Source organism: Jaculus jaculus, chromosome 4 (assembly GCF_020740685.1).
Source record: "Jaculus jaculus isolate mJacJac1 chromosome 4, mJacJac1.mat.Y.cur, whole genome shotgun sequence".
In the NCBI taxonomy this organism is placed as follows: Eukaryota; Metazoa; Chordata; class Mammalia; order Rodentia; family Dipodidae; genus Jaculus; species Jaculus jaculus.
The window spans coordinates 121,478,152-121,549,542 of NC_059105.1; the positions used below are offsets into that span (position 1 = coordinate 121,478,152).

The window sequence follows — 71,391 nt, forward strand, 5'->3', positions numbered from 1 at the left end:
CGTGGTGAACGATATGATGTTTTCACCACACGTAAACATTGTGAAATGGCTTGATCAAATTATTTGGTTCAATTTTGTTGTCAACTTGATCAGATTAGGAATCAAGAAACATGTGTCTTGGGAGGGTTTGTGAGGGTGGTTTCCAGGAAGCTATAAGATGATATAAATCAACAATTATGCACTGTATTATTGGATGTATAGCTATAAAACTGAAAGGGAGCAGAAAGAAAATGGGACCATATTTTACTAGAATTAAGATGAAGTCAAATTGTTTTGTCAGTTAAAATCAACATTGTAATCCCAAAAGCAACCATTATGGAAATAACTTTTGAAAGTACTAAAAGTGGGCTGGAGAGATGCTTTAGTGGTTAAGGTGCTTGCCTGCAGAGCCTGACAACCCAGTTTTGACTCCCCAGTACCCACATGAAGCTAAATGCATGGGTGGCACATGCATCTGGAGTTTGTTTGCAGCACCTGGAGGCCCTGGCGTGTCTATTCTCTCCATCTGTCTCTCTCTGTCTCTCTACTTGCAAATAAATAAATTTTAAAAATATTTAAAGTAGTTGGGATATGGCTTAGTGGTTATAGGCATTTGCTTAACATATTAAAAGTAATTAACACAGAATTAAAATTGAATACTAGAAATTATTTATTTAGGGGCTGGAGAGATGGATCAGTGAGTGCTTAAGGCACTTGCCTGCAAAGTCTAACCACCTGGGTTCAATTTCCCAGTACCCATGTAGGGTGAGATGCACAAAGTGGTGCATGCATCAAGTTCATTTGCAGCAGCTGGAGGCCCTGGCAAGCCTGTTCTGTCGGTCTCTCCTCTATCTCTCTCTGCTTGTAAACAAATAAAAATTTTTATAAAAAAGAAACTATGGGCTGGAGAGATGGCTTAGCGGTTAAGGGCTTGCCTGTGAAGCCTAAGGACCCCAGTTCGAGGCTTGATTCCCCAGGACCCACATTAGCCAGATGCACAAGGGGGCACACGTGTCTGGAGTTCGTTTGCAGTGGCTGGAGGCCCTGGTGTGCTCATTCTCTCTCTCTCTGTCCCTCTCAAATAAATAAATTTAAAAAAACAGAAAAAAAATTAAAAAAAAAAGAAACTATTTATTTAACACAAAAGTAGGCAGTCAAATCTCTATCACAGCTTCCAAGGCTCAGGGTCCACTGTGGAAGAGGTGGCAGAAAGAATGTAAGAGTTTAAGGAAAGGCAGGACTACTTACAATGCAATTTTCCACACACAAAATGGCCTCAATATCCATGACCTCACAGTGCCTGGCACTACCTACACAAGACCTTCATAATAGGAGGAAAAGATGATGATGTCAAAATGAAAGGGGACTAATTGAGAAGGGTAGGGGATATGATGGATATATGAGTGGGAGAGTAGGGGAGGGGAGGGAAATATCATTGTTTATTGTCTATAATTATGGAAGCTATCAACAAAAATAATTTTTTTAAGTAGGCAGTCAAGAAGAAGAAAATAAAGAACAACCTAATGAAAATGCAGAGATTACCACATTGTATTCAAAGAGAAAAATAAGATCTAATCTTTTTGTTTTATTCATTTTATTTTACTTTTTTTTTTTTTTCTGTTTGAGACAGGATCTCATGTAACCAAGGATGACCTTGAACTTCTGATCTACCAGACTCTGCCTTACAAAAGTGCTGGAATTACAAATATGTGTCATCTTACCCAGCCTCTAATCTTGTCTGTAACAGACTCAGCTTTGATCCAAAATATAACAGGTAGGAAATAAAATGATGGGAAAAGACATTCCTTACAAGCAGTAACCAAAGAACAGGGGGAGTGTTATAATGAGTTAAGTAATGTCTCCCCCAAATTCATGTCTTCCAGAAACCTATACATGTGAGCTTTAAGCCTATATTTTGAAAATAATCTCAAAATGTTATCAGGGTTAGATGAGGTTATACTGAATTATACTGACCCAGAGCCACACGGGGAGAATGGTTGCTAACAGAGGTAGAGATCAGTGGGATATGTCCACATGAGAAGAAATTCCAAGCACTGCTGGTCTCCACCAGGCAAGAGGAAGTGGCAGATAAGGGTTCTCTAGGGGCTTGGGAGTACGCCTGGCCCTGCTGACAGCATGTTCTTTTGGGCTTCCAGGCAGGACTATGAGACAATCAATTTCTGTTGTTTGGAATCACTCACTTTATGGTAATTTATTATTTATTATGGTACACCTAAAAAATCTAACACAACCAGATTGGAGAGATGGCTTAGCAGTTAAGGTGTTGCCTGGGAAGCCTAAGTATTCAGGTTTGATTCCTCAGTACCCATGAAAGCCAGATGCATAAAGTGGCGCATGTGTCTGGAGTTTGTGACCATTTTTTTTCCTCTCTCTCAAATAAATAAACAAAAATATTTTTTATAAATATATTTTATTTATTTATTTCAGAGAGAGAAAGAGAGAGAGAATGGGCACGCCAGGGCCTCCAGCCACTGCAAACGAACTCCAGACGCATGTGTCCCCTTGTGCATCTGGCTAACACGAGTACTAGAGAGTCAAATCAGTGTCCTTTGGCTTTGCAGGCAAATGCCTTGTGGTGGTTTGATTCAGGTGTACCCCAAAAACTTAGGTGTTCTAAATGCTAGTTTCCCAGCTGATGGGTATTTGGGAATTAATGCCTCCTGGAGGAAGTATATTGTTGGGGGTGGGCTTATGGATATTATAGCCAGTTTCCCCTTGCCAGTGTTTGGCACACCCTCCTGTTGCTATGGTCCACCTTATGTTGGCCAGGGGGTGATGTCCACCCTCTGCTCATACCATAGTTTTCCCTGCCATTGTGGAGCTTCCCCTTGAGTCTGTAAGCCAAAATAAATCTCTTTTTCCCAGAAGCTGCTTTTGGTTGGGAGATTTCTATCAGCAATGTGAACCAGACTGCAACATGCCTTAACCACTAAACCATCTCTCCAGGCCAAATAAAAAGATATTTTTAAAAATCTAACACAACCTGGCTGGAGAGATGGCTTAGTGGTTAAGTGCTTGCCTGTGAAGCCTAAGGACCCCAGTTCGAGGCTCGATTCCCCAGGACCCACATTAGCCAGATGCACACGTCTGGAGTTCAGTTCCAGTGGCTGGAGGCCCTGGCATGCCCATTCTCTCTCTCTACCTCTTTCTCTCTCTGTCTGTTGCTCTCAAATAAATAAATAAATAAAAATAAACAAAAAATTTCAAAACATCTAACACAACCATCTATATTATAACAAAAATAGACCTTATATAAAAAATATTGTTAGAAAAAATATTGGTACAGCCAAAATAGATGTTAAGAATAATGTATCAGAAAGATGTAACAATTAAAATAAAAATATAGGGCTGGAGGGATGGCTTAGCAGTTAAGGCATTTGCCTGCAAAGCCAAAGGACCCAGGTTCGATTCCCCAGAACCCATGTCAGTCAGCTGCACAAGGGGCCACACACTTCTGGAATTCATTTGCAGTGGCTGGAGGCCCTGGTGCACCCATTCTCTCCCTTTCTCTGCCTCCCTCTCTCCTCCCTTCCTCTTTCTCTGTCAAATAAGTAAATAAATAAAAATAAAAATATGCCTTATGATCTAGCTCTTACAGAAGTAAAAGCTGGCAGAATTAAAGTAAGAGTTATATAATTCAACACTTTTAGTTATAATCTTCAAGGCCATACTTAAAATAATTACAATTAGAGCTGAAGAGATGGCTTAATGGTTAAAGTACTTACCTGTGAGGACTTAGGATCCAGGTTTGATTGCCCAGTACCCAGGTAAGCCAGATGCATATGGTAGTGTATGCATCTGGAGTTTGTTTGTAGCAGCCAGAAGCGCTGATGTGCTCATTCACTTTTTCTCTAATAAATAAACACATAAATAAATTAAAACAATGAGAATTATTAGTTATAAAACTAAACGAATCTTGCCAGATATGATTACAAATGTCTTTAATCCCAGCACTCTGAGGCTGATGTATGAGGATTGCCATGAGTTCAAGGCCAGCATGGGGCTACAGAGTAACTTCCAGGCTAGAGTGAGACCCTGCCTCAGAAAAAACAACAAACCCCTAACAAAACTTGAGCAGTTCTACCAACAAATGTACTCTAATTAGCATATATAGAAGATTACACCCAACAAAAAGAGAATACACATTCTTGTCAAGCATACATGAAATGTTGCCACAGACTACATGCCATGCCACACATCAAGTCTTAGTAAACACAAAAGGATTGAAAACATACTGTGGTGTTTTGAATGTAAAATGTACTTCTGTAGCAGACGGATTCAAGTTCGCTGAGATGAACTTCCAGACCAGACATGGTTAAGGAGGAAAGGATTTATTGAAGCTTACTGATCCAGGGGAAGTTCTATAATGGCAGAAGAAGCTGGCCTGCTTTCAATGGACCAAACACAGAGAGAGAAGCACAAGCCTAAAGCCACATAGCATAGCATGCTTCAGGAACTCCAGCTAGGCACACTTAGCATATCTTTAGATTGAAATCTGAAACCCACCACCACACCTTAAGTCGCCCAGTGACATGCCTCCAGCCAGGTGGCTGCAGATACAAACTACAAACTAATAAAAAACTGAATATATTGGGGGCCAACTATTCAAACCACCACACCTTCATAACCTTGTGTTTGTGATTAAGCCTCCTACTTAGCCCCCAGTTGGTGGCATCTTTAGAAAGTGGAGCTTTGCTAGAGTTGGTGGAAGGCCTTTGGATAAAGCTAGCTCACTCATGCTACTTACTCCCAGCTCATGTGATAAGATGTGACACCTGGATGTCTGTCCTGCCCTGCTTTCCCTTCCATTATAAAACTTTCCTGGAAACTGTAAACCTAAAAAAACTCTTTCCTGAGCCGGGCGTGGTGGCACATGCCTTTAATCCCAGCACTCGGGAGGCAGAGGATCACTGTGAGTTCGAGGCCACCCTGAGACTACATAGTGAATTCCAGGTCAGCCTGGGCTAGAGTGAGACCCTACCTGGAAAAACCACAAAAAAAAAGAAAAAACAAAACTCTTTCCTTCCAAGAACTGCTTCTGGTCAGGTGATTTGTCCCAGAAATAAGAAGGTAAATAACACACACGAAGTATTCCCTATGACCACAATCAATTTGATTTAATTTATTTATTTGAGAGAGAGAAAGAGGCATATAGATAGATAGAAAGAAAGAGAGGGAGACAGAGAATGGGTGTGCCCAGACCTCTAGCCACTGCATACAAACTCTAGACATGTGCCACTTTGTGCATTTGGCTTGTGTGGGGCCAGGGAATCAAACCTGAGCTTCACCTTAACCACTAAGCCATCTTTCCAGCTCATGACCACAATCAATTTAAATAACATATCAATAGCAGAAAGAAAAATTAAAAATCCTTAAACATCTGAAACTTAATACATGAGTACATGAGCACAATAACTTGTGGTCAGAGAAGAGCACACATTTTCTTATGTGTGATTGTGTGGGTCCATGTTAGAAGGCTTGCAAAGTTTGGGGCTGGTGAAATGGCTTAGCAGCTAAGGTGTTTGCCTGCAAAGCTTAAGTACCCTGGTTCGATCCCCCAGGGCCCATGTAAGCCAGATGCACAAGGGGCGCATGTGTCTGGAGTTTGTTTGCTGTGGCTGGATGCCCTGGCACACCCACTCTCTCTTCCTCTCTATCTGACTCTCTCTCTCAAATAAATAAATAAACGGATAAAAAAAGATAGTTTGCAAAGTTCGACTGCGTGCTTGTGGACAGCACCTCTTGAACAGTAAGTGAAAAGATTCATGCTCATGAAAGAATAGCCCTGCTCTACAGAGTCTGGTTTCCTTCTAACAAAAGTTATTATTTTTAGGGCTGGACAGATGGCTTAGCAGTTAAGTGCTTGCCTGTGAAGCCTAAGAACCCCGGTTCGAGGCTCGATTCCCCAGACCCAGGTGCACAAGGGGGCACACGCATCTAGAGTTCGTTTGCAGTGGCTGGAAGCCCTTGCGCGCCCATTCTCTCTGTATCTGCCTCTTTCTCTGTCTGTCGCTCTCAAATAAATAAATAAAATAAACAAAAAAATTAAAAAGTATTATTTTTAGTCTATGATGTAAGTACACCATCTAAACTTGATAACTTCCTACTTATGGAAAGTTTATTATATACCAGGTATGTGCTAGGCAAATACATGCGTTTCATTCTCAAGATTGTTACACTATCAAGCCATCCTGTTGCCTTGAGACACAAAGGGAATCATTTTCACATCTGAGTCATTAGTGCAGGCCTGGCTGACCTGAATTATTTGTCTTTCTGTCATGCTACTTGTGCAGGGTTACAAGTCCAGAAACTACCACCTACAGAAGAAAATGGCTCTAGACTCTGTCATCCTTACCGGGCTTCTCCACATACCTTTGGGCTGGAATGAAGATCTGCCCCCAAACATACCTCAGGGCTTGACTCCAAGATCTGTCCATAGTGACAGGTCCCCTTGTAGCAGGGATCTGCCGCTAGGGGCTCACGTTGCAAACTCAATTTTAAATTTTTTTAATGAAAGTTTTTTATTTTTTAATTTTAAATCTTTTTACTTTATTTTTATTTATTTATTTGAGAGAGAGAGAGAAAGAGGCAGGGAGAGAGAGAGAGAGAGAGAGAGAGAGAGAGAGAGAGAGAGAGAGAGAATGGGCGTGCCAGGGCCTCCAGCCACTGCAAATGAACTCCAGACACATGTGCCACCTTGTGCATCTGGTTTACATGGGTCCTGGGGAATTGAACCAGGGTCCTTTGGCTTTGCAGGCAAAAGCCTTAGCCACTAAGCCATCTCTCCAGCCCTCAATTTTAATTTTAATTGGGCCATTACATTCAAACTACCACAGAACTGTAGCTCTTAGAAGTGGGTATTTCTTCTTTTCTGTTTTTGTTTGAGGTAGGGTCTCGCTCTCTAGCCCAGGCTGACCTGGAAATTCACCACGTAGTTTTAGGGTGGCCTGGAACTCACAGTGATCCACCTATCTCTGCCTCCTGAGTGCTGGGATTAAAAGCGTGTGCCACCATGCCCGGTTTAGAAGTGGGTACTTCTAAGGGCAAGAAGAATAAAGAATGAGACAAGACCTTGAGCTGTGGATTCTGTCTGTCGTTGGGCCTTCTGGAGGGGGGCGTTATGGAGGGACGGGGTAGGTTCCTCGTTCTTCCTCCTGGATGTGTGTATTTCTGTGTTCTCACACTACACACAGTGTCAAGTGCCTTGCTGCGTCTCTTCTCTGACAATTGGAAGAACCCTATTCCTAAACTGCTTGCTGAGTATAGATCCACCCTCCCCTCCAGGAATTTTCTGGATGAACAAGTTCAAGCTGTCGTTATGAAGGGACAAGAACACCCTGTGACCAGGTTTAGGAGGTGCAAACTGGACAGGAAAAAATCCATACAGATACAGTGTACTAATTTTGAATTCCTTATGTGGCATGTGCATGCCCTTGAATTTCTGGTCCTCCTGCTTCTAGCTCCTAAGAGATGGGATTAGGCCTAGTATATTCTGTGCTGCAGATGGAACCCTGGCCTAGGACCGGCTAGACGAGCACTCTACCCATTGCGGGGCATCTCCTGTGGTTTGCACGCGTCTGGGCCGGGAGGAAGACCCGGGGAAACTGCAGACAGGGATCTTCCTCAAGCACCGTGTCTGGCTCTGCCGGGGCCTGGACTCCCTCTGGGCGTCCGCACTCGCCGCGCTGCCCATCGCCCACCGCCAGCCGGGCGGGTCCAGGGCGGGTGTCGGGACGCGGGGAATCACGGGGCGGAGGCGGGGCCCCGGCGGCGGCGGGCGCGGCATCTGGGCGGCCTGGGGGCGGCGCCGCGGGGAAGGGACGGCCGCGGCGACGCGAGGCCGGCGGGACACGCGGAGCCACCGCGTCGCGGGCTTCCTGCGGCGGCTGAGCCCTGGCCGGGCGCGCGCCCATCGCCATGTACTCCTTCGTGGTGCGCGACGAGAACAGCAGCGTCTACGCCGAGGTGTCCCGGCTGCTGCTCGCCACGGGCCACTGGAAGAGGCTGAAGCGAGACAACCCCAGGTTCAACTTGATGCTGGGCGAGCGAAACCGGCTGCCCTTCGGGAGACTGGGTGAGCCTCCGCGGGCCCGCGCCCTCGCCCTGCGGCCCGGGAGCGAGCGGGCGGGCGCTTTTGTTTTTAAGGTCGTAAATCCTCCCTCCGCGAGGCGGATCGGGAACGGATCCGGTGAGACGCAGCCCTATGGCTTTCCAAGCCTCCGTTCTCCCGAGCTGGGTGAGGGACAATGACCTGCCCCTGCAGCTCGGGGAGGTGGGCTGCGGTCCGGCTGCCACACTGCAGCGTTTCGCCCCCGGCACTCTCTCCCGCGCGGTGAAGGGGGAGTTGTCGGTATTGAAACCCTTGAGCATTCTGCTTCTCGGGGGAGGACGTTTGGGAAAGACCTGCATGCAAAAAGGTCGGGCTTCCAGGGAAGGCTGGAGTGCAGGGGTGCCTGGATTTAGCTTTTCCTTAGCTTCACCAAAATCGTGCTTTCACAATTGTGCATGAGTGGAGGTTTCACGGTAACCTTGGTTCCTCTCTGTCGCTGCCCTCCTCTCTGGGAGCAGTGCCACTCACAATATATGAAGCTGGCTTGGCACCACCCTATTCACGCACTTGCCCGCGAAGAGGCAGGGACTCCTTTTTAAATGACGTAATCTAGAAGTCATCTAGATGTGTTCAGCTCATTTTCTACCTGTGCCAAGTCTATTCCTCGCCACACAATCATTTAGAAAGGACTGCCCTTCCCTGGGTCCCCTTGCCAAGACTCCCCTGGGGTGGGGCAGTTGTATTCCAAGAACAGAAGGGGAGAAACGATGCCGATGCCGAAGTGTCATCTTCATCTGCTTCCTTGAAAGGCTCACCGAGAGCAGGGTTCTATGTCCCAAGAGAGAAGGGTTTTCAGAAATAGGTGTTGAATGAGACTACGCTAAAAGTAGGTACAGTGACATTGACCATTGGTCAGCTCACTTAAAAAAACTGGGTGAAAAAAAAAACAAAACTGGGTGAGATTGCAACTATGTCAAATAAAGTATAATAGTTTGAGAAATGAAAGCATGTTGAGGCATAACATAACTACATTTTCCCCTTTGATATAGCCTAGAGACAACTTTTCATCATTATATGAAGTTTATATTATACAGTGGTGAACCCACGGAGAGACTAGCAGGAATACCCATAAATTTCAGGACACCAAGAATGTGTCTGGACGTTGATTTCTTTTGCTAAACTATTTCCTGAAGAAGCTCTCAGCAAAGAAAAAATAAAAACTTTCCTGAAGAAGATAAAACAGCTGCTTGTAATTGAATAGTTATTTCTTTCGTACTTTGGCCTCTTCCCTGACTTGTATGATGTCCTCTTGGGTCTTGGCAGTGTCTAGCTATCGGAGCTTAGATGGAATGAACCCACCAAAGGCTCTGCCCAGGCCAAAGCAGAGGAAGCTGGCACTGTTGTGTTGCTCAAGCCTACAGAATGGAAACAGAACCTGCAGGGGCCTAACCCTAAGTAGGTGCCACAAATTCAGTGGATGATCAACAAGCATTTGGCTTTTTACTGGAAAGAAAACTATCCCCAGCAGAGTGGTTATACACACTCACTGTTAGTGGTATTTCTTTATCTTTTCCTTAAAGCAGGCTGCATAAAATCCAAAGGAAAAACTTACAGGTCAGCCAAAGGTTCAGGAACACCAGTGCCTGAGGAACAGAAGATAGCTGCAGGTTAGGTGTGTGTCAAGTCTGCTTACTCCAGGGAGAGAAGCCAGGGCAGGCCTGGAACTTTTGCTTTGCTTATATGCAGATGAATTATTGTTACCTCTGATATCTACTCAATTCTTTTGGTTTAATTTTACATCTATTTATTTATTTATTTGTTCTTCAAGGTAGGGTCTCACTAAGGCCCAGGCTGACCTGTAATGCACTATGTAATCTTGGGCTGAATTTATAGCAATCATAATACCTCTGCCTCCTGAGTGCTGGGATTGAAAGTGTGTACCACTAGGTTTGGCTCAATCTTAGTTTTGTCCCTAATTTTTTTTATGATTTTTAAGCAATTTGAAAAAATATATATTTTTGTATTCTTTCAGCCCTAGTTGTACTTTTTAATTTAATTGAATAAATTTATTTTTTGTCTTGCTGGGGAGTGAACCCAGGGCCTCAAATATGCTGAGCATATACTCTGCCAGCACTGATCTACATATACCCTAGCCTGCCCACCCTCCCCGCTCTGATTTTGTAGAGAAAAAGTTTGTAATAAGAGCTGATGAAATGGGTCTCCCTGTGGAATAATAACAATAAAGCTAAGGGGTTTCTGACATTTTATTTTATTTTTTCTCAATTTTTATTAACATTTTCCATGATTATAAAAAGTATCCCATGGTAATACCTTCCCAACCCCCACCCCCCCACTTTCCCCTTTGAAATTCCATTCTCCATCATATCCCCTCCCCATCTCAATCAGTCTCTCTTTTATTTTGATGTCATGGTCTTTTCCTCCGGTTTCTGACATTTTAGCCACGGCCTTCCCACTACCTTTCTTTACTTTCTAGTGACCCTGCTGGAAGCTCACAGTGGTTGGCATGCTGAGACCAATAGTGAAGTCTGCCTGTCTATCTATCTGTCTTTCTTTCTTTTTTGTTTTTGGGTTTTTGAAGCAGGGTCTCACTCTAGCCTAGGCTGACCTGGTACTCACTCTGGGCTTAAACTCATGGCATTCCTCCTACCTCAGCCTCCTGAGTGCTATGATTATAGGTAATTTTGCCTTTTTTTGTTTTAATTTTAAAAAATATTTAGTTTATTTGAGAGAGAGAGGCAGGTAGGGAGAGAGATTGGACATGCCAGGGCCTTTAACCACTGCTAACAAACTCTAGATGCATGTGCCACCCTGTGCATCTGGCTTTATGTGGGTGCTGGGGAATTGAATCTGGGTCCTTTGGCTTTGCAGCATGCGCCTTAACTGCTAAGCAATCTCTCCAGCCTTTTTTGATCTTTGTAGAAGGCTAGGGCAGAGATGTAGAGAGTGTATAGACAGATGACAGATTAGAAGTCTGTGTGGTAAGCCAGTGGAGAGTGTAGTAAGGGGTCAAGGAAATGTGAAATGGAGAGTAATGCTAATACTCTTCACCCTAACAAGAAAAAACAAAGGCAGCCATGGTCATGGCAGACCCTATAGTGTTGGTATTATGGCATCCACCATGGGGAGGGTGGGAGTTGCTAGTGAGATATTGAGAGGGCAAAGAACCTTGTGGGATTCAGAAACAAAATTAATCTGTTTTTAATAATCAGCGTGAAATGGAGAAAGAAAAGCTGGGCATGACACATCTGTTCTCCTGCACACTGGTGTTGACATTGCTGCTTCTACCTGTCCTGTTTCCCTTCTCAGCCTTTTCTTTCCTTATAGGTCATGAGCCTGGGCTGTTACAGCTGGTGAATTACTACAGGGGGGCGGACAAACTGTGCCGCAAGGCTTCTTTAGTGAAGTAAGTGTTCTTTAAGACCTCAGTTTCCAATGTTTTACATAAATCGTTTTAGCTTGTATCCTGAAGCACTTAGGCCAAAATGTGGGATTATTTAAAGGGAAAAGTACTGTTTTCTAAACCACAGTTTCCTCTAGGTTGCTTTGCTTGCCATTCGTGGCAATGCTGGGTGGTGTTTGGTAAAGCCCATCTGTCTCCTAGGTGATGTTCCTGAGAAGCAAAGCCTAACTCCAGGGTTCTTGTGCAAGTGATTTCTTGAGGGCAGGGGGAAGGTTCTCAAGGCAAGCCTATTTGGAAGACAAGTAAGCAGGATAAGTGCAGGGTGAGGTAAGAGCCAAGCAAAGAGGTGGTTTTACCCCTAAAGCTAGAGTAGATGGTATTTCCAAGTGGTCACATTTTGAAGCAAGATCACTAAGCTTCCATGCTCCAGTATTGGTTAGCCAGTGGCTATGAGGAAAGGTAGAGGCATAAACTTATAGTCATTTCTGGGCAGGAGTTGGTCCCTGTAGAAAGCCATATATAAACAGTCCTCAGTTCTCACAACAACCAAGAGTCCTTCAGAGAAGATAGTTGGACAGGGTATAACAAGATATGCTCCAATATCCATGACCTGGCAGATGGGGTATGACTAGATACTTCAAGGACAGTATTATAAAGTACAATTAGAATGAGAAAGTATTACACAGTGATTACAATCAAAGATTAACACCTTGGGTTTTAGCTTTAGCTCTTCAAAGGATCCCATTAGTGGGCAGATCCCTTTATCTCTCTAAGCCTTTGAACCTCCCTCATAAATCAGTTATGAGGATTAAACAAGGAGACTGGTAAGAAGTGTACATAGAACAGTGGCCTGGTACCTTGTGAGTGTTTGTGCTTTAACTTTCTTCTCTGTCAATTGGATATAATGGTAGTAACTATGTCAGGGATATTGTGGGGATTAATTTGAATTCCTTATGTGAAGGCTTTGAAGAATGCCTGTCTCATATAGTTTGCAATGCATAAGTGAAACATTTTTATTAATACTATTTTTGCTGTCATTTCAATGTGGAAACACTAAGTGTGGACCCTAAAATTTAGGGTTGTCATTGGTCTCCAGGATTATTTCTATGTAACTAGTAAGCATATGTATAGCCAAACTGATCCTTCCAGTAAGGAGACCTTGGGAGACATGACTTGATGGTTGGGTGCTCATAAGAACATTTCTACTTTTTGTGCACTTTGCTGGCCCTGTTAACTTTCCCATTCTGTCTTGTCCATGGTGGGTTTTCAGGCCAGAAGTTGATGTTAGATATCTTCCTGGATTGTTTTCCACCTTTTTTTTTTTTTTTTTTTTTTTTTGAGGTGGGGTCTCACTCTGGCCAGGCTGACCTGGAATTCACTATATAGTCTCAGGGTGGCCTTGAACTCATGGCAATCCTCCTACCTCTGCCTCACGAGTGCTGGGATTAAAGGTATGTGCCACCATGCCCAGCTACACTCAATTTTTTGAGGTAGTCTCTTATTTGAATGTGGAGCTTGCTGATTTTAGTTAGCTAGCTTGTCCTAGAGATTCCTTGTCTCTGCCTCCCGAGTACTATTACAGGTGGGCACCATGCCTATCCAGCATTTATGTGGGTGCCAGGGTGTTGCAGTCAGGTTCGCATTGCTGGCAGAAATCACTGACCAACAGCAGCTTGTAGGAAAAAAGGTTTATTTTAACTTACAGACTCGAGGAGAAGAAGCTCCATGATGGCAGGTGAAAACGATGGCATGAGCAGAAGGTGGACATCACTCCCTGGCTAACACAAAGTGGACAATAGCCACATGACAGTGTGCCAAACACTGGCATGGGGAAACTGGCGATAATACCCATAAGCCTGCCCCCAACAATACAGCACCTCCAGGAGGTATTAATTTCCCAAATCTCCATCAGCTGGGAACCTAGCGTTCAGAACACCTAAGTTTATGGGGTGGATACCTGAATCAAACCACCACATACTGTCCCTGACCCCCATAAGCTGATATCCATATATGATATAAAATACAATGAAAAAAAATACAATGAATTCAGCCCAACTTTAAAAGTTCCCATAGTTTTTTCAATCCTGATATGTTCAAACATCCTCATAATCCAAGGTCTTTCAACTGAGCCATAATACCAAAAAAAACTCCCCAAATCCCATAATAACACAGAGTAAACATTCATACTGCAAAAGATGGCAAAGAAATATTCAACCAATACAAAATCTCAACAGGGCAAACATCAAACTCTGTAGTTCCAAGTCCAACAACTCTAGTCAGTGACAAGTCTCCAAGTCTGATAATTCTAACCAGCAACAAATCTCTGGTATTCTAATTCCACCCCTCCAGCTAGGCTACTCACAATCCTGGAAAACTTCATCCAGGGCCAGCAGCTTTCCTTGGCAGCTATCTCGTGGTCCCAGCATCTCCACTGGGTCTCCACTGCAACCCATGGTTCATCCTCACAGCTCTATTGGGTCTACATGCAGGCATCCAGCAAATCTGCTTCACACTGCCCATGGCCATTTCCAAAACACAAGATGGTGTTGCAAAGTCAATGACCCTCTCTTTCCTGTATTTCTTATATTCCATATTACCAGGTAGGGTGCCAATTTGTTAATCCAGGGGGGAATAAACAGACTTTGAAGAATAGGACTCTCTGAGCATTCAGGCTCCTTCCAAGAAGTGTACATTCTTCCTGTTTCCCCAATATCAAAGGTTGTAATCGCTCATACAATTGCAGCTGAACAGGCAGTAGCTTCAGCTCAGAGATTTCATTTTTCTGTGCCACATCCCTGCGCACACATCAATCTGTTTCTATGCACTGTAACCCTGCACACGTTTTCAGGACATGGGCCTAACAGCAAACCTCTCACACAAACTGCTTCTAGCCTAGTTCAAACAAAGCTCATACACACACACACACACACACACACACACACACACGTATGTATGTATGTATGTGTATATATATATATTTATACATGCATATATATATATATATATATATATATATAATTTACTTGAGAGAGAAAAAGAGGGGGGCCTCCAGCCATTGCAAACAAACTGCAGATGCATGTGCCCCCTTGTGCATCTGGCTTATGTGGGTCCAAGAGAGTCAAACTGGGATCCTTTGGCTTTACAGGCAAACATCTTAACTGCTAAACCATCTCTCTATCCCAAGGAAAGCTGTCTTTCACCCTCATTAGCCAAACCTCACAGTCCATAGTTCTTGATGCATTCAGGTCTTGCAACTCTGACCAGAATAGTCCATCAAGCTGTACTTACAGCACTGCAAGATGTCTCTCAGGCCAAGGTTTTAAATCAATCCACATTCTTTTTCAAAAGGCCAAAGCCACATAGTCAGGTGTTTAGCAGCAGTCCCACTCCTTGGTACCGCTTTACTGTTGCAGTCAGGTTTGCATTGCTGGTAGAAATCACCAACCAAGAGGAGCTTGTGGGGAAAAAAAAAAGGTTTATTTTAGCTTACAGACTTGAGGGGGTTGCTCCATGATGGAAGGGGAAAATGATGGCATAAGCAGAGGGTGGACATCACTCCCTGGCCAGCATAATGTGGACAATAGCCACAGGAGAGTGTACTAAACACTGGCAAGGGGAAACTGGCTATAACACCCATAAGCCTGCTCCCAACAATATGCTGCCTCCAGGAGGTGTTAATTCTCAAATTTCCATCAGCTTGGAACCTGGCATTCAGAACATATAAGTTTATAGGGGACACCTGAATCAAACCACCACACTGGGATATGAACTTAGGTCACCATGCTTGTGTGGCAAGCATTTTACTAACTGAGCTGTCTCCTCAGTCCATTGTGATGGGTTTTCATGACTCAGCAGCAACTGCTAAGGGAAAGTGAGGTTTCATGAAATCTTATGTGTTTAGAATGTAAAAAACTTTTTACTGGAATCAAGAGAAGAGAGGCGTGATTACTTATTCAGGTTACTGATTGAAAATTTTGTAAAATATTCAATCTCTTATGGATTTTTCTCTAAAGACAAAGGTGTGATTTTTCTTCTGCAATTAGCAAGCAGAGTATGCTGTGAAATGATATTCTACACATTTGTATATTCAGCAACTATACTGGGTCAGAGAGAGCCCAGGGCTGGCATCATGACCAGGTCTAACAAGATATCCATGACCCTTAAGATTGCCACTGTGGCTGGGCGTGGTGGTGCATGCCTTTAATCCCAGCACTGGAGAGACAGAGGTTGGAGGATTGCTGAGAGTTTGAGGCCACCCTGAGCCTATATAGTGAGTTCAGGTCACTGGACTAGCGTGAGACCCTATCTCGAACCCCCCCCCCAAAAAAGTGCCACACTGAACCCAGTGTTCCATCTGTAAAATGTGGCTAGATGGTGGTGACTATACCTATTCTTTGACCCACAGTGACATGTCATGTGATCTGTGATGGCATTTGTAAACGATGATATATGATCTGTGCAGGCAGAGTGTGGTCACTGTCCTTACCAGCTGCTTTCACTCTCTTGTGTCCCTCAAAAGGCTGTAGTAATCTTAGGATATGGTGGTTCTCTTTTGTCAGTCTCTCTCTATTTATGTTGCATGAAAGAACCCTAGAGAGTAATGTCCCTTATTTTATACAACAGATTGGTAGCTTTGAGAAGTCACCTTTGTTGTCTGAGGTCATAGCAGTTCATGTTGAGTCAGAATGTTTCAAATCTGTCCAGATAATACAGTGTGACTAGGCATGCCTGACAGGGCTTCTGGAGTCTTGATGAGGTTCTACATGGGATCTCAGACAGTCCACTCATCCTTCCTGTTACTTCAGGAGTTTCAGAAACTCATCACAAATCCAAGGCCACAGTCTAAGAACCCTGGTGGGCTTCCTTCTCCTGGCAGTATTGGAGATGTTCTTTTTATTATTATTTTGTTGATATTTTTATAAAAAGTTTGTACTTTTGGACCCCCTTGCCCCATCTCCAATTCTGCTGAGGGTCTTCTTCAGTAGCGTTAATGAAAGAGACGTTCTTATTCTTTTGTGAGCTTTATTTCTTGCTAGATGTGGCTAAAACTCCTTTTATGATAGCTTCTCAAATAGGCAGCTGAAGAAAGAGAACAAATGCCAGGGACTTCCTGCAGAGCCTGGTGTTCATTCTATATAGGAAGTGAGGACTCCCAAATGAAGGTCATTTTACAGACCAGAGCTGTCCAACAGAAATAGAACAGTAGCCACACATGGAAACAGGTACAAGTTCAATTAAATTGAGCTGTTTTATTTACATTAATGTGAAAAATTGGGGTAATGATGTAGATCAATGGCAAAATACTTGCTTAGCAACGAAAAGCCTTGGATTTGATCCCCAGCATCAAGAAGAAGGAAAAATAAGAAAGCTCTAAAGTATTGTTCTTTCTTTCTTCTTCTTTCTTTTTTTTTTTTTTTTTTGGTTTTACAAGATAGATAGGGTCTTGCTGTAGCCCAGACTGATGTGGAATTTACAATGTAGTCTCAGGGTGGCCTTGAACTCATGTTAATCCTCTGACCTCTGCCTCCCAAGTCTTGGGATTAAAGGTGTACACCACCATGCCTGGCTAGTATTATCCTTTTGATATGTTTTTTTTTTAAAGATTTTATATTTACTTATTTATTTGAGGCAGAGAGAGAGAGAGAGAGAGAGGGAGAGAGAGAAAGAGAATGGGCACCCCAGGACTTCTAGTTACTGCAAACAAACTCCAGATGCACATGCCACCATGTGCATCTGGCTTATGTGGGACCTGAAGAATCAAACCTAGGTCCTTTGGCTTCGCAGGCATGTGCCTTAACCTCTAAGCCATCTCTTCAGCCCTTGATATGCTTTTAATGTATAAAAACAAAATAGTCTTCCATTTTTCATTCTGAGTCCTCAAAATATGATGTGTGTTTTAAAATTGTACCATGCCTTAGTTCAGAAACTAAATTTTTATTGGAGACTCTGAATTTTAATTTCGTAAAAATTTATGGTTGGAAAAGTAAATTTATATAACTAAGTCATTCCTATATGTAAAAGTTTTTCAGTAGTTGAATTGCACCAAAAGTCATTCCCCTTTTATGTCTGTATATACACATTGAAAAAATTCTTTTCTTTGTTTTTATTTTATTTTATTTTTTGGTTTTTCAAGGCAGGGTCTTACTCTAGCTCAGGCTGGCTTGGAATTCACTGTGTATTCTCAGGATGGCCTCAAACTCACAGTGATTCTCCTACCTCTGCCTCCCGAGTGCTGGGATATAAAGTGTGCACCACCATGCCTGGCTCTGTTTTTATTTTTTGAGGCAGTATCTCACTCTATCCCAGGCTGACTGGAATTCACTGTGTAGCCCAGACTGGGCTCAAACTCATAATGAGCATCCTACCTCAGTCTTTGAGTACTGGACTAAAAGTGTGTGCCCCCAAGCCCAGCTAAAACTGATTTAGTTTTAAAGAATTTGGCTTTGAAGCAAAAGCATATCATTTGCAAAATTGTGTCCAAGTAAAGTAAATTCCAACTCTGTGTCAGCTCAGTATTATTGATATTGGATTCAAAAGGGTATTAAACATATTTTAAGTAACTCTAAGTTACTTTTCTAAATGTTTTAGTTTATTTCAGCCAGTTTTCATAATGCATCTTTTGTATCTCATTGTGTGATGAATTTGTAAAATCATCATTATTAATTTATATTATGAAATTGGAACACAAACTATCATACCTGTTTGAATTCATTACAATAAGGTTTTCTTAGTCAAGTATAGTGGCACATTCCTTTAATCCCAGCTCTCAGGAGGCAGAGGTAGAAGGATTGCTGTGAGTTTGAGGCCAGCCTGGTTTTAGCCTGGGCTAGAATGAGCTGAAAACCACTAACACCCACTCCCCCACACAAAAAAGAAGAAAATGAAAAGAAAACCAATAAGGCCTTCTTTTCCCTTCCATGGAGCTATAAATTTGTGCATATGCGATGTGGGTATATGTGAGATAATATAAATGGCACTATTATTTTTTAAATCTTTGATTATTGAATGAAAATAATGATTTGGCAAGTATTCCTTTTATTTTGGGAACATATCAATTGGAGTTTACAGTAAATCTTTGTAGAACTCTTTCATCTCTCTATCAGTGAGAATTGGCAAAGAGCAGTGTTATTAAATTCATTGTCTTCTGTTGTGTTTTTTTCTTTCTTTCAGTAGTTTCACGAACTGGTAAATCATTGTAACATTTGCCAGTATATTCTATGCCTTTTCTTTTTTCTTTTTAAAGGCACACCTATAAAAAAAAAATTTTTTTTGTTAACTTTTTATTTGAGAGAGACAGAGAGAGAAAGAGGCAGATAGAGAGAGTGGGCGTGCCAGGGCCTCCAGCCACTGCAAATGAACTCCAGACGCATACGCCACTTTGTACATCTGGTTAATGTGGGTCGTGGGGAATCGAGCTTTGAACCGGGGTCCTTAGGCTTCACAGGCAAGCACTTAACCACTAAACCGTTTCTCAAGCCTTATTATAAGCCTTTTCAACAACTATAGCTAGGATACTTTTTATAGACACTGCTCCAGAAAATGGAGAAAACAAATGTTTTCAATATGTATATATAGTGCAATGAAGCAAATGTTTCCAACATGTATAGTGGAAAGAAGTGAAAAAAAATAGTCTTAAAATCTCAGCAAATCCACATTTAAAAAAATATTATTGAAATATTTATTTCTTTATTTAAGACAGAGAGAAAGAAGGAGGGAGAAAGAGAATGGGCCCACTAGGGCCTCTAGCCTCTTCAGATGAACTCCAGATATATGTGTGCCACATTGGGCTTCTGGCTTATGTGGGTTCTAGTGAATTGAACCCGGGCTCTTAAGCTTCACAGGCAAGTGCCTTAACTGCTCAGCCATCTCTCCAGACCTACATTTAGAAAAACTTTTTTTTAGTCATTAATTTGCAAGCAGAGAGAGCTAGAAAAGAGATACAGAGAGAATGGGCATGCCAGGGCATCCAGCCACTACAAACAGACTTCAGATGTGTGCGCCACTTGTGCATTTGGCTTTACATGGGTACTGGGGAATTGAACTTGGGTTGTTAGGCACTTCATACAAGTGCCTTAATCATCCCATATCCACATTTTAACCCAACCTAATTGAAGTTCTGTCTGTCTTGTATTTTTCTCTACATGTAAGGGAAATTCTTTGACAAGTGTAAAAGTAAAAATATACCTATACCATGTCTTTATTATTTTATTAGGCTGCAGTTTAACAGTACTTTTTCAGATGTCCTAAGTATTAATTGGACAGCATCAGTGATGACCTACCTTGATTAAAGCTAAGGAAAAATAATATTAAAAATTTTTCAAACTGGGGAGATGGCTTAGCAGTTAAAGGCACTTGTTTACTAAACCTGTCATCCAGGGTTTGATTCCCTAGTACCCACATCAAGCCAGACACAAAAAGGTGGTACATGTGTCTGGAGTCATTTGCAGTGGTAGGAGGCCCTAGTGCCCAGTTACTGCAAAAGAACTTCAGATGCATGCACCACTTTGTGCATCTGGCTTATGTGGGTCCTGGGGAATTGAACTTAGATTCTTTGGCCAAGAGCTTTAATATTTATTTAAATTTTATTTTAGAGAGAGAGAGAATTGGTGCATGAGGGCCTCAGCTACTACAATCGAACTCCAGATGCTTGCACCACCAAGGGCGTGTGTGACCTTGCACTTGTCTCACCTTTGTGCATTTGGCTTGCGTGGGATCTGGGGAGTTGAACATTGGTCCTTAGGCTTCGTGGGTGAGCACCTTAACTGTAAAGCCATCTTTCAGCCCTGAGAGTTAAACATTTATATATTTATTGATTGATGTCTTTGGGTTGAAGTAACTTTCAACTTCTGTTGGCTTTAAATTTTATTTATTTATTTATTTTATTCCCTCCTCTCTCCTCCCCTTCCTTTCCCTTCCTTCTAAGGTAGGTAAAGGGAGAGAATGGACCCACCAGGGCCTCTAGTCACTGCACACTAACTCCAGATGCATGTGCCACCTTGTGCATCTGTAGTTACATGAGTACTGGGGAATTGAACCTGGGTCCTTAGGCTTCGCAGGCAAGAACCTTAACTGCTAAGCCATCTCTCCAGCCTGCTTTATTTTAAATCTTAATTTAAAATGTTTTGCATTTATTTCAGCTGCATCCTTATAGGAAGAGTTTTGTAGGTTAATCTTTTTTTTTAAATAACTTTTTGTTTATTTTTATTTATTTATGTGAGAGTGACAGGCAGAGAAAGAAAGAGGCAGATAGAGGGAGACAGAGAATGGGCGTGCTAGGGCCTCTGGCCACTGCAGGCGAACTCTAGATGCATGCACCCCCTTGTGCATCTGGCTAACGTGGGTCCTGGGGAATTGAGCCTCGAACCAGGGTCCTTAGGCTTCACAGGCAAGCGCTTAACCACTAAGCCATCTCTCTAGCCCTGTAGGTCAATCTTAATATAGGCCTAATATGAACAAGTCTGCTCTAGACTGAGGAGCAAATGCAGTTTAGGGAAGGCGAGGCCTCCCTGTCTCTGACTTCAGGGGGGGAAATGTGACCTGAAAATTGGGCCTTGGAAGTTTGGGGCTTGAATCCTGACTGGTTCTCACACATTTGTGACCTTGGGAGTTTACATCTTCATTGTACAATGGGATTTTTAAAAATTATTTATTCATGTATGTGAATGTTTATACTCTGGTCCCTTCCTGCTGTAAATGAATGCCATATGCTTGTGCCATTTTCTATCTCTGGCTGGGTGCTGGGGAGTTAAATCAAGGTGTTCAGACATTGAAAGTAAGCACCTTTCACCACTGAGCCACCTCCCTAGGGGATTTGTGTGCTGTCAGCTCTGGGTCTGATTGCAGAGCGGAAGCAACAGGAAGTCCTTGTGTTTAAGGGTCTGACAATCTTCTGTGGTGTTAATGTTCTTTTGGGAGCAGGAGACATGTTTCGTTCTGTCCATTACTATCCTCTGTCCAATTAGGAAGTTCCTTGTTTATTCTGTCACTGAAACTAGCCTGAACTAAAAGCAAGAAATAAAGATTGTAAAAAGATCTTTAGCCTGGTGTGGTGGTACACACCTTTAATCCCAGCACTGGGGAGGCTGAGGTGGGAGAAATGCCGTGAGTTTGAGGCCAACCTGAGACTACAGAGTGAATTCCAGGTCAGCCTTGGCTAGAGCAAGACCCTATCTAAATAAATAAATAAATACGTGTGTGTGTGTGTGTGTGTGTGTGTGTGTGTGTGTGTGTGTCTTTAGAGAATTAAGATTTGTAAGGGTTTTTTTCCCCCCAGGTAGTTGGATCGAGATAGTATTTTTGCTGGGTATGGTGGCGTACTCCTTTAACCCCAGCACTTGAGGCAGAGGTAGGAGGATCACTTTGAGTTTGAGGCCAGCCTGAGACTACATAGTGAATTTCAGGTCAGCCTGGGCTAGAGCAAGACCCTACCTCGTAAACAAAACAAAATAAAAAAGATAAGTATTTTTGCTAGTTTTCAACTACTTTTCTCTGTTCCCTGCTTTATTTTTGTTTTTCCTTTTTTTTTGAGATAGGGTCTCATGTATCCCTGGTTGACCTGGTATGTGCTACATGGCTGACCCTGATCCTCCTGCCTCTACCTGCCAAGTGCTAGGATTGTAGGTGTGCACCACCACAGCTGGCTTCTGCTTCCCAGTTCATTTGTGTGGTGTGGGTCTGGCACAGGATATTGGTTGAAAGGTGTTTGCTGCAATGACACTGAGTTTCTATAGAGAGCTACAGATCTGATTCATGAGCCTTTGGCTGTAACCGCTAAGCCATTTCCTGGTTCCCAAAATGTGTAGCCCAGGCTGCCCTCAAACTCCTGATCCTCCTGCTTCCGCCTCTTCAGCAGTATCCTACCAGTGTACGCCACCACAACCAGCTCCTGAGCCTTTGGAATGAATTGGGGCATGCGATTAACCTTGTGCCAGACTGTAGTGCATCAGCAGTTTCTTTGAAGATGCTAAGAACAAACAGGAGTAAGGAGGAGACCAGGCTGTGTCCTTCCTCCTTGAAGAGCTCTGGGGACAAACTGACCTTTCTGAACAGAGTGATAGCACACTGCCAACAGAGATTGACCCTCTGTCATCTGCAGGCTCGTCAAGACAAGCCCAGAACTATCTGAGTCCTGCATGTGGTTTCCTGAGTCCTATGTGATTTATCCAATGAATCTCAAGGCACCAGTTGCTCCGGCACAGAATGGAATCCAGCCTCCAGTCAGCAACTCAAGGACAGATGAAAGAGAATTCTTTCTGGCTTCTTATAACAGAAAGAAGGAGGATGGGGAGGGCAACATTTGGATTGCAAAGTCATCAGCTGGTGCCAAAGGTGAGTTGGTATTGATGCCTTCTCTTAGTTCCTTGTGGGTCCCCATTGAGCTTTGTTCATTCGCACACTAAACTTTAATTTAGATGAATGATGCTAATATGAGTCATTGGGGTTAAAAGACCATGTCCAGTTTTAAAGAACAAATGTTGCTTGCTCAATTCTTATTTCCCGAGTCATCTTTTAAGCCCTAGATTCAGTGGTACTCTTGCTATCTCTAAAAAGCATTTAAAACTTGGCTGGATGTGGTGAAGCACACCTTTAATCCCCAAACTTGGGAGGTGGAAGTAGGAGGATTCCTGTGAGTTTGAGTCCAGCCTGGGACTACATAGTGAATCCAGGTCAGCCTGGGCTAGGCTGAGACCCTGCCTCAGAAAAAAAGCAAGCAAGCAAGAAAACAAACAAAAAAAACTTAACGTGTCTGGTACAGAGCATTTCCTTTCTCACCCCAGCCTGCTTCTCTTCCATCCTTCCTACTTAATATATGATCCCATTATTTGATAGATAATCAGAGAGGGAGCAGCCTGGTCCAAAGGCACTGAATCAAATGATCCTTATGATTTTTCTGGTTTGTCTTTTTTGTTTTTGTTTTTTGAGGTAGGGTTTCAGTCTAGTCCAGGCTGATCTGGAATTCACTATGTTGTCTCAGGCTGGCCTCAAACTCATCTACCTCTGCCTCCTGAGTGCTGGGATTATGGGCGTGCACCACCACACCCGACTTGGTTTGTCTTTTTGAGGCAGGCTCTTCTTCTGTAGCCCCAGGCTGGCCTTCAAACACCTAGTGATCCTTCTACCTCAGCACTCCTCTAAGTGCTGAGATTGAAGGTGTGTGCCATCTAGCCCAGCTACTAATAGAAGAGTTATTAGTACAATATGACAGGCGATATGATAGGATCCTGGAGAAAGAGAGAGAGACAGACTGAGACCAAAACCCAGGGAACTAAGAGTGTTAATTTCTGGGCTGGAGAGATGGCTTAGCGGTTAAGTGCTTGCCTGTGAAGTCTAAGGACCCCAGTTCGAGGCTTGATTCTCCAAGACCCACGTTAGCCAGATGCACAAGCGGCACATGCGTCTGGAGTTCATTTGCAGTGGCTGGAAGCCCTGGCACGCCCATTCTCTCTCTCTCTCTCTCTCTCTACCTGCCACTTTCTCTCTCTGTCACTCTCAAGTAAATAAATAAAAATGAACAAAAAAAATTAAAAAAAGAGTGTTAATGTCTCATGGAAGAACATGATGGGGTCACTGGAGTCATACAGAGATGGAGACTTAAGTTTTTCCAAAGAATAGAGGTAATTTTTTGCATTGTATAAATTTTCAGAGGTGTGGGAGGTCCATGTCACATGACTCAGCTTGTATCCTAGGACCCATAGCAGTGTGGGGAGTTAGGAAAACACTAGATAGGACCCAAGGCCTTCAGTGCCCTTGGGAGAGTGGGGTCCCTGGAGTTGGACTTGCTTTCTTTCTTGGTTCTGGGCAACAGGGCCTCTTAAAGTAAGCAGACCTATGTTCTAGAACCCTTTTCTTTTCATCATGCATTTGTTTTTTGCTTATGTATGTACTGTTGGTGTGTGGGGTGTTGTATGTGCATGGGTATGCATTGTTGCTTATGTATGTGCTGTTGGTGTGTGGGGTGTTGTATGTGCATGGGTGTGCATTGTTGCTTTTGTATGTGCTGTTGGTGTGTGGGGTGTTGTATGTGCATGGGTGTGCATTGTTGCTTGTGTATGTGCTGTTGGTGTGTGGGGTGTTGTATGTGCATGGGTGTGCATTGTTGCTTGTGTATGTGCTGTTGGTGTGTGGGGTGTTGTATGTGCATGGGTGTGCATTGTTGCTTGTGTATGTGCTGTTGGTGTGTGGGGTGTTGTATGTGCATGGGTGTGCATTGTTGCTTGTGTATGTGCTGTTGGTGTGTGGGGTGTTGTATGTGCATGGGTGTGCATTGTTGCTTGTGTATGTGCTGTTGGTGTGTGGGGTGTTGTATGTGCATGGGTGTGCATTGTTGCTTGTGTATGTACTGTTGGTGTGTGGGGTGTTGTATGTGCATGGGTGTGCATTGTTGCTTGTGTATGTACTGTTGGTGTGTGGGGTGTTGTATGTGCATGGGTGTGCATTGTTGCTTGTGTATGTGCTGTTGGTGTGTGGGGTGTTGTATGTGCATGGGTGTGCATTGTTGCTTGTGTATGTACTGTTGGTGTGTGGGGTGTTGTATGTGCATGGGTGTGCATTGTTGCTTGTGTATGTGCTGTTGGTGTGTGGGGTGTTGTATGTGCATGGGTGTGCATTGTATATGCGCCCTTGCAGTGTGTCATGCACTCACCTGCTGGGGGTAGAACTTTGGGTGCTCTTATTTGAGTTGGAGTCTCTTTTTAAAAAAAATTATACACATATATATTATTTATTTATTTACTTATTTGAGGGAGAGGAAGAGGGAGGGAGGGAAGGAGGGAGAGAGAGATAATGGGCATGCCAGGGCCTCCAGCCACTGCAAACAAACTCCAGATGCATGTGCCCCCTTGTGCATCTGGCTTATGTGGGTCCTGGGGAATCGAATCCAGGGTCCTTTGGCTTTGCAGGCAAATGCCTTAAGTGCTAAGCCATCCCAGCCCTGGAGTCTCTCTCTTTTTTTTTTTTAATTATTTGGGGGAGGGGGGGGAGAGTGTGTGCGTCAGGACCTCCAGCCATTGCAAACAAACTCCAGACGTATGTGCTACCTTGTGCAGCTGGTTCACTGGCTCCTGGGTGATCAAACCTGGGTCATTGGCTTTGCAGGCAAGCACCTTAACTTCTAAGCCATCTCTTCAGCCCAACTTGGAGTCTCTTTGCTGACACTCGAACTTGCTGGTTTTCATGAGCCCTGATGATTCACTGGTCTCGGTCCCCTTTGCAAGATTAGGGTTATAGGCACAGGTGGCCATCCATCTAATCTGGAGAATAGAATGTGGGTGCTGGGTTTTGCCTGTGCAGGAAGTGCACTTAACCACTTGGCTATCTCTCCAGCCCTATAGTATGCATAACTAATGGATTAACATCTTGCTAGCACTACCTTCAAAACATATCCAAGATAACTTTTTCTTGGCATTTTCACTGTTTCCACTGCCACCATTTTTTTCTGGCCAATGTTACTGCAGTGCCTGCTCTTAGCCAGTCCTTCTCTTTCCAGACAATGTTATTTAGAAACATGAAACTGATTGTGTTGCTTCTTGCCTAAGACTTATCAGATGGCTTCTTGATGTAATTAGAATATCTCAGGGTCCTGATAGTAGCCTAGCCCATAGGTTACTTCCTCATATCTCTGAAGTCATCTTGTTGCAGTCAGGTTCATATTGCTGGCAGAAAACACCTGACCAAGAACAGTCTGTGGAAAAAAAGGGTTTATTTTGGCTTACACACTCGGGAAGCTCCCTGATGGCAGGAGACAAGGATAGCAATAGGAAAGGGTGAGCATCACCTCCTGGCCAATGTAAGGTGGGCAACAGGAAAGTGTGCCAAACATTGGCAAGAGGAAGCTGGCTATAACACCCATAAGCCCGTCCCCAACAATGCACTACTTCCAGGAGGTGTTAGTTCCCAAATCTCCATCAGCTGGGAACCTAGCATTCAGGACACCTAAGTTTATGGGGGACACCTGGATCAAACCACCACACATGTCCTTTTAATTTTGGCCTTGCCCCCTGTGCTACAGACACAGAGACTACCTCTGGTTCCTCAACTACTCAGTTAAACTTGTCTCTACATGGGTCACTTCTGTTTCTCTCTGCTCGGAGAAGTTTCTTCTAAAATAGCCTGCACACTCAATGCTTCCTGCCCCTTTGCCCTACTTTAAGTTTTCTTATGTGGGCTGACTTCTTCTTAGGACTGTTTTTCAGGAAACTGAGTCACTTAGAACTGGCAGCATGAGATGGAGTGGAGAATCAGAAAATTGTTTCCTGTTGACATGGACTCAGAGGAATAATTTATAAAGTCTGAGTACTGAACTCTGATAGTTCAGAGATTTTTATGTTTATTTGGGTTTTTGTTGTTGTTGTTGTTGTTTTCAAGATAGGGTCTCACTCTAGACCAGACTGACCTGGAATTCACTATGTAGTCTCAGAGTGACCTCGAACTTAGAGTAATCCTCCTACCTCTAGAGCCTTTCAAGTGCTGGGATTAAAGGCATGTGCCATCACACCCAGCTATTGTGCTACCATGCCCGCTATCAGAGCTTTCATAGATAGAATGGCAGGTAGCCTGACATCACCTTTAATTCTTTACACTATTGGTGGGTTAAATTTCTGGGCTACTTGACTGGGGTATGGGAAAGAAGTGATTATAAGTGCCTTTCAGCAGCAAAACAATAAGTTGTTAGTTCAGGGTGTGGAGGGGAGGTGTTAACCATGGTTTGGTCTTGTAAGATGTCTGAATGACCCAGGATGGGACTCAGCAACACAGTTGTGCTGGGTTATGATAAGAATAAGACAAAATTGTTTACATTCTTTTCAGCTTAGAATCTGAGGTGTTTGCAAAACACTGCTAAGCGCAGAAAGGGGAGAGAGGCTTTAGTTTGATTTAAAACTCCACTACATACCACACATCTGCCCATCTCCCCAATCTATTATAAGCACCAAGTAAATACAGCCTTTCTCTATTTGTCTCTGGACTTGATGCAGGTACTTGTGTGACTTTTCCTGGGTAGCTATAAACAAACTTCTCTTTACTCCTAGAAGGCACTACTGACAAGCCAAAGAATGATCCGCCAACTCCATCTTAGTGACCCAGGGAGTGCATTGGGGTTACTTAGAAGAATATGAGTGAGGTGTTAGTTACAGGATGGTTGAGGAGTAACTCAAAGGGAGCTGCATCACCAAAAAGTTCACCCCAGCATGGGTGACAGTGCAAAAAAACTGCATTCCTGGAGCTCCTGCACAACTTGTAAGCAGCTGGGCTAGATGACAGAGCCTTCTCTCTTTCCTCAGTAATGATCACTGTTTCTTATGTAACCTTGAGGAGGAGCTTGTGAATCTTGTGACTTTCAGGAGCTTCCTATAATCCTATAATCCTGCTCTTAGGATGCTGAGGCAGGAGGATCACGAATTCAAGGCCAGCCTGGGTTACATAGTGAATTTGAGGCCACCCTGGGCTGCACAGAGAGACCTTGTCTCAAGAAAATAAATGGGGCTGGAGAGATGGCTAGGTAGTTAAAGACACTTGCTTTGCAAAGCCTGAGTGCCTACAGGTTGTTTCCCAGTTCCCATGTAAAGCATGAAGTGGCTCATACATCTGGAGTTTGCAGCGGCAGGAAGCCCTGGAGTATCCATCCATTTTTTTTTCTCTCTTTCATAAGTAAATATGTATTTTTAAAAAGAAAATAAATGGGCCTGGTGAAATGGTTTAGTGGTTAAGGCATTGGCCTGTGAAGCTTAAGGATCCTGGTTCGATTCCTCAGGACCCATGTAATCCAGATGCACAAGGAGTTGTCTGACGTTCAGTGGATAAAAGCCCTGGTGCACCCATTCTTTCTTTCTCTCTATCTGCCTCTCTCTCTCTCTCTCTCTCTCAAATAAATGAATAAATAAATAAAATATTTCAAAACAGGAAAATAAATGAAGGAAGGAGATAGGAAGGGAGGAAGGAAGGAAGGAAGGAAGGAAGGAAGGAAGGAAGGAAGGAAGGGCAATGATACATAGTTTCCAGGAAACCTAAAGGCTGAAATGGTAGCAAAGGTGGGGGGGGGGGACTGATCTTTAAGCTTCTTAAAGAACCCCCATATTTCATAATTACTGCATGTTAGGTTAATGAGGATATGACCAAGTAAGAAGTAAGTAATGTAATAAATATATTCAACAAATCCATGGAAGCTTGCAAAATCAGTATATAAAATATTATTATTTATTTATTTGCAAGCACAGAGACATTGAAGAGAGAAGTGGTCTCCAGCCACTGCAGATACACTCCAGATGCATATGCCAGTTTGTGCATCTGGCTTTATATGGGTACTGAGGAACTGAACTTGGGAACCTGGGTCCTTAGGCTATGCAGGCAAGTAATTGCCTTAACTGATGAGCCATCTCTCAAGCCCAGTGACACTAGTATTTAAAAATTACTAAATTGAGCTGGAGAAATGGCTGAGCAGTTATGATACTTCCCTGCAAAGCCTAAGGACCCAGGTTCCATTCCCAAGAACCCATGTAAGCCAGACATACATGGTGGTACATGTGTCTGGAATTCATTTGCAGTGGTTGGAGGCCCTGGCAAGCCCACTCACTCTCTGAATATCTGTTTTATTCCCCATCTGTCAACTAAATAAATAAACAAAATAAAATATTTAAATAATTCCTAAATAAATTTGAATATCTAAGTGTCATTTTACAGCTACAAAGTAAAAAATAAAAAGTACTGGATATACTGTTTGTGGTGGTTTGATTCCGGTGTTCCCTATAAACTTAGGTGTTCTGAATGCTAGGTTCCCAGCTGATGGAGATTTGGGAATTAATGCCTCCTGGAGGGAGTGTATTGTTGGGGGTGGGCTTATGGGCTTTATAGCCAGTTTCCCAATGCCAGTGTTTGGCACACCCTTCTGTTGCTGTGGTCCATCTTATGTTGGCCAGGGGGTGATATCCACCCTCTGCTCATGCCATCGATTCCCCTGCCGTCGTGGAGCTTGCCCTTGAGCCGGTAAGCCAAAATAAACCTCTTTTTCCCAGAAGCTACTCTTGGTTGGGTGATTTCTACCACCAATGTGAACCGGACTGCAACAGTAAAGTGGTACCGAGGAGTGGGATTGCTGCTAGACACCTGACTATGTGGCTTCGGCCTTTTGTAGCTGATTTTCAAGAGGAATGTGGAAGGAGTTGAAACCTTGGCCTAAGAGATGCCTTGCAGTGCTGTAAGTACAGCTTGATGGTCTATTCTGGTCAGAGCTGAAAGACCTGAAGGCAGTAAGAACTATGGACTGTGAGGTTTGGCTTATGAGGGTGAGAAAGAGCTTTTGCCTGGACTGGGCTAGCAGTTTGTGTGAGAAGCTTGCTCTTGTGCCCATGTCCTGAGAAGTTGTGCAGGGTTGCTTTGCGTAGAAATGAACTGGTGTGTGCAGAGGGATATGGCACAGAAAGAAAAATCTTTGGGTGAACTGTTGCCCGTTCAGCTGCAACTGAGAGATTACACCTTTGAGACTGGGCTAGCTGACCTGTGCTGGGGCAACAAGAAGAATGTAGACTCTTTTGAAGGGGCCTGAGTGCTCAAGGAGTGTCCTGTTCTTCAAAGTCTGCTTTATTCCCCCCTGGATTAACAAGTTGGCACCCTACCTGGTATCATGGAGTATAAGAAATGCTGGAAAGAGGGTCATTGAGTTTGCAACACGGTCTGGTGTTTTGGAAATGGCCATGGGCAGTGTGAAGCAGGTTTGCTGGTTGCCTGCATAGAGATCCCATGGGGCCATGAGGATGAACCGTGGATTGCGGTGGAGACCCAGTGGAGATGCCAGGACCATGAGATGGCTGCCAAGGAGCTGCCGGCCCCGATGAAGTTTTCCAGGACTGTGAGTAGCCTAGCAGGAGGGACAGAATTGGAATGCCAGAGACTTGTTGATCGAACTTGAAGATTTGTCACTGGCTAGAGTTGCTGGACTTGAAGCTACAGAGTTTGATGTTTGCCCTGGTTGTTTAAATCTTGTATTGGTTGAATGTTTCTTTGTTATGCCCAATGCCATCTATTGCAGTGTGAATATTTATTCTGTGCCATTATGGGTTTTTTGAGGTTATTTTTTGGTATTACAGCTCAGTTAAAAGATCTTGAACTATGGGGATGTATGAACATCATTGGAATTGATTAATAACTATGGGGACTTTTAAAGTGAGATGTATGCATTGCATTTTACATCATGTATGATTATCAGTTTATGGGTGCCAGGGGCGGAATGTGGTGGTTTGATTCAGGTGTCCCCCATAAACTTAGGTGTTCTGAATGCTAGGTTCCCAGCTGATGGATATTTGGGAATTAATGCCTCCTAGAGGGAGTGTATTGTTGGGGGCGGGCTTATGGGCTTTATAGCCAGTTTCCCCATGCCAGTGTTTGGCACACCCTTCTGTTGCTGTGGTCCATCTTATGTTGGCCAGGGGGTGATGTCCACCCTCTGCTCATGCCATCATTTCCCCTGCCATCGTGAAGCTTCCCCTCGAGCCTGTAAGCCAAAATAAACTTCTTTTTCCCAGAAGCTACTCTTGGTTGGGTGATTTCTACCAGCAATGTGAACCAGACTGCAACACTGTTGCTAAAAGTATGTTGTGAACTGCTATTAGTGATGGGTCCGAGCTTCATGGAATAGAGTGAGAAATCACAGTCCTGTGGAATAGAATGAGGGATCACAGTCCTGTGGAATAGTGAGGAATCACAGCCCTGCAGAATAGAGTGAAGGATCACAACCCCATGGAATATATGAGGGATCACCAAAAGATGACACTGACCAATAGCCATTGATGGGCTCATATCTTTTGGCCTCATGAGCTCATTCCTGAAAATGTAGTCTAAGGAAATATTTGACAGAAATTAAAGTGGTCCACAGCAAAGACTTTTTTCATAAGTTATGTGTATTAAATAGCAAATATCAATTAGAAACAATCCTATTGCCTATCAATCAGTAAATAAATATGCAATTTTAAACTTCTACACATTGGTATGTTTTTTAAAATTTCAGCACTCGGGAGGCTGAGGTAGGATAATTGATGTGAGTTTGAGGCAAGCTTGAACTACAGAGTGAGTTCCAGGTTAACCTGGGCTACAGGGAGACCCTACTGAAAAAAAAATGTTAGGAAGTTAAGATTGTGATTAACATTTTCTATTCCTATTTAAAGTTGTGTTTGTTTTCTCAACTGTTGGATGTGTGTGTGGAGGTCAAAGAACACCTTTGAGGTTTGCATGCTCTACCTTCTTTGGGGGCAGGGTCTCATACTACTTCAAATGAACTGCTAGACTGCAAAACATTAGATTATCTGGCTCAATAGATACAGGTTCTCTTGGCTTTGTCTCTTGTAAGAGCATTGTTGGATCACAGATGCATGCACCAGTTTACATTCGCCTTTATGTGGGTGCTGGGAAATTGAACCAAGGCCAGTGGACTTTGCAGGTAAGTACCTTTAACTGCTGAGATATCTCCCCATCTCCTGTGATAACAGGATTTTTTTTTTTCTGATTTTTTCTCATTGTAGTCCCAGGCTGACCTGGAGCTCACTCTGTAGTCCCAGGCTGGCCTTGATCTCACTGCGATCCTCCTACCTCTGCCTCCAGAGTGCTGGGATTAAAGGTGTGCACACCATGCCCAGCTAACAGTTTTTCTAAAAGTATTCATTTTTCATTTATCTACTTGAGAATGAGAGAAAGAGAGAGAGAAAGAGAAAGAGAGAATAGGCACACCAGAGCTTCCAGCCACTGCAAACGAACTCTAGATACATACACCACCCTGTGCAGGGCCCACCTTACGGGAGTCCTGGGGAATTTAGCCTGAGCCCTTTGGCCTTGCAGGCAAGTGCCTTAACTGCTAAGTCATCTCTCCAGCCCACCAGCTAATAGTTTTTAAGTTATAAGACTGTGCTGAATGTGACAGCTCATATCTGTAATCCCAGCACTTAGGGCTGAGATAGGAGGATTGTGAGTTCAAAGCCAGCTTGGAACTAGAGTGAGTTCTGGTTTCACCTGGACTAGATAGAGTAAGACACTGCCTTTAAAAAAAGTTATTTAAATGTGTCTTATCTCCTCCCCTACTATTTTGCAAATTTCTAGCATTTCAGTAAGAAATAGTTTGCTAATATAAATACTGTTGGAGCCTGAAGGAGGGAATAGGCTAGGGTGATGGACACCACATCAGCATGTTCAAGGAGAGTAGTGCTTTGAGGTCAGTATTCTCGAAGTAGCATGCAGAGTGACATAGAGAAGGGAAGGTTAATGTCAACTTGGAATTGACAACTAAAAATAAAGAGGAAGCCGGGCGTGGTGGCACACGCCTTTAATCCCAGCACTCGGGAGGCAGAGGTAGGAGGATTGCCATAAGTTCGAGGCCACCCTGAGACTCCATAGTGAATTCCAGGTCAGCCTGGGCTAGAGTGAGACCCTACCTTGAAAAACAAAAACAAAAAAAATAAATAAAAAATAAAAAAATAAAAAAAATAAAAATAAAGAGGAAACATAAGACCTGTGTGGTGCCTTAAGAGATGAAACAGAATGAGTCCGTCCTGTACTGAGAAAAAGATGAGAGGGAAGCTTTTGCAAACTGAATTATAGTTTCTGCTTCAGGAGCCAAACCAAACTGGAACCAGGGCAGAAATGGGAGGTACATAAAGGGGCTGCTGTAAGGAAAGATGGGTCATTGAATAAGTAAATTGAATTGAATTAATGTGTATGAGACCCACATGGAGTTAAACTCAAGCTCCCAACATCTAGCACAAATCCCTACAGCAGCACTGTTGTAGTCTGTCAGCTCCCAAAGATCAGTTGCATTTCTGTTTACTAACATGAACATGAGGAAACCAAAATTCCAACACAATACCACTTATATTTACCTCAGTGAAAATGAGGTGCTTGGGTGGAAACCTAGTAACATATGCAGGCTCTGAATGCTGAACATTATGAGATATCTATAACGGGGTCAAAGAACATCTAAGAAATGGACAGACATATTATGTTCATGTCTTGAAGAGTTCAATATAGTAAATATGACAGTTCACCATAAACTATAATGAACATTTAATGGGATTCCTGTCAAGATCTCAGTAAGGTTTTCCTGTAGGCATAAAGCGTTAGAAATTCATAATGAGGCCTTGGCACACCCATTCTGTGTCTCTCTCATAAATAAAAATAAAATATTTTTTAAAAGAGGGCTGGAGAGATGGCTTAGCAGTTAAGGCGCTTGTCTGCAAAGCCTAAGGACTCATTTTCCAGGTCCCATATAAGCCAGATGTACAAAGTGATACAACCGCACAAGGTCACACGTGTATACAAGAGGGCGCACAATTGCAGTGGCTGAGGCCCTGCCATATTAATTCTCTCTCTCTCTCAGTCTTGCATAAAAAAAAAAAAAAGTCTATTGGGCTTGTCTCAAAAAGAAAAAAAGAAAAGAAATTCTAGGCTGGAGAGGTGGCTCAGTGGTTAAGGTACTTGTCTACGAAGCCTGCTGACCCTTGTTCCATTCCCCAGGACCCACATAAGCCAAATGCACAAAGTGGCCCCTGCATCTGGTGTTCATTTGCAGTGGGTAGAGGCCCTGGTGTACACACACACACACACAAACTCTCTCTCTGCTTGCAAATAAATTTGTTTTGTTTTGTTTTGTTTCTTGAGGTAGGGTCCTGCTCTATTCCAGGCTGACCTGGAATTCACTATGTAGTCTCAGGGAAGCCTCTAACTCATAGAGATCCTCCTACCTCTGCCTCCCAAGTTCTGGGATTAAAGGTGTGCCCCACCACATCCAACTCTAAATAAAATATTCTTAAAAGAGTAAAGTAATGAATACTTAGTTAAAAAGCATTCATAATGAGGCCTGGAGAAGTGGCCAGTCCAAGGGGCTTGCTTGCAAAGCTTGGGTTTGACTCCTCAGTACCCACGTAAAGCTGCTACACAAAACAGTGAATGCATTTGGAGTGTATGTGCAGCGGCCGGCAGTGGCCTGGTGTACCATATTCACCACACACCCTCTCATAAATAAACAAATAAAGTTTTTTTTTTTTTTTACTTGTTTTTTGCTGGGTGTGGTGGCACTCACCTTTATGAGAGAAAGAGCGAGAGGAAAGAGAGAGAGAGGTGGCACATCAGGGCCTCCAGCCACTGCACATGAACTCCACTCATGTGTGTCACCTGGTGCACATGTGTGACCTTGTGCACTTGTGCCACCTTGTGCACCTGGATTATGTGGAATATGGAGAGTCGAACATGAGTCCGTAGGATTTGTAGGCACGCGCCTTAACCACTAAGCCATCCATCCAGCTGAAGAATTGGGGATTTTAAAAAATATTTAATTAACTTATTTGCTGGGGATGGGGGAATATGGGCACACCAGAGCCTCTAGCCACTGCAAACAGACTCCAGATACATTTATCACTTTGTGCATCTGGCTTTACCTGGGTACTAGGGAATCAAACCTGTATTCTTAGGCTTTGTAGGCAAATGCCTGAACGTCTGAGCTATCTCTCAGCCCAAGAATTGAGAAATTTAACCTCATCAAAATAAAACTTTTGTTCAGTGAAACACATCATTAAAAGGATGAAAACACAAGCTTGGAAGCCACAGACGGGAAGAAAGGATTTGTAAACCATATGTATGACAAGGGACTTAGCTCTGGAAAATATAAACAACTTTCTACCTTAACAGCAAAAATACAGTTTGATTATAAAATGGGCAAAATAAAACCATGAAAATGTATTTCACTGAAGAAGCTATATGTAGAAAATAAGCAGATGTAAAAGTTTTCTATATCATTAACCATTATAGAAATTTACTTTAAAATCAAGATGAGTTGTTAGTTTATTCTAAATAAAATGGTTACAATAAAAAGTGCTAATAGTAACAAGGGCTGGCAAGCATTTGGAAAAAGTGGAACCAGTCAGTCACACATTGCTACTGGGAATGAAAAATGGTACAGCCACTGGGGAAAAATGTTTGGTAATGACAATTTATTCTCCTCCTCTTCTTCCTTCTCTTTCTTTTTATTTATTTATTTTATTTTTGGTTTTTCAAGGTAGAGTCTTGCTCTAGCCCACACTGACCTGGAATTCATTGTGAGTCTCAGGGTGGCCTTGAGCATACCACAGTCCTTCTACCTCTGCTTCCTAGTGCTGGGATTAAAAGTGTGCACCACTACATCTGGCTTAATTTCTTCTTTTTAACTTTTCTTGAAAACCTCATACATGTACACAATGTACCCTAAATCATAATACCCTTTCACCACCCTCCTTTATCCTTCCCAGCAATTTCTTATAAATCTAAACATGTGGCACCTGACATAGTAGGTGTACCTGTAGTTTGAAACCAACCTGGGGTATAATTGTGACCCTACCTCAAAAATTCAACTCTGGAGAACTTTAGCACACTTGGATATTTGTCCCAGAGATGAAAACATAGGTGCACAAAAATTTGTACATAAGGGCTGGAGAGATGGCTTAGTGGTTAAGCGCTTGCTCGTGAAGCCTAAGGACTCTGGTTCAAGGCTTAATTCCCCAGGACCCACATTAGCCAGATGCACAAGGGGGTGCATGCGTCTGGAGTTCGTTTGCGGTGGCTGGAGGCCCTGGCATGCCCATTCTCTCTATATCTGCTTTCTCTCTATGCCTGTTGCTCTCAAATACATAAATAAAAATAAAAAATATTTTAAAAAATTTATACATGATAGTAGATATAACTTGGATAAATCTATAGGGAATTGGGCTGAGTGGGAAAAACCAGTCCTAAAAGATCACATATCATACAATTATGTTTATATGACATTTGGAAATGATAAATTATAGAAACAGAATAGTTTAGTGGTGCCAAGAATGGAAATGGATGGGAGGGAAATGAGTATGTTCTTAAAAGGGAAGTATTGGAAAATCAAGCAGTAATAGGGGAGATATTTGCAAATCACAAGTTTGATAAGGGGCCTGACATGGTGGTACACACCTTTAATCTCAGAATTTGGGAGGCAGAGGTAGGAGGATTGCTATGAGTTTGAGGCCAGTGAATTCCAGGTCAACCTGGGCTAGAGTGAGATATTACCTAAGAAAAAAAAAATTTTTGTTTTTATTTTTACTTATTTCTTTGGAAGTGACAGAGAGAAGGAGGGAGGGAGGGAGAGAGAGAGAGAGAGAGAGAGAGAATGGGCGCGCCAGGGCTTCCAGCCACTGCAAACGAACTCCAGACGCGTGCATCCCCTTGTGCATCTGGCTAACGTGGGTCCTGGGGAATCAAGCCTTGAACCGGGGTCCTTAGGCTTCACAGGCAAGCGCTTAACCGCTAAGCCATCTCTCCAGCCCAGAAAAAAAAATTTTATGAGGAACTTATAGCCAGAATTAATGTATGTACAATATAAAGTCGTCAGTTTAAATATTTTTATTTATTTATTTGAGAGAGAGAGGCAGATAAAAAGAGAGAATGGGTGCACCAGGGTCTTTAGCCACTACAAATGAACTCCAGGTGTATGCACCCCCTTGTGTATCTGGCTTATGTGGGTCCTGGGGAATTGAATCAGAGTCCTTAGGCTTCACAGGCAAATGCCTTAATGGCTAAGCCATTTCACCAGCCCTGTTTAAGTATTTTTATTTATTTATCTGCAAGCCGAGAGAAGAGAGACAGAAAGAATGGGTGCACCAGGGCCTCCAGCTGATGCAAACGAACTCTACAATTTTTGCCACTTTTTGCATCTGGCTTTATGTGGGTACTAGGGAAATGAACCCAGGTCATTAGGCTTTGCAGACAAGTGCCTTAACTGCTGAGCCATCTCTCCAGCCTAAAATCATCTGTTTTGTTGTTGTTGTTGTTGTTTGTTTGCTTTGATGTAGGGTGTCATAGTCAGCTCCATACAAATACCAAACTGCAGCGGAATAACAGCAGAGAACCCAAGCACACCTCAAGCATTTTGTGTACCTTAGGCTGGAAAACAGATCCCCTCCCTGCTCAGTGATCAGTGACATGCACAGGGTGGGAGAGGGGGGAGGGCAGCAGGAGTGTGCTTGCTAGGGGCAGAAGCTGCAAACTCAGTAACATCTGAGTCTATGGGAGGACATCAGATTCCCACATAGGGTCTCTGTCTAGCCCAGGCTGATCACTATGTCGTCTCAGGCTGGCCTCGAACTCACAGTAATCCTCCTATGTCAGCCTCCTGAGTGCTGCAATTAAAGATGTGTGCCACCATTGCCTGGCCCAAAATCATCTTTTTATTTAGTTGGGCATGGTGGTGCATGTTTTTAATCCCAGTACTAGGGAGGCAAAGGTAGGAGGAGCTCTGTAAGTTCAAGGCCAGCCTGAATCTACATAGGGAATTCCAAGTCAGCCTGGGATAGAGTGAAACCCCACCTCAAAAAAGCCAAATATATATTTCCAAAGCATAGAGAGAAAGGGAGAGACGGTGAGGGAGGGAGGGAAGAACAGAGAAATGATATACACATGGAGACTTACTGACCATTAATAATCTTTGGGAATATGTAAATGGAAAGCTTGTAGGGCGCCACTTCATACATGGATACAGTAGGATGGCTGTAAGGAAAAAGACATGATAACTACTGTTGGTGAGGATATGAAAAAAAATGGAAGCCCTCATATATTACTGTTGAGAATGTAAAATCATGTGGTTGCTTTGGAGTTCCTCAAAAAGTTGAACCTAGCTATCCCACTGCTACATACATTCTCAAGAGCCTTAAACACATACACACTAAGATGTATATTCAGCTAGAGAGACTGCTCAGCAGTTAAGGCACTAGCCTGCAAAGCCTAACGACCTGAGTTCAATTCCTCAGTACCATGTAAAGCCAGATGCACAAAGTGTCAGATGCAGTCTCTCTGTGTCTGTCTCTGCTTACAAATAAATTTTAAAAGATTTTTAAAAATACATATGCAAATCTTCAGAGAGCTTTATTCATAAGAATCAGAGGACAGTATAAACAGCCCAGCTATCCAGTTAATGAATGAATAAATAAAATGGGGCCTTTCTATACAGTCGAATACTATTCTGCCATTGAAAGTGCCAGTCCATGCTACAACTTAATGAACTTTGTGCTCAGTGAAATTAGTCTGCCATAAATAGCCATATACTTTGTCTGCCACTTTTGAAACACACAGAAAAGGCAAATCTATAGAGACAGTAGGTTAGTAGTTGTCAGGGCTGTGGTGAAGAGGAAATAGGGAGAGATGGCTAATAGATGCAGAGTTTTGGGGAGAAAGATGGAAATGTTCTAAAATTATATTCTAGTGATGATTGTATAACTTTTGAATACTCTAAAAACCATTTCTATATTTTATTTATTTATTTATTTACTTTTTGGTTTTTCAAAGTAGGGTCTCACTCTCATCCAGGCTGATCTGGAATTAACTCTGTAGTCTCAGGGTAGCCTCGAACTCTTGGCGATCCTCCTACCTCTGCCTCCCGAGTGCTGGGATTAAAGACATGTGCCACCATGCCTGGCTGAATTCTACACTTTAAAAGGATAAATTTTGGGCTGGAGAAATGGCTTACGGTGCTTGCCTGTGAAGCATAAGGACCCAGGTTCAATTCCTCAGTACCCATGTAAGTCAGATGTGCAAGGTGGCACATACATCTGGAGTTCATTTGCAGAGGCTAGAGGCCCTGGCATGCCCATTCTTTCTCTCTCTCTCTCCCTCTTTCTTTCTCATTTAAATAAATAAAGCATTTAAAAAAGCAATTAAAGGGCCGGGCGTGGTGGCGCATGCCTTTAATCCCAGCACTCGGGAGGCAGAGGTAGGAGGATCACCGAGAGCTCGAGGCCACACTGAGACTACAGAGTTAATTCCAGGTCAGCCTGGACCAGAGTGAGACCCTACCTCGAAAAACCAAAAAAAAAAAAAAAAAAACAAAAAAAAAGCAATTAAAAGGATGAATTTTGTTGTGTGCTGTATATCAACTAAATTGTTTAAAAGGGGCTGGCTGTGGTGGCACATGCCTTTAATCCCAGCACTTGGGAGGCAGAGGTAGGAGGTTCGCTGTGAGTTCAAGGCCACCCTGAGACTCCATAGTGAATCCCAGGTCAGCCTGGGCTAGAGTGAGACCCTACCTCAAAAAAAACAAGTAAATAAATAAATAAATAAATTGTTTTAAAGCTATGTTGTTTATTTAATGTTAGTTGACAATTTGCATTTATTTTTTTCTATTACAAGTGTGTAGGGTAACTTTTGTGCCTTGATTTGCTAATTTTCCATATAATTCTATAAGGTATTGTCTTAGGAGTGCATTTATTGGTCATAAGCAATATACTCTGCGGTGGCCAATGATTTATAGCAGAGTCGACTTCTTAAAGTGTTTAGACACTGTAAAATGAAATGTATGGCCTGTGGAGGAATGCTAAGAATCCTATATATAGTTGCCAAATATGAATAAACAGTCTTTATATAAAACAAACAAAAAAAAGAATCCTATATGTGGCTGGGGAGTTGGGTCAGTGGTTAAGGTGCTTACCTGCAAAGCCTAACAACCTGGGTTCAATTCCCCAGTACCCACATAAAAGTCAGATGCACAAGGTGGTATATGCATCTGAAGTTCATTGGCAGTGGCTAGAGGTTGGCCCTGGCATGCACCCTGCCCCTCTCCTTTCAAATAAATAAATAATTAAAAAAAAAAAAGAATCCTTGAGCTGGTACGGTGGCACACGCCTTTAATCTCAGCACTTGGAAGGCAGAGGTAGGTGGATCTCCATCAGTCAAGGCCACCCTGAGACTTCATAGCACCAGGACATCCTGAGCTAGAGTGAGACCCCACTTCAACAAACAAGCAAACAAACCTAAGAATCCTATATGGAAAAAGATAGTTGGATAAGCCTAGCTGACCTTATAGGAAGAGGAGCAAATGAGAGAGAGAGAGAGAATATGAATGGATGAATGGATATGAGATAAAGAAATAGCAGGAGGAAGATAGGAGAGCAGGACAGTGAACGCCTTCCTTGAGGGTTTTTCTGCTATTTCCTTTCTGGCTTTGAGGAGGGCCTTCCCTCTGGGGATGACCTGGCCTGTTTCTGTCTTGCTTTTGTTCCATTAGGTGAAGGCATCCTCATCTCCTCAGAGGCTTCAGAGCTTCTGGATTACATAGACAACCAGGGCCAAGTGCATGTGATCCAGAAATACCTCGAACACCCTCTGCTTCTCGAGCCTGGTCACCGCAAGTTTGACATTCGGTAAGGCTTTGGTGTCCTCAGCCACAACTTCTAGAAATTTTTGAATTTCCGGAAAGAACACTATAGAGTCTAGTAAAAGGGAAAAATGGAAGGTGAGAAAGTTTGTGTTTAACATGTTGCCAAAATTGAGTACAGTTGAATGGAGCCTAGCTACTTTACCTCATCTTATATTTTCATTGCAATTTCTCTTTCTGGAAAATATTACTAAGATTATAGGTTTGGGGCTGGAGATATGGTTTAGTGGTTAAAGGTACTTTCTTGCAAAGCCTGACATCCCTGGTTCAATTCTCAAGCACCCATGTAAAATCAGAAGCACAAAGTGGCACAGTATCTGGAGTTCATTTTCAGCGGCAAGAGGCCCTGCCTGGTGCACCCATACTTTGTTTCTCTCTCAAATAAATAAATAAAAATATTTTAAGTTTATAAGTCTTAAAAAAAAAGATTGTAAGTCTTTTCTCTTAAAAAAAAATATGGTGTTTATTTATTTGAGAGAGTGAGAATGTGTGCCCATATGCGCACCAGGGCCTCCAGCCACTGCAAACAAACTTCAGACACATGCGTCCTCTTGTGCATCTGGCTTACGTGGGTCCTAGAGAATTAAACTGGGATCCTGTGACTTTGCAGGCAAATGCCTTAACCACTAAGCCATCTCTCCAGCCCATAAGTTTTTTCTTGTTTATGAAAATGACTTTTGGATCCAAGGAGAAGAGTGTCTGTATGGAGCTTACATGTGGAAACACTGAAAAAATGTAAATGGAACATATAATTTACATACAACCTTCTGTGACTCTCATAAGATTTGTTCTCACTCTGTTATTTGTGTCCCACTTTTTATGGATTTCATAAACACATCTCAGGTATTTGAAACCCAAGTTCTGAGCAAAAGGCCTGTCATAGACATAGAGGTTGTGTGGTGCCTTCTAAAGCTAAACATCCTCTTCTTGGCTTGCTCTTGGCCTTGTTCATTGAGACTCTTTGTCTCCTTGATGCCTTCACAATGACGTGCTGTATCTTGAGCATCAGTCCCACGTCACCTTAACTTCAACATGTATACTTGTGCTCTCAAGAAACTGAAAGGTAGTCACAGCAAGCAGACATGTCATCACCTAGCATCAAAACTCACCCATATGGGGCTGGAGAAATGACTCAGTGGTTAAGTCACTTGCTTGCAAAGTCTAATAACCTGGGTTGTTTCCTCAGTACCTACATAAAACCAGATGCATTTGGAGTTTGTTTGCATTGGCAGAAGGCCCTGGTGTGCCCATTTCTCTCTCTCTCTCTCTCTCTCTTTCTTTCTCCCTGTCAGATAAATAAAAATATTTTTTAGGGCTGGAGAGATGGCTTAGTGGTTAAGGTGCTTGCCTGTGAAGACTAAGGAACCAGGTTAAATTCCTCATTACTCATGTAAACCAGATGCACATGGTGGTACATATGTCTGGAGTTAGTTTGCAATGGCTGGAGGCCCTGATGCATCCATTCTCTTTCCTTCTCTCTCCCTCTCCCTCTCTCTCTCTCTCTCTCTCTCTCTCTCTCTCTCTCTGTCTCACTCTTTCAATAAATTTAAAAAAAATTTAATTATTTTTATTTTTATTTATTTACTTGTGAGAGAGAGACTGAGACAGAAAAAATGGGCATGCTAGGGCCTCCAGCCACTGCAAATGAACTCCAGATGCTTGTGCCACCTAGCTTGCATGGGATATGGAGAGTTGAACATGGGTCCTTAGGCTTCACAGGCAAGCACCTTAATTGCTAAGCCATCTCTCCACCCTTTTTGTTGTTGTTGTTGTTAACTTGGAGGTATCTGAATAATGTGTTTGTTACATTGCAGAAGCTGGGTCCTGGTGGACCATCAGTATAACATCTACCTCTATAGAGAGGGTGTGCTTCGAACTGCCTCAGAACCATATCATGTTGATAATTTCCAAGACAAGACCTGCCACTTGACCAATCACTGCATTCAGAAAGAGTATTCAAAGAATTATGGGAAATACGAAGAAGGAAATGAAATGTTCTTTGAGGAGTTCAATCAGTACCTAACAAGTGCTTTGAACATTACCTTAGAAAACAGTATTTTACTACAAATCAAACACATAATAAGGTAAATTAGCTCTATCTTTTTTGGCTTCTGTGTTTCTTCTGGAAGTAACTCTGCATGTTTATGTCTTTTAAGGAACTGTTCCACTTGAGTTGTCTGATTTGTAGACAAAAATTATTTATAATATTCCTTTGTTTCATTTTAAAATTGGTAGGATCTGTAATAATGTCACTTTATTTGTTCTAGTTGTTTATAATTTATATTTTCTGTAGTTTATTTGGACAGTGGTTAGAGGGTAGTTAAATTTATGTTTTTTTTTAAGGTTTTGTGTGTCATCCTTGCACATGGGCCATGCTAATCTTCTCTGTATCGTTCCAATTTTAGTATATGTGCTGCCAAAGTGAGAACTAGAGAGATTTAAAAAAATTATTATTATTTGTTGATTGATTTGAGAGATGGAGAGAGAAGAGCGAATAGGCATGCCAGGACCTCCTGCCCCTGCAAATGAACCCTAGATGCATGTGCCACTTCATGCATGTGCATTTTTGTGAGTACTAGAGAATTGAGCCTGGGCTATCAGGCTTTGCCAGCAAGCACCTTTAACTGCTGAGCCATTTCTCCAGTCCAAGACTTATAATCAGTAATTTTGGGGGTGTGCAATGGACGCGTTTAAACATTTTTAAATTGACAACCTCCATTCATATATGCTATGTATCCTGGTCATAATCTCCCCACTCCCTCTCCACTGAGTCATCTGTTCTTTCCAACTAGTCCCTCTTCTATTTTGATGTTAAATCTAGTAAATTTAAAAAATTAAGTATAACATTTTCAAACAGCATATAGTTTAGTGAGTATTAAATTATATGTATATTCAACCATTACACATGCACATGTCAAGATATAAAATATATATATATAGCAGAGCATGGTGGTACATACCTCTAATCTCAGCATTTGATAGGCTGCAGCAGGAGGATCGTGAGTTTGAGGCTAGCATGGCTATATAGTGAGACCTTGTCTCAAAAACCAATCTAGCTGATCCTAGCACTTGGGAGGCAGAGGTAGGATTGCCATGAGTTCGAGGCCACCCTGAGACTACATAGTGAATTCCAGGTCAGCCTGGGATACAGTGAGACCCTACCTTAAGAACAAAAACAAAAACTAAAAAGAAAAAAAGAAAAAACTCTAGCACCTCTAAAGACTCCTTTGAACCCCTTTAAAATATGCATTCCCTGGGCTGGAGAGATGGCTTAGCGGTTAAGCGCTTGCCTGTGAAGCCTAAGGACCCCGGTTCGAGGCTCGGTTCCCCAGGTCCCACGTTAGCCAGATGCACAAGGGGGCGCACACGTCTGGAGTTCGTTTGCAGAGGCTGGAAGGCCTGGCGCGCCCATTCTCTCTCTCTCCCCCTATCTGTCTTTCTCTCTGTGTCTGTCGCTTTCAAATAAATAAATAAATAATGAACAAAAAACAAAAAAAAAAGTTAGAAAAAAATATGCACTCCCTGTCAAAGTTAGCTCTATTCTTCTGGCCTTTGGGGACTTTTTTTTTTTTTGGTCTTTCCATTCCTTTCCTTTTTATCTTCTTTTTCCTTTTTCTTTCCTTTCTTTCATTAAGGCAGGGTCTCACTTTAGCTCAGGCTGGCAACGAACTTGTGGTGATCCTCCTACTGTAGGAAAAAACCCCCGCAGGGTGTCCCCACGCTCTGCCCGGATAAGGCGACACCCCAAATCACTCACTCACGAGAAGCGGTCTTGATGCAAACTGCAAGAGGATTTTATTCCAAGCGCGCTGGGGCCCACAGTCGTACACCGCACAGGGGTAGAGGACTGCAGAGCCCCGAATGCAGGAATGGGGTAGTTTTTATAGGGTTTCTAACAAAGCCTGTGTATTAGACCAATCATTATTTAATATCAGGAGCCCCTGCAGGGTGTTAGCCAGTCAGTTTGTGCCACCCCACAGTTTCTAAGCCAATTAGTTTACTTTGCTCAAGCCCCTCATGGACCAATCACTCTCTTATGACTATGACCTTGGTGGTCAGCGTTTGCGCAGGTCCTTGGGTGGGAGTAGCAGAGTGTGGTATCAGTCTCCTGTGACCTTGGAGGTCAGCACTTGTGCAATTCCTTAGGTGGGGGTAACAGAGTATGGTATCAGCCTCCTATGACCTTGGTGGTCTGAGGCAGGCTGCTACAGCCTATGGTGCGAGTTACTAAGGCTTACAGTGTAGGCTACTAAGGCTTACAGTGTGGGCTATTAAGGCTTATGGTGCAGGCTATTTACAGAAACTAAATAAGTGGTTTACTTTATTATTTATTTCCCATCCCTGAGGGCTATCTCATGCCCTTTTTACCTAGTTTTATATTAGGAGTGGGCTCTGATACAATGAGAAGAGGGATTCTTTACTTGCTTCTGACAGAGAGTAAAACCTGGAGTTTGAGGTATGCAGGTGGCCCGCTTAAGCTCCCTTTGGAGCGTGATAGTATTTCTGAGCTTCTGAATTCTTGGGCCTTTCACTACCTCAGGTTCTCAAGTACTGGGATTAAAAGTGTGAGCCACCATGCCTGGCTCTTCCAGCCTTTATTACCATAGGTACCTTTTGTATGTTCCTAAACCTACGTGAATGGAATTATGCTATGGTCCTGTTTTATGTTAAGTTTTTTCAACATTGTCTATATTTGTCCATAGCATATTTGTTCTTTTTGTTATTATTCCATTATGTGAACATTCCAGACTTTATCCCTTTAATAACTATGTAGATAAATGAGTTTTATTTCTTCTGTTTCTTTTAAAATTTTTTTAGTTTTTCTTTTTAATTTTTTGTTTTTTTATTGAGATAGAGAGAATGGGCACGCCAAGGCCTCTAGCTGCTTCAAACGAACTCCAGATGCATGTGCCACCTTTTGCGTCTGGCTTATGTGGGTCCTGGGGAATTATACCTGGGTCCTTCAGCTTTGCAGGCAAGCACCTTAACTGCTGAGCCATCTCTCCAGCCCAAGTTTTCTTAGTTTTAAACCTGTTAATTGTCTTGAATTATTATTTGTCAAGGTGTGTGGTTTTTTTCTAAAACAGTTTTTTCCCCCCTTTTGAAATGTGGTCTCACTGTGTTGCCCAAGTTTTGACTCACTGTGTAGCCAGGCTGGCCTCAAATTCACTATCCTCCTGCCTCCCCAGTACCTGTTTGTTTGTTTTTTTAAGTCCTAGAGAATTGAAACGGACAGATCAGGCTTTTCAAGCAAATGTCTTTTGTCACTGAGCCAGCTCTTCAGCCCTAGATAATACCTTAAAAATACTAACATGTATGGTTTTCTTTTTCTCCTCCCCTTGCATTTTCCCTCTTTCCTTCTTCCCTTGTTTTATTTTTATATTTTATTTATTTATTTAAGAGAGAGAAAAAGGAAGAGAATGGGCATGCCAGAGCCTCTAGCCACTGCAGCAAACTCCAGATGCATGCATCTCCTTGTGCATATGGCTTATATGGGTCCTGGAGAATCAAACCAAGATCCTTTGGCTTTGCAGGCAAACGCCTTAACTGCTAACCATCTTTCCAGCCCTTCCTTTGTTTTTTTTTTTTTTTTTCAGTTTTGAAACAAAAATCTTACTATGTAGCCTAAGGTGGCCTCAAACTTGAGAACCTCCTGCCTCAGCTCTCCGAGTACTGGGATTACAGCGAGTAATATTATTCCTGGCTTATTAGTGGGTATTAATTATACAAAATGATGGATTTTTGCCATTTTCATACTTGTATATCACATGCTTTGATTATATTCACCCCTCCCTACTATACCCTCATACCCTTCCCAAGACTTGACTTTTCTTTTGAGATGTGGTCTCGCTGTGTGGCCCAGGGTTTGACTCACTATGTAGCCAGGCTGGCCTCAAACTTACCATCCTCCTCCCTCAGTCTCCCAGCACCTGTTTTTTTAATTTTTTTAAGTCCTGGCTCAAAAAGCCTATCAGAAACCAGTTTCCTATATCCTTTTCCTTCTAAATATATAGCTGGCAATTGTATTCTCATCAGAACACATTTAAGTAGGACGATAAAGATTTTTCCCAATATTCAAATGAGAAAAAATAGGGAGGTTTTTCGTAAAACATAAATCATTTGGGTTTCCTGGGATGTTTGTGCAAGATACCTATTTTAATTTTTTATTTATTTATGTATGAAAGAGAAACAGAGAAAGGAATGGGCATGCCAGGTCCTCTAGCCACTAGAAGTAAACTCTAGAAACATGTGCCACCTTGTGTCTTTAGCTTTATTTGGGTTTTGGGGAGTCAAACCTGGGTCCTTAGACTTCACAGGCAAGCGCCTTAACTACTAAGTCATCTCTCTAGTTTAGGTAACAATTTTTTACTTTTTCTTTATTTATTTTTTTTTTAAATTTATTTATTTGAGAGTGACAGACACAGAGAGAAAGACAGATAGAGGGAGAGAGAGAGAATGGGCGCATCAGGGCTTCCAGCCTCTGCAAATGAACTCCAGACGCGTGCGCCCCCCTGTGCATCTGGCTAACGTGGGACCTGGGGAACCGAGCCTCAAACCAGGGTCCTTAGGCTTCACAGGCAAGCGCTTAACCGCTAAGCCATCTCTCCAGCCCATACTTTTTCTTTTTTTGAGGCAGGGTCTTATTCTCACCCAGACTGAACTGGAACTCACTATATAGCTGTTGCAGTCAGCTTCACTTTGTTGGCAGACACACTCAACCAAGAGCATCTTGTGGGAGAATCAAGAGGAAGCTCCATGATGTCAGGGGAAAGTGATTGTGTGAGCCAAGGTAGACATCACCTCCTGGTCAACATCAGATAGACAATAGCAGCAGTAGAGTGTGCCAAACATAGACAAGCGGAAGCTAGCTATAACACCCATAATCCTGCCCCCAACAATACACTGCCTTTAGGAGGATCCATTTCCCAAAATGCCACCAGCTAGGGACCTAGCATTCAGAATACATAAGTTCATGGGGGACACCTGAATCAAACCATGTTACACTTCTGGTTCCCATAAACTGATAATCATCCCTGTTGTAAAATGTAATGCATTCAATCTAACTTTATTTTTATTATTTATTTATTTGAGAGAGGGAGAGAGAATGGGTGTTCCAGGGCCTATAGCTACTGCAAACAAACTCCAGATGCATGTACCACCATATGCATCTGGCTTACATGGGATCTGAAGAGTTGAATCTAGGTCCTTAGGCTATGCACCTGCTAAGCCATGTCTTTAGCATTCTCTTTCTTCTTCTTCTTTTTTTAATTTTAGAGAGAACAAGATAGAGACAAGAGAAAGAGAGAATTGGTGCACCAGGGCCTCAGCCACTCCAATTGAACTCCAGCTGCTTGTACCACCTAATGGGCATGTGTGACCTTGAGCTTGCCCCACCTTTGTTAACCCAGAGGGGAATAAAACAGACTTTGAAGAACAGGCCACTCCTTCAGCTTCCAGCCCCCTTCAAAAGAGTCTTTATTCTTCCTGTTGTCCCAATGCCGATCAGCTAGCCCAGTCTCAATGGTTGTAATCTCACAAGCAATTGCAGCTTAATGGACATAAGTTTTGGCCCAAAGATTTATTTTTCTTTTTCTGTTCCATATCCCACTGTTCATAACAATCCATTTCTATGCAGTGCAACCCTGCACAAGTTCTCAGGATATGGGCATAACAGCAAACCTCTCATACAGACTGCTTCAAGCCCAGTGCAGACAAAGTTCTTTCTCATCCTCATGAGCCAAATCTCAGTCCATAGTTCTTACTGCATTCAGATCTTTCTTTTTGTTCTTTTTTTTTTATTTATCATTTATTTATTTATGGGGGGGATACATAGAAAATGGGGATGCCAGGGCCTTCAACCACTGCAAACAAACTATAGATACATGCGCCACCTTGTGCATCTGGCTTATGTGGGTCCTGGGAATTGAACCTGGGTCCTTTGCAGGCAGGCACCTCAACTGCTAAGCCATCTCTCCAGCCTGTATTCAGGTCTTTCAACTCTGACTAGAATAGTCCATTAAGGTATATTGATAGCACTGCAAGGCATCTCTGAGGCCAAAATCTCAACTCTGTCCATATTCCTCCTGCAAAGCAGTTCCAAAAGGCCAAAGCCACAGAATCAGGATTCTAGTAATGATCCCACTTCTCAGTACCAATTTTACTATTGCAGTCAGGTTCTCATTGCTTGCAGAAAACACCTGACAAAGAGCTGCTTTGGGGAGGAAAGTGCTTATTTTGGCTTACAGACTCTAGGGAAAACTCCATGATGGCAGGGGAAAACAATGGCAGAGGGTGGATATCACCTCCTGACCAACATCAGGTAGACAACAGCAACATGAGAGTGCCAAACAATGGCAAAGAGAAGCTGGCTATAACATCCATAAGCCCACCTCTAACAATACACTGCCTCCAGGAGGATCCACTTCCCAAACTGCTACCAGCTGGGAACCTAGCATTCAGAACACACCCTAATCAAACCACTACAGTAACCCAGACTGACCTCAACCTCACAGTAATCTTCCTGCCTCAGCCTCCTGAGTGCTAGGATGGTCAAGGTGAACCACCACATCTGGCTAATAATTTCTTGTATCATATAAATAGTAGATTTGTGATTAGTAGTTACATTAATGGTGAATTAATGACATATGCTTGTTTATAAGAGTAACATTTATTGCTAGTGTCTTATGTAGAACAGTGTCAATGCTAGAAGAAGGTACTGTTTTTACCCCCAAATATAAGGAAATCAGAGTTTGGATTAGAAAAGTTAGAAACTGTCTCTGAAGCCAGGTGTGGTAGTACATGCTTGTAATCCACTTCAGGAGGCAGAGGCAGGAGGAGCAGTATAAGTTCTAGGCCATCTTGGTCTACATAGCAACTTCCAGACCAGTCAGAGTTACATAGTAAGACCATGTCTCTTGGGGCTGGAGAGATGACTTGCTTGCAAGCCTGGCAACCTGTGTTCAATTCCATAGTATCTATGTAAAGCCATACACACAAAGTAGTGCATGCATCTGGAGTTTGTTTGCAGTGGCAGGAGACCCTGGTATGCCCATGCCTGCTTGTTCTCGCACTCAAATAAGTAATTTTTTTTTTAAAAAGTATTCTATTTGGGCTGGAGAACGGTTTAGTGGTTAAGGTGTTTGCTTGCAAAGCCAAAGGACCTAGGTTTGATTCCCTAGGACCCACGAAAGCCAGATGTACAAGGTGGTACATGCTTCTGGAGTTTGTTTGCATTGGTTGGAGGCCCTAGTGTGCTCTGTCTCTTTCTGCTTCTCTCTCAAATAAATAAATTGATTCAATATTCTATTTCTTTATTTGCAAGTGGAGAGAGACAGAAAAGAGACACACAGAGAGAATGAGTGTACTAGAGCCTCCAGACACTGCAGACAAACTCTAGATGAATGTACTACTGTGCATCTGGCTTTACGTGGGTCTTGGGGAATTGAACCTGGGTTGTTAGGCTTTGCAGGAAATTGCCTTAAATGTTGAGCCATCTCTCCAACCCCCCAAAATATTTTGGCTTATCTGAAGACTTACTGTATTTATTGGATTTCTTTTGGCGGGGAGAGTTGAAGTAGAGTCTTGCACTGGAACCCAGGTTGACCTAGAATTCACTATAGTCTAAGGGTGCCCTTAAACTCACAGCAATCCTTCTACATCTGCCTCCTGGGTGCTGGGATTAAAGGCTGCACCACCATGCCTGGCTCAATTTACTGTATTTCTGAGATTCACTTTCAACCTCTTTCTGTGTCATTAAAATCTCCCTATTTTTAAAAATAGAAGTTATGCTAATAATAATTCTGTAATATATTTCCACATTTAGTTTGAGTATGTATAGTTCTTAAATCTTTTTAGCAATAACTGTCAGAGAACTATATAGAGCTAGGGAGAGAAATTAATGACGTCAGCGTTCTTTCTGCAACTTCTGCTCTTCACCAAGTGGCAGTCCATTTTTCACATGGCAAAAATACAGGGAAGTCTTTTATTATAAACAACTATGGCAACAGCTGGAAGAATCTGCATTGACAGAGGCCTTGGTAACTCAGTGTTTTGCCACCTTTGTGTCCTGAACAGTGGCTGTGGTCTGGAAGGACATGCTCCTAATAAGTTGCTTGTTAAGTAGCCTTCTCCTGAATAATGGTGGTAAATTTTTAGAAAGAGAATTAGGTTGAAACCAAATTTTAAGCATATTTGATTTAAAATCTTCCATGCATAGCTTATGTGTTCCTCCTGCCTCCACTACCCCATTCTCAGTGAGCTCTCCCCATTCCTCCGGCAGGAGCTGCCTCATGAGTGTGGAGCCAGCCATCAGCACCAGGCACCTCCCTTACCAGAGCTTCCAGCTCTTCGGCTTTGACTTCATGGTGGATGAGGAGCTGAAAGTCTGGCTCATTGAAGTCAATGGCGCTCCTGCTTGTGCGCAGTAAGCCTGAACTCTTGTGTTGAACAAGGGGAAGATGGTTGTGTACTTCAGATAGTGTGACTGAAAGGTTCAGGCATAGACCTTTTGCCTGAACTATTAGGAGTCCTTTGGGAGGACCCTGGATGGCAGGATTAGCTGAGTCATTGCCTCTTATGTTGATTTTCACTCGCATGGGTGGCAGGTACCATGAGGGATTCAAGCAAAACTGATAACGCAAAGTCGGGTGTGGCATAGTGACTCACACCAGCAGTCGCAGGACTCAGGAGGCTGACAGTTTTGATTACATGAACATAATGTGTTTTGATCATAATCTCCTCCCATGCTCTCTTGTGTTCCCTTAACCTTCTTATTCCCCTTCTACTGAATCTCTTCTTTCTAGCTAGTCCCTGTTCTATGTTATTTATTAGAGAGAGAGAAAGAATGGGTGTGCCAGGTCATCTAGCCATGGCAGATGAACTCCAGATGCTTGTGCCACCATGTGTATCTGGCTTTCATGGGTTCTGGTGAATCAGACTTGGGTCTTTGGGCTTTGCAGGCAAGCATCTTAACTGCCAAGCCATCTCTCTGGTCCCTTCTCCAATTTTGATGTCTTTTTTTTTTTTTTTTGGTTTTTTTTCGAGGTAGGGTCTCACTCTGGCTCAGGCTGACCTGGAATTCACTATGTAGTCTCAGGGTGGCCTCAAACTTTCGGTGATCCTCCTACCTCTGCCTCCCGAGTGCTGGGATTAAAGGCATGCACCACCACGCCCGGCTTGATGTCTTTTTTTAACCCTCATCTACAACAAACTTGATGGACTCATTCTTGTGCAGGTAATGACAACCACTGTGAGATCATAAATGTAATGGATATTTCATTTCAGTGTTCCAAAGCACTCCTCCCATCCTTTGGTTCTTACATTCTTTTCACCACCTCTTCTGTGATGTTCCTTGAGTCTTGGAAGGTATGATAGAGATGATGAATGGGTTAGTGTTTGGGAATGTTTTTGAAGGGAGTGAGGTCTGATCAGATCTTGGTAAGATACATGGATATGTAGAAAGTGGTAAATAAGTTTCTTTGGTAAATAAGTCTAGGTGGGCTGATGGTGAGGAAAGCATGGAGGTTTTGTATGCTTTTGGACCCAAATTATAGGGACATTCAAGCATCATTTAGTGCTGAGCACTTAACATCTTCTTAGCACTTTGACAAATTTTGGGTCCCCTCAGTAGTCATTACCATCTGCAAAAAGAAGCTTCTCTAACCAAATGTGAAATCAGCACTAATCTGTAGGTATAAGCATAAATATATAGAGGATGGTTTCATGGGCACAACATATCCATTTAGCCAAACTATAGTAGTTTCCCCTCAGGGTCTAGGACCTTCCCAACCACAGGCTTTTGACCAGGTTTTCAGTACTAGGCATGAATTCCTTCCCATGGAGTGGGTTCCAAACCCAGTCTAAGAACAGCTGGCTACCCTCATAACAGTCATGCCACTGTTGCATCAGTGGTCACGTCTTGCCTGGTTAGCCAATTGTGTAGCTTGCTGGTTAAGACTGTTGATGATTTTTCTATTCTTCCAGCTTGCACAGTACTCCCTAGCACTATGACATCTACTCAGCAGGGAGGAGGCTTCTAGCTCAGCTCTGGCTTGATTTCTCAGTGTCCTGCATCGAAAGCATGTGGTATCTTTAGCAGTAAAGTCTTAACAGCTAGTTCTGTTGGACAACCAAGAGTATTGACAATATCCTGTATTGTTTGGGTCATCTTCCTGACCAACAATTCAATGGGATTTTTCCCACCCCTGGCTCTGAGATTTTGTTTTTACAACTATGGATTCTGGGCACAGCATTTTCCACCCCCATAGAGTGAATAATGTGAAAGCTCTCTTTTTTAAAAAAATATTTTTTTATTAGCTAACCAAAAAAGTAGGTTTCCATATGGCTTATTCATAACATCTTTAGTTTTGGTTAATTCTCTTCCCAACCCCCTCTCCTAACTGCCATCCCCTCTCTCTATTTTCTGAGCCCTAGTATAGCTGTCAATCAAGTCCATGGATTCCCCTCAGCCACTACAAGGTGGTCACTTTCCTGGGTAGTGCCCGCCCCTCTGTATAGACCCTCCCAAACAGGAAAGATGATACTACCTAAATCATCTGCCAGTCAGAGCAAAAGGTGTCTGTTTTGTTCACTTTTAAGGCTTTCCTTAAGTAATTGCTGAAAGAATGCTTTATCTGCATGCAGTGTCTCAGAAGACCAACTTTATAATGAGGTCCACAAGATGGAATTTCCAAGGTAGATTCTTGGTTTAAAAACAAAGCAAGGCCAGTCAGGGTGGCACATGGCAGAGGTAGGAGGATTGCTGTGAATTTGAGGCTACCCTGAGACTACATAGTAAATTCCAGATCAGCCTGGGCTAGAGTGAGACCCTACTTTGGAAAACCAAAAAATAAAAACAAACAAATAAAGAAATAAAACAAACAAAATTGATTTTTTTGCTTATACTTCAATGAATATCCTCAGTGATGTTTTTAAAAACACATTTCAGGAAGCTCTATGCAGAATTGTGCCAGGGAATCGTGGACATAGCCATATCCAGTGTCTTCCCACCCCCGGATGTGGATCACCTGCCACAGCCAGCTGCCTTCATCAAGCTATGACAGCTGGGATGCACAAAGCTGCCTTGGGAAATGCATGGGGTCCTGCTCCAGGGGAAGATGAGGTGACCAGACAGCTCCTTATCATGCCAAGACTGGGAACAGACATGATGAAGAGAGTGTGAAGGAGGAGGCAGCTCCCAGAGAGTGGATGATGCTCTCAACAGTGCTGTGGAGACTTGAGGAAATGGAAACAAATGTCTCAGAGGGAGAGCCGAACATCTGTCTAACTAAAACCAGGGATTTGGTTTGTTGTCATCCTTTGAACAGTTTCTGTTCTTAGGCGGCACTGGAAGCAGAGTCACTCCTCCTCGGGATCCTCTGCTTGGTGTCTTTCCACCTGCCGCAGTCTTAGTGCCTTAGCCTTGTGCCCCATGTAGCCCCAGTGTCTGGGACACAGACTGGATGTTAGAGAATTCTTGAGGTTGCCATGCATTTCCGGCTCATCCACTCTGTAACACTCAACTTGGGACAAGCATGCACCAACAGTCCTCATTTAATGCTGTGCATCATCCTCATGGTGAAGGCCATGTTCGTGTCCCCTTCCTGATGGCATGTGAGTGAACACCTGTGAGGGGTCTTGTGTTCTGGGGACCCAACAGCATTGCTGCTCTCTGCATGTTTTAGAAACAAGTAGCAGGTCTGATGAACCAATAGCTATCAAGTAAGCATGAGAAAGGAAGGAAATTTTGATCTACTTAATGGGTTGGGTTGATGGGGGTCCTGAAGTATTAACTTTTCTCAATTATCTGGTTTAATCAGAATTCTAAATACAAGTTCTTTTTCATTTCCCTTCCCCCGCCCCTTCATCTTTGTAAAAGTTTTCTCTGCAGGTCAGGGAATGTAGAAGTCCATGTCCATCCTCCTCCCCTGGTGGTCCTGGCCAGATATAGGTAGCTCTTCATTTTTTTTTTTTTTCTTTTTGGGGGGTGTCCTTCTTATACTTCAAGTACCTTCGGGAAGGTTCCATGCCGGGCAGGAAGGTCCGTCTGCTTGTGCCGCTGGCATCAGCAGAGGTGATCTCTGAATAAGTAGATGTCTTCCCAAATGGGGAAGAAGTGGTTTCAGAGCTCTATACAGCCTGTGTGTCTCAACAAAAGTATACACTTCGATGTCGCTTCTATGGAATGGATCCATTAGTATTTTGTAAGCTTCTCCAGAGCCCCCATCACCAGTAGTGGGAAGATGTTATTTGTGGTCAGTGTGAACTGAATAGTTTCTCCTTGAAACTACCCTAGAAGTCACAGCAGATACTTTGAAAGCTGCTCTTCTCCCCAGAGTATAGTGTATTTTTTTCTTGGTGCATATGATGAGATGTGGAAGCTTATGGTGGGAAAAGGAATAATGATAAATTTTTTAATAGATACAGCAGTGGGTAATAGGATGCAGAGGTGTTACGTTGAAGTGAAAAAAAGGTTGATTGGCAGGAATTCGGAATTACAGGATAAGGGCTGGGGAGATGGTTCAGTGGTCAATGGTGCATGCTTATGAAATTACAGGACAAACATGCTATGGTTTCCTAGAATATGGATAACATCGTTTGTATCCAGAACAAAACACAGCAGGAATTGTGAAGGCCCAGGCCAGCTAATGAATGGGTTAGTGTTTGGGAACTTCTTTGAAGGGAGTGAGGTCTGATCAGATCTTGGTAAGATACATGCACATTTAGGAAGTGGAGGCTCCTTGGTAAGTCTAGGTGGGCTGATGGTGGGGAAAGCATGGTTTTTGTATGCTTTTGGACCCAAATTACAGGGGCACTCGGGCATTTTCTAGTTGTTCCAGTGATAGAGCTAAGCATTCAGATGCTAGTTAACTTCATATATCCTGATAGATTTTGTAAGAAACCTTGAATCCATAGCATATATGTAAGAGAATAAGGCTTTAAGAAAATGAAAAGAGCTGGGTGTGGTGGCTCACGCTTTTAATCCCAGCACTTGGGAGGCAGAGGTAGGAGGATGGAAATGAGTTCAAGGTCACCCTGAGACTACATAGTGAGTTTCAGGTCAGCCTGGGCCAGAGTGAGACCCTACCTCCAAATAAATAAATAAATAAATAAATAAATAAATAAATAAATAAATAAATGAAAGAAAGAAAATGAAAAGGTTTGTGTTCATTCCTTATGTAGTTTCAACTATCTTTTTTATTTCTCACCAAGTAGGAAGGTTGGCTCATAATTGTTTCATACCCTTCCATGCTATTCTTGGCACAGATGGACAGGCCTGGCTCCCCAATCAGTTATTGTATGTTTACTCTGTGTATGTGCTGCCTGTTGCTGAGGGAGAAAGTGTTATTTGTTTGGCCCCATCATTGGACTACACAGTGTCGGGATAACCTCTCTGTGCCTTAGTTTTTTATCTAATGGAAGATATGTTGCCTGACCCGGGGACTACCTCAAGGCTTTTCATAAGAACAAAATAGAGGAAGAAGACTCAAGGACCATTGGTAACAAGGTTCTCAATGATGACTACATGCTATAATTTCCTGTAAAGTTAAAAAGAAATGCCTCCTCCCACTTGTGTCTAATTCAATCAGAACCTCAGTCAGCAAGCAATATGCTTTGAGATGCCTTCGACCATTATTTGGGAAGAAAAGACAAATGCATTACTACCTTGGAAGAATTATTTAAAGCTTTAAAAAAAAATACTCCTTGAAAACAGGCAATTCATTAAGAACAACCAGATGCTGACATATGTTCATGGTATAGGCAGGGTCTCATTAATATTTGAAAACTCAAACAAGCTTAAGTTCAAACATAAGCAGTTTATGAAATCTTGACAGCAAATGTAAACACACTTGAAGTTATAAATCTAATAAATACGGTATTAAGGTCTTTAACTAATTATGAGAGAAAATCCCCTTTCTTCACACTTGACTCCTACGGCAATTATAAAGCCCATTTGCAAAGAACATTGCCTCACTGTCTGTTGGACAGAATGAAGCAGGTGCTGGCAAAGGTACCAGCTAACAGAATGTTTCCCATCTCAGGATGATGCTCACGTGCATGGGAGATCTGGGAGCACTGGGAATGGCCTGGGAGCCACAGAACCAGCATGCATTAGTGAAGGCACAGGGTAGTCTTGAACAGTTGAGGTGTGTCAACAAGAGTAGATCCAGTCCTATTGTGAGTGTGGAGAAAATGGGCTCTACTAACAAAGACAAGGTGCCAAAGTAGGTTGCATGTAGCATGTGGATACTGTAGAGAAAATTCATTGATGTACATGTTTCTGATCTTGGACACAGCATCTGTACCTAAGAGGAAATGATTGTGAAATACAGCAATTTTATGAATGTCTAAAATGCCTGGAGCATTAAAGTAATGATATTTCAAGTGCTTTTGCTCCTTTGGCTCTGTCATCTTCTTGTGGATATTGAACTGTCTTTGGTTGTCTCTGGTTATTTAAATCTATAAGGTTCAGGTGGGAAGACTTTTCCTGTAAACAGCAAGACAGCAAGCAGGCTGGGTGTGGTGGTACTTGCCTTTAATCCCAGTACAATGGAGGCAGTGGCAAGATGATAGTGCTATGAATTCGAGGCCAACCTGAGACTACATAGTGAATTCCGGGTCAGCCTTGGCTAGAGCAAGACCCTACCTCAAAAAAAGAGAGGGAGGGTTGGAGAGATGGCTTTAGCGGTTAAGTGCTTGCCTGTGAAGCCTAAGGTCCCCAATTCGAGGCTCGATTCCCCAGGACCCACATTCGCCAGATGCACAAGGGGAAACACGCATCTGGAATTTGTTTGCAGTGGCTGGAGGCCCTAACGCACCCATTCTCTCTCTCTGCCTCTTTCTCCCTCTGTCTGTCGTTCTCAAATAAATAAATAAAAATAAACAAAATTAAAAAAAGAAGTCCTCTTAAGGAGCTTACTTAAAAAAAAAAAAAAAGACAAGAAGTGACCTAGACTTCATTGCAAGCTAGCTAGAGTCTCTTATATATTCATTTTCCCCTCATACCGGGTTCAATTCTCCAGCCACCCATGTGAAGCTGGATGCAAAAAGCGGCATAAGCATCAGGTGTTTGTTTGCAGTGGCAAGAGATCCTGGCACCTCCTCGCTATTCTAAGCTCACTTAACATATAAAACCAAGCCAGGCTGTGAAGTGGCTCAGTGGTTAAAGATGCCAGCTTGCAATGGCTTCTGGCCCCAGCTTCAATTCCCTAGTGCCCACGTGGCTAGCATTTGTTTGTAGCAGCAAAAAAACCCTTGTGTGCACACCCGCGTGTGCATACACATTCACACACACACATACATATGTGCACACAAATACATATATATTACAAAATCAAGCCAGATATGAGCATAGTTTGTGGGCCCCAGGACATTCTTCACAGCATAAGCCAACAGATTGTCCTGCAGAACTGATGAGCTGCTCTCAGGTGAAAGATGAAAGTATTTCAGCTGCTGAAATCTGGGCCATCATTTCTCTCATGCCTTATGCACTATCTCATGGTACAAGTTGCCAAGTGAGAGCCATGGTTATGCTGGAGAGTTGGAGGGGCTTTTGAGTAAAGGCACTGCATCTAGAGAGCTCCATACTGAGCATTTTGCTATTTTTGAGTTTATATACCTTATATACCTATAAATCTTAGGTGGGAGCTAGAGAGATGGCTCAGTGATTAAAGATGCTTGCTTGAAAAGCCTGCTGGTCTGGGTTTGATTCCCCCATACTTACATCAAACCAGATGCACAAAATGGCCCATGCATCTGGATTTCATTTGCAGTGTCCAGAGGCCCTGTTTCTTTCAGCCCTCTTTCTTAAGTAAGTAAGAATATTTAACAAATATATAAATTGTGGGTAGATATCCAGACACTTCAGGTATTTAGTCTAGTGGATACACATGGCTTCATAAAAATTGTCATTAACTTGAAGATTCTTGTGTTATACGGCTATATTATAGCTGGCCTACTTTTAGGGCTGTTTCCACCCACAAATATACTTCTGGCACAAAAGTGAGTCCTACTGTGCCAGGAACTCTGGTGTGAGCATTCTTCCAGTAAGTTTCAGATGTGGCATGACCTACCCCACTGGACAATGCAGAGACTACACAGCAAAGTGCCAGTGAAGCAGATGGTTCCGGGCAGGTAACTGCTTATCTCAGAAGATTCGAAGACATGAAAGGACTTCTCTTATGGACTGGTCTCATTTGCTGTTAGAAGGTGACCTTCCTTAAAAGAACATGAAGTTCTAGACTGAAAAGATGGCTTAGTGGTTAAGGCAACTGCCTACAAAGCCTAAGGACCCAGATTTTATTCCCTAGTATCCATGTAAGCCAGATTGCACAAAGTGGCACATGCAGCTGGAGTTTGTTTGCAGTGGCTAGAGGTCCTGGTGCACCCATTCTCTCTCTCTCTCTCTCTCTCTCTCTCTCTCATAAATAAGTGATAAAAATTTCAGGGCTGGAAGAGTGGCTTAACAGTTAAGGCACTTGCCTGTGAAGACCCAGGTTTGATTCCTCAGTACCCACATAAGCCAGATGCACAAGGTGGCACATCTGGAATTCATTTGTAGTTGCTGGAGGCCCTGGCATATGCTCATTATTTATCTCTATCTGCTTCTCTGTCTTAGGAAGAAAGGAAAGAAGGGAGGGAGGAAGGAAGGAAGGAAGGGAGGGAGGGAGGGAAGGAAGGAAAGGAAGGAAGGAAGGAGAAAGCAAGCAAGCACTGCTATGTGTAAAAAAAAGAAAGTTTAAAAAAATCTGGTTGTGGTGACACACGCCTTTCATCCCAGCACTCAGAGGCAGAGGTAGGAGGATCGCCATGAATTTGAGGCCACCCTGAGTCTACATAGTGAATTCCAGGTCAGCCTGGACCAGAGTGAGACCCTACCTCAAAAAACCAAAAAAGAAAAGAAAAGAAAAGAGAAGAGAAGAGAAAAGAAAAGAAAAGAAAAGAAAAGAAAAGAAAAGAAAAGAAAAGAAAAGAAAAGAAAAGAACCTAAGGCTGGAGTGATGGCTTAGCATTAAGGTGTTTGTCTCCAAAGCCAAAGGACCCAGGTTCAATTCCCCAGGACCCACATAAGCCAGATGCACAAGGGAGCGCATGTGTTTGGAATTCATTTGTGGTGGCTGAAGGCCCTGGTGCACCCAATCTCTCTCTCTCCCTCCCTTACCCTTTCTCTGATTCTTTTTCTCTCTCTCAAATAAATAAGTGAATAAATAATAAATTTTAGAAAATAACCTGAAGTTTGTGGCTGGCCTTGGTGGCAAGACAGCTATAATCCCAGGACTTGGGAGATAGAGGCAAAAGAGCATCATTGCTCATTGAGACCTGCTTGTCTGTATGGTGAGTTTCAGGCCTGCCAGGGCTACATAATAAAACTCTGTACAAAACAAAAGAAAACCTGAAGTTCTCTGAAGATTCCAGAAATAGATAATACTTCAAAAATGCTTGAGGTCTCTCTAAAGGTAGAGAAATGTGCCTCTGTCTCATGGTAACTATACCACTTGGAACAAATAAAAACTGAACAAAGAGCTAAGAGGGAAATTTGGGGAATGGGATGTCCATAGGAGGCCTTGAAATGCTTCAACTATTCATAAGGCCACCAAAGGCTGTACACATGAACTGGGATGAATTCCCTTCGCTCTTATCTCTGATGTTGAGGCTGTACACAACAGGAAGTAAAGACTAAGGCAGAGTTGTCAAATGCCTGCATGTATATTGAAGCCACCACTAACAAACACATAGGACCACTCAGAAAAGGTTGGGCATTACGTGTGCCAGGAACTCTGTTCACTCATTAGGTAAAAATGACGCTCATTGGTCAGACTTCAGTAGCTAAATATGACAAAGAAAATCAACTTTACAGCATTGGCTCAGGAAAAGTCACCAAATAACAAACCTAGGAGAAAGGAAAATGTCTAATTTCCAGAGTTGCTCCATTATATTAAGATTTACCAATTTTTGATACTAATTTACAAAAAAGATATGGTCCATTATAAGGGAAAAGCTAGTAAATAGAGCTGGGCATGGTGGCACACATCTTTAATCCTAGCACTTGTGAGGCAGAGGTAGGAGGATTACTGTGAGTTCAAGGCCACCCTGAGACAGCACAGTGAATTCCAGGTTCACCTGGACTAGAGCAAAATCCTACCTTGCAAAATACAACAAAATAAAACAAAAAAAGATAGGAAATAGAAACTGTCCTTGAAGAAGTCCAGGCAGAGTACCTGTCACACAGAGCCATAAATTCCGCAATTCAACGTATGTGTAAGGCAGCCACAAGAATGATGCTTTACCAAAAAAAAAAAAAAAAAAAAATGATGCTTTACCAGAGAGATATCAATTAGGAATTAGGATAAATTTTGATCTAAAACCAAGTAGAAACCTTGGGGTTGAAAAGTACACTAATATGAATGCAAAATTCACTAAAGGGGTTCAAGCAGGTTTGAACTGCCCAAAGAAGGAATCAATAAATGTGAAGTCAATTATGTCCAGTTTTATGGACAGAAAAAGAACAAAGAAAACTGAATGTGTTTCAGAGACCTGTGTGGCATCTGAAAACAGGAGCAGCAAACAGATAGGAAAATACTGGAATGAGAATAAAGACTTTCATCTGCATTTGGAGGAAGAAAAAAAATTGAAAGCCAGGTGTGAGCCAGCATGGTGGCGCACACCTTTAATCCCAGCACTCGGGAGGCAGAGGTAGGAGGGTCACCATGAATTCAAGGCCACCCTGAGACTACATAGTGAATTTGAGGTCAGCCTGGGCTAGAGGGAGACACTACCTTGATAAAACAAACAAACAAAAAAAGCAAAAGATTTGGCTGGAAAGCTGTCAGTCAATGGTACTTATTTGTAAAGCCTGCTGGCCCTGGTTCAAATACTCATTACCTTTTTAAAGCTAGATATACAAAGTGACACATGTGTCTGGAGTTTGTTTGAAGTGGCAGGTGGCCCTCTCTCATATATATGTGTGTGTGTGTGTGTGTGTGTGTGTGTGTGTGTGTGTGTGTATAAAATTAATAGCAAAGATTGGGCTACTTACTGTGGTACACAACTATAATCCAGTACTTGGGAGACATAGGCAGGAAGATCAGGAGTTCAAGGTCATCCTTGGCTATGTAGAGTTCAAGGCCAGTTTGGACACAATGAAACCCTGTCTCAAAAAGTACAGAAACACCAAATGGTTGGTAACACTGATCCAACAGGAGGACCTGGGGACCTAGGCTTAGGGGACCACGGTCCTGGCCATGGGGCTCATGGAGGCACAGCTGAAGACAAATAGATCCCATCATCATGTTTGGTCACGGACATAAAAATCCTATCCCTGGAGGGCAGTGATTTGTTCTCCCTGCCAGCAATAGTTTATTTCTTCCTAGTGATGTTCCTTAGTTAAGGATGGTATTTTTAATTTTTTTTTTATATTTTGGTTTTTTGAGGTAGTGTCATGTCCTAGACCAGGCTGACCTGGAATTCACCATGTAGCCTCAGGGTGGCCTTGAACTCACAGCAACGCTGCCTCCCAAAGTGGTTGGGTTAAAGGGGTGCACCATTATGCTCAGATAAGGGCTGTGTTTTTCTTTAATATTTTATTTATTTATTTATTTACTGGAGAGAGAGATAAAGAGAAAGAAAATGAATGAGTGCACCAGGGTCTCTACCCATTGCAATACATGCACCATCTTGTGCATCTGGCGTATGTGGGTACTGGGAAATTGAACCTCGGTCTTTAGGCTTCTCACCTCAACCACTAAGCCATCTCTTCAGCCCAAGGATGACCTTTTTTTTATGTATTTTATTTCATTTTATTTATGTGAGAGAGAAAGAATGGGTACACCAGGACCTTCAGCTACTGCAAATGAACTTCAGATGCATATACCACTTTGTGCATCTAATTTATATGGGTCTTAGGGAATTGAGCCTGGTCTTTTGGCTTTGCAGACAAGTGCCTTCACTGCTACGCCATTTCTCCAGCCCCAGATTTTTTTTTTAATATTTAACTTATTTATTTGAGAGAGACAGAGAGAGACAGAATGGGCATGCCAGGGCCTCTAGCCACTGCAAACAAACTCCAGGCACATGTGCCACCTTGTGCATCTGGCTTACATAGGGACTGGGGAATCAAACCTGGGTCCTTAGGCTTCACAGCACCTTAACCACTAAGCCATCTCTCCAGCCCAGGATGCTGTTTTTTTTTTTTTTATGAGGATTTTTAAAAATTTTATTTATTTGTTTGAGAGTGACAGGCAAAGAAATAGAGATAGAGAGAGAGAGAATGGGCGCACCAGGGCCACCAGCCACTGCGAACGAACTCCAGATGCGTGCACCCCCTTGGCTAACGTGAGTCCTGGGGAAATCGAGCCTCGAACCGGGGTCCTTAGACTTCACAGGCAAGTGCTTAACTGCTAAGCCATCTCTTCAACCCTTATGAGTTTTTTTTTTTTTTTCTTCACTGCTGGGGATAAAACCTAGGGTTTCATGCACTCAACTATAACCCCAATTCTGCTATTTCTTCACTGATTTTTTTTTTTAATTTGGAGACAAGATCTTGCTAAGTTACTCAGGCTGGACTTGAACTCACTCCCAGACCGGCCTTGAACTTGCCTCAACCTCAGGCTGGCAATTACAAGATATTTCAAACAAAGATCAAAACAAAGCCAAACAAAAGAGGACCAAGTGCCAGCCAGCCTGTTTCCTGTTGAGCCTTGATAGTAGCTTATTGATGACTGAAATTGACTCACTCAGGTCACTGCCAGGTTGTCCTCTTCCCCATCTGCTACTTTGTCCTTTGGTCCCAAGGCTGGTGGAGATGGAGGAACAATCCGACCCATCCAGTGCTTCAAGGGTCTAGACTGAAGCTGAGCCCTGCCCTTTAGCCTCTGGAAGAAAGTCAGCCTGTTGGGAGTATTGAGGAAGTGGAGGGCTCGGGAGTTCAACAATGGCTTCCTGGAGCATCCTGGTGGTCTGAGATAGCAGCTGTTTCCACAGGCACAGATGTTGTTGACCAGGCACATCTTCCCGAGTTGACCAGCCTAGCCTGCAAGGTGGGGTGCAGGTCCGCTGCATTCCCAACTCCTCCTCTTCCTCTATACTCTGTTCTCTTTTTTTTTTTTTTTCAGGCCAAGATAAATTTAATTATATGAAAGTAAATTTTATATGAGATGTACTTCTATTTTGTTGTTGTTATTTTTCGAGGTAGACTCTCACCGTAGCCCAGGCTGACCTGCAGGATGCTGTTTTTAAAAATAAAAACTTTTTATTATTTTACTTGAGAGAGAGAGAGAGAGAGAGAATGGGCCCACCAGGACCTCCTGCCACTATAAATGAACTACGAACTCCAGATGCATGTAGCACTTTGTGCATCAGGATGTACGTAGGTGCTGAAGAATCAAACCCAGGTCATAGGCTCTGAAGGCAGGCACTGTGAAGACCATGCCAGTACAGAAGCAGATTTGCACTGCCCCCCACACAAGGTTCAAGGATTTTGTCACCACTAGGGACTACAATGGTCAGGTTGGTCTGGGTGGGAAGTGTTTCAAGGAGGTATCCACGGACATCTGAAAGGCCATCATTTTAGGTAAATTCTCCGTTGTTCTTGTGTGAAGAGTCTAGTAGGGGAACAAGATTAGCCAGCCTGACACTTTCCATGCAAGGTGACAGGTTCCCTGTGTTGGGGGCCTCATCCCTGACCCTAAAGGGATTGCATTTTCTCTACCCCTGTGTCCAAGAGCCACTTTTAATGCTACACTTCAAATAGGGGTTGTGGTGTCACCCTGGGCAACTTTGCCAAGGTCACCTTTGATACCATCTCCAAGATCAATAGCAACCTGACCCTAACCTCTGGAAAGAGTCTGGGATCACAAAGTCTCCATACTAGGAATTTACTGACTATCTGTAAAAAGCCAGACCAAAGTCTCCTCGTGGAAGATCCAGGCTCCCATTATTTTTTAAAATTTATTTAATCAATTAATTTACTTATGGGCAGTGGGCTGCAAGGTAGGTTCTCGCTGCAGCCCAGGCTGACTGGGAATTCACTCTGTAGTCTCAGGGTGGCCTCCAACTCGTGGCTATCCTCCTACCTTTGCCTCCTGGGATTATAGGCATGAGCCATCTTGCCCAGTTCCACATGGCTTTGTTATACAAGAGAAATAACATGAATTAAAGCCTGTTTTAGGGTCTGGGGAGATGGCTCTGTGATTAACAGTGTCTGCTAGCAAATCCTGCCAACCAGAGTTTGATCCTCCCTACCACTCACATAAAGATGGATGTGTGTGATCCCAGTGCACCTATGATAATGGGAGGTGGAGCCAGGAGCCTTAGAAGCTTCTGGGCCAGATAGACTGATGTTAGTTCTCAGTGGCAAGTGACCCTGTCTCAAAAAAGGTTAAAGAAGAGCACAGACATCTCAGGGTTATCCTCTGACCACCATACACTTGTCAGGACAGGTGTGTGTTCATATAAACACACATATAAGTAAATAAATAAATAAAAGTAAATAATACACTTGCTATGCAAGCATGACATCCTGAAAGGGCCTGAGAAGGTCTTAAGTTCAATACCTAGCATCCACTCAAAAACACACACCAAAAAAATGTTATTGTGGGGGTCTGGAAAGATGGCTTAGCAGTTAAGGCACTTGCCTGCAAAGCCAAAGGACCTCGGTTTGAATCCCCAGTACCCACATAAGTCAGATGCACAGGGTGGCGCATGCATCTGGAGTTTGTTTGCAGTGGCTGGAAGCCCAGGTGCACCCATTCTCCCTCCCTCTCTCTCTATCTCTCTCTCTGCCTCTTTCCTACTCTCAAATAAATAAATACAAGTTTTTTTTTTAAATGCTATTGTGTGGCCATGCAAGCCTATAACCTCAGTTCAGTGGGGAGTGGAGACAGCAGGATTACTGTTGTTTGCTGGTCTGACTGAAATTAGCAGTTCTAGGTCTAGTGAGACATTCATCTCACGGAAACAAGCAGAAGAGTGATAGAGGAGGACATCTGACTTAATTCTCTGGCCTTCATATGCTTTCACATGGCGCATGCATCTGCACATATGTGTGTATGTACCACACACATACACTACATACACAAAATAGCAAAGATTGGCAAGATGGATTAAAAAGAAAAACTAGCATGGTGGTTCATAAGTGTAATTCCATTAGTTCAGGAGGCTGAGGTAGGAGGTGTAAAGGTCAACCTGTACTAGAGTGAGACCTTGCCATAAAAACCAAGACCTGTATTTGAGAGATGGTTCAGATGCTTGCCTGCAAAACCTAATGACCCAGGGTTAATTCCCCAGTGCCCACATAAAGCCAGATGCACATAGTGTTGCAGGCATCTGGAGTTTGTAGGGGCTAGAGGCCCTAGGTCACTCATTCTCTCTCTGCTTGCAAATAAATAACTTAAAAAAAAAAAAAAGGGCTGGAGAGATGGCTTAGCGGTTAAGCGCTTGCCTGTGAAGCCTAAGGACCGCGGTTCAAGGTTCCATTTTCCAGGTCCCACGTTAGCCAGATGCACAAGGGGGCGCACGCGTCTGGAGTTCGTTTGCAGAGGCTGGAAGCCCTGGCGCATCCATTCTCTCTCTCTCCCTCTATTTGTCTTTCTCTCTGTGTCTGTCGCTCTCAAATTAAAAAAAAAAAAAAACAACAAAAAAAAACCAAGACCCTAGTTTGGAAGAAAAAAAAAAAAACTTGAATTTTTTTTTTTTTTTTGATTTTTCAAGGTAGGGTCTCACTCTACCCAGACTGACCTGGAGTTCATTAGGTAATCTCAGGGTGGCCTTGAACTCATGGCGATCCTCCTATCTCTGCCTCCCCAGTGCTGGGATTAAAGGCATGTACCACCACCCCTGGCAAAACTTGAATAATTTTTAAAAATTCATTTATTTGAGAAAGGGAGAGCCAGGGCCTCTAGCCCTTGCAAGCAAATTCCAGATTCATGTGCCACCATGTGCATCTGGTTTATATGGGTTCTAGGGAATTGAACCTAGGTCCTTAGGCTGAGTAGACAAGAGCCTTAACTGCTAAACCATCTCTTCAGCCCTCTGAATTGATAATTCTAAAAAGCTTCCATGGAGAAAGGCCCAGGACCAGATGGTTTAAATAATAATAATAGCAATCTTTCACAAACTATTACAAAAAAACAGAAGAGGAAAGCTCGGCGTGGTGGCGCACGCCTTTAATCATAGCACTCAGGGAGGCAGAGATAGGTGGATTGCCATGAGTTCGAGGCTGTCCTGAGACAGTGAATCCCAGGTTGGCCTGGGCTAGAGTGAGACCCTACCTCACAAAACAACAACAACAACAAATGGAAGAGTAGAAATACCTTTCAGCCCATTTTATATGTATTTGAGAGAGAGAAAAATGTGTATATATTGGGTCTTGCTCTAGCCCAGGCTGACCTGGAATCTACTATGTAATCTCACTCTGGTCCAGGCTAACCTGGAGTTAACTATGTAATCTCAGGGTGGCCTCAAACTCATGGCTATCTTCCTACTTCTGCCTTCCAAGTGCTGGGATTAAAGGCATGCCCACCATACCCTGCTTACAAATATATTTAATAAAAAGGAAACCAAGTTAAAGATACCACAAGAAAAAAACAAACCCATATCTCTTAAGAATAAATAAATTAAAATATTTTTAAAAAGAATAAAAGCCGGAGCTGGGTGTGGTGGTGCACACCTTTAATGGCAGCATTTGGGAGACAGGTTGGAGGATCCCTAAAAGTTCAAGGTCACCCTGAGACTACATAGTTAATTCCAGATTAGCCTGGACCAGAGTGAGACCCTTCCTTAAAAAACAACAACAACAACAAAAAAGCCAGGCGTGGTGGTGCACGCCTTTAATCCCAGCACTGGGAAGGCAGAAGTAGGAGGATCACAGTGAATTGGGGCCAGCCTGGAACTACAGAGTGAGGTCCAGGTCAGCCTGGGCTAGAATGAGGCCCTACCTTAAACAAACAAAAAAAAATGAATAAAGATGAGGGGACTTGCTGTTAAGAAAGAAGGAGGGGGCCGGGCGTGGTGGCACATGCTTTAATCCCAGCACTCGGAAGGCAGAGGTAGGAAGATCGCCATGAGTTTGAGGCCACCCTGAGACTACATAGTGAATTCCAGGTCAGCCTGAGCTAGAGTGAAATCCTACCTCGAAAAAAAAGAAAAGAAAAAGAAAGAAGGAGGGGTTCAGGGTGGGGTGGGAAGGGATAAAGAGGATAATGAATATGATCTAAAGAAATCTCATATATATGAAATAATTGTCAAAGAAAAAAAGGTCAGGTATTTTGGCATAGCCTTTCGTGATTTGACCCTTCTGTTGGGATTTCTTTCTCTCTCTCTCTTTCCTTCCTTCCTTCCTTCCTTCCTTCCTTCCTTCCTTCCTTCCTTCCTTCCTTCTTTCCTTCCTTCCTTCCTTCCTTCCTTCCTTCTCTCTCTCTCTCTCTCTCTCTCTCTCTCTCTCTTTCTTTCTTTCTTTCTTTCTTTCTTGTTGAGGTAGGGTCTCAATCTAGCCAGGCTGACCTGGAATTCACCATGTAGTCTCAGGGTGGCCTTGAACTCATAGTGATCCTCCTACCTTTGTCTCCCAAATGCTGGGATTGAAAGGCATGCACCACCATGCTCCCCCCTTTTTTTTTCTTATTTTCTGCAGTAAGCTCTCATGCTATCCTAGGCCAACCTGGAATTCACTATGCAGTCTTGGGGTGGCCTCAAACTCACTGGTGATCCTCCTACCTTTCTGAGTATGTGCCGCCAGACCTGGCTTGAGGTGCAGCCTTTAATTCCAACACTACCTAGAGAAAAACAAACAAACAAAGAATAAAGATGAATGGCGTGACATCACACACTTTAAATACAGGTTGAGAAGCTTCCAGTTGGCTTTCATGGTGCTGAGAGGTCCTAGGCAGGGTGGTGAGGGAGAAAAGTCAATGGTCTTACTCAGCTGTGGGCCCTGTATTCTACAATATTTAACTTGCCAGGCAAGCTCTGCCCACTGGTGCAATATGCATTATTGTTATAGGAATAGTCAACACACCCTAGCTATGAGCTGCTCATCTTGGATACTTCTCTCTCCCCCAGCCCCTTGGACCTGAGTCATACTGACTCTAAGTCTCTGAATGGTGGACCTTGCTCCCAGAGTCCCCACCTTCAAACTCTCAGTGTAACTTCCATACACAGGTCACCACTCTGTTCAGGCCCATGGTGTCATTTTGCCCAGGCTGCAACAGAGGTCTCCTGATCAGCCATGCTGTCACTCTGGCTTCTGGAACTCATTTCTGATACTCAAAGACACACACTTACTAGTGTCTCATCCACCTCCAAAAACTGTCAATGACGATTTCCTACAAAGTTAAACAAGAAAACAAACAAACAGGAGTAGCTAGTCACCTTCTGGCTGGAGTTTGAGGTCTGTTCAACAGGAAGATTTTTTATTTTTTTGGTTTTTTGAGGTAGGGTCTCACTCTGGCTCAGGCTGATCTGGAATTCACTATGTAGTCTCAGAGTGGCCTCAAATTCTGGGTGATCCTCCTACCTCTGCCTCCCGAGTGCTGGGATTAAAGCCATGCACCACCACGCCTGGTTTAACAGGAAGAAATTTTTGCCTAGTACTATATAAACCTGGTCAAAAGTCTCTAGCTGGGGGCTGGAGAGATAGCTTAGCGATTAAGGTGTTTGAGGCAAGCCTAGGACTACAGAGTGAGTTCTAGGTCAGGGTTAGAGTGAAAGACATATCTGGATGCATAAGTGTGGGCTTTTCTAAGACAGAGTTGCAGAAAGCAAGGCATGGGTGTGTGGGATTCTCAGGTCACACTTGAGCAAGTCACACTTCATTTTCTTTTTTTTTTTTTTTAAATTTTTTTTTGTTTACTTTTATTTTTTTTATTTGAGAGCGACAGACAGAGAAAGAGGCAGATAGAGCGAGAGAATGGGTGCGCCAGGGCCTCCAGCCACTCAAACGAACTCCAGATGCATGCACCCCCTTGTGCATCTGGGTAACGTGGGTCCTGGGGAATTGAGCCTCGAACCGCGGTCCTTCCGTTTCACAGGCAAGCGCTTAACCGCTAAGCCATCTCTCCAGCCCACACTTCATTTTCTTCATAATGTCATGTATAGGATTTTGGTGGGGTTTGAAGTGGACATATTCAAAAGGTTGCTAATAAATCTAAATGAGATCACAGGGTGACTCTCAAGGGGCACTTGACAGGATTAAAATTGGTATGACCACCAGGATGAAAAAAATAGGCTATCTTTGTTCTTGTAAACATAGTAGTATTTGTGATTCCTATAAAGTGTATGGGAAAGGAATGAGACTCTACCTGTCTCACTGTCATACATATTGGCTTTTTGTTATTTTTTATTTTTATTTTATTTTATTTTATTTTATTTTATTTTATTTTATTTTATTTTATTTTATTTTATTTTATTTTATTTTATTTTTTGAGGCAAGGTCTCTAGCCTAGGATGATGTAGAACTCACAGCCCAGGCTGACTCCAACTTTCTCGCTACTCACAAATAATTTCTTTTTTTGTTTTGTTTTTTCTAGGTAGGGTCTTGCTCTAGCCCAAGCTGATCTGGAATTCACTATGTAGTCCCAGGCTGGCCTTGAACTCACTGTGATCATCCTACCGCTGCCTTCCAAGTGCTGGGATTAAAGGTGTATGCCACTATGCCTGGCCAAAGATGTTTTACTTTAAAGTTATGGAAGAAATAAAAAATTGTCAGTTGAACTAGGAAAAGGTGAAATTGCTGAGAGATAAGGATTCCCCAGGTAGGATTCCCTCAGAGAATGGTGAGTCTACCCAAATGTCTTAATTTTGGTGATGGTAGAATGGGTTTATAAACAGGTTAAAATTTTAAAAAACACTTTAAATGTGTTTAATGGATTATATGCTAATTTTACCACAATATAGTTGTTAAATACAAGATGAAGGGCTGGAGAGATGGGTCAATGGTTAAGGCACTTGCCTGCAAAGCTTAAACCGGAGTTCAACTCCCCAGCACCCACGAAAAGCCGGGGACACAAAGTGGCACGTCCATCTGGAGTTAGTTTGCAGCGGCTAGAAGCCCTGGCATGCCTGTTCTCTCTGTTTCTTCTTGGAAGTAAGTGAAAGAAGAAGTTGAAAGATAGATAGCAATAGGCATCCTCTGATTAATCAGTATTTTGGGGAGATACATGATTCTCAGAGAAACTTTAGTACATCATGCATTAATGCCTAACCTGCTTCCCACCTTTCATGCCCAAGACTTCAGTCCAGAAGGTACTGGGAGGGTGTTAACATGGTTGGACACTACTGGCTGTCCCAGAGATTAGTTTTTATGCTTTAAGAGTTGGGTGGTAAACACAGCCTCAGCCCAACACACGTTTTCACTGAAGCCAAAACTAGGGTCAGCATTGTCTGCAATGGAAAGCGGACAGAGGTGATGAGTAAACCTGTGAAGGCCGGGCCTGATTGGTTGAGCGAGTAAGTGCCATCAAGGTCACAAGCTAAAGTGGAGCGGGCTTTGCTGAGTGGGTAAGGTGGCGGAACTGTCGGAACAGTTTTAGCCGGGCCATTCACGACAGTTTTAGTTCCTAGTCGACCCTACAAAACGAAGAACCGGAGGCGGGGCAGAACGAAAGGAACTACATTTCCCAGCAGGCCGCGGATGCCGGGTCTCCTACCAGTCCTGGCGCGTGGAGTTAGATTCTGTCCGGCTGTGGACACATGGATCTCGACGGCCGGTGGCGGAGCCTGCCGAGCGGGCCTAGCCTAAAGCACTTGACCAACCCCTCT

General features: G+C 42.9%; 2 protein-coding genes and 1 non-coding gene across 6 annotated transcripts in view; 2 read left to right on the forward strand and 1 right to left on the reverse strand.

Annotated features, from left to right (window-relative positions):
• The first annotated feature begins 7,865 nt into the window (after positions 1-7,865).
• On the forward strand, positions 7,866-55,676 carry Ttl (tubulin tyrosine ligase). Of its 3 annotated transcripts, none has more exons than XM_045147948.1 (7): positions 7,866-8,074; positions 11,378-11,474; positions 22,567-22,799; positions 40,492-40,627; positions 42,456-42,725; positions 50,921-51,064; positions 53,588-55,676. In XM_045147948.1, exons 1-7 carry the CDS (start codon positions 7,918-7,920, stop codon positions 53,697-53,699), a joined length of 1,149 nt encoding a protein of 382 aa, XP_045003883.1. In that variant the 5' UTR covers positions 7,866-7,917; the 3' UTR covers positions 53,700-55,676. The 3 variants fall into 3 exon arrangements, with proteins under 3 accessions (XP_045003883.1, XP_004669833.1, XP_045003884.1); XM_004669776.3 differs by having other exon boundaries at positions 11,396-11,474; XM_045147949.1 differs by lacking the exon at positions 50,921-51,064.
• Positions 42,964-43,070, reverse strand: LOC123460400. Its single transcript, XR_006636965.1, has one exon. It is a non-coding gene; the product is annotated as a U6 spliceosomal RNA (small nuclear RNA).
• A 14,694-nt stretch (positions 55,677-70,370) lies between the features above and the next one.
• The window catches only part of Polr1b (RNA polymerase I subunit B), a 40,094-nt gene continuing 39,073 nt past the window's right edge, over positions 70,371-71,391 (forward strand). The window contains exons 1-2 of one of the 2 annotated variants that reach the window (XM_045147282.1): positions 70,371-70,385; positions 71,257-71,391. The exon at positions 71,257-71,391 is cut by the window's right edge and continues 108 nt beyond it. In XM_045147282.1, coding sequence (XP_045003217.1) covers positions 71,323-71,391 — 69 coding nt within the window. In that variant the 5' untranslated portion in view covers positions 70,371-70,385; positions 71,257-71,322. Of the gene's footprint in view, positions 70,386-71,157 lie in introns of those variants that run through there. The other variant, XM_004669772.2, reaches the window with a different exon arrangement.

Excerpts from the sequence above, each read along its gene's own strand:
- Ttl (XM_045147948.1), top strand. The coding sequence starts at position 7,918 with ATGTACTCCTTCGTGGTGCGCGACGAGAACAGCAGCGTCTACGCCGAG. Across the intron at positions 11,475-22,566 it reads CGCAAGGCTTCTTTAGTGAA|GCTCGTCAAGACAAGCCCAG; the intron begins GTAAGTGTTCTT and ends TGTCATCTGCAG. Across the intron at positions 51,065-53,587 it reads GGCGCTCCTGCTTGTGCGCA|GAAGCTCTATGCAGAATTGT; the intron begins GTAAGCCTGAAC and ends AACACATTTCAG.